A 71,645-nucleotide genomic window follows, 5' to 3' on the forward strand; every position below is an offset into this window, starting at 1 on the left:
AGTTGGAGACTTGACCAAAGAGAGATGAACAAAGATGTCAGAAGCTAATGAGGCTGGCCGGGAAGGGAGAAGCCATAAAGGATGCAAAACTTTTAGGCTAGATGGTGTATTTCGGCCTCACTCATTTTCCTAATAGATTAATCTTCTTCCCTTTGTTCGTGAAAGTCATTGTTTTAACACATTTTTCTTCTGTTTGTTCCTGCTGTTCATTGGCAAGCCCTGCTTCTTTCTGATTGCTCATTGCTCACAGGCCATAAAACAAGGGACATTTTCTCAACCCCTGTTCTTCAGGAATGCAGATGGCAGCCACTGCTGTGCCACAGGCTGGAGTGAAGAAATCACATGAAGAGATTGCAAGGAAGAAGAAAAGTGAAAATACCTTCCCTCGTACAGCAGGGTTCTCTTCCCTTCTGAGTTTAATACAAATCAAACAGGTGTGCATTGAGAGCATGGGAGTGTGTCTCCATCAGCTTTTCATTGTTGGCTTCCAGAAAATTCAGCTCTCTCAGAGAGAGGGGAAAAATAAACAGCTGAGCAGTGTGACTCATTTACACTTCAAATATACTTTGAATTGGTTATTCCTCAATTAATCAAATAGCTGGTGTGTCCCTAAAGTAGTATAAAGTGACACGCTGTGTGAAATCAATTTTTCTTTCCCCAATCATTAAATCCAGTAGCCTGTGACTACATCCCTGCTAATTCTGGTACCAGTCCTTTCATCCTCCATTAACTCTGGCACGCCTAACAGGCTGTCAAGAATAATTTCCCAGGACGTAAATAATTCAGAAATTAAAAATTAATAAATAATAACAGAGAACTACTGGGAAATAGGCTGGGTCAATTAGTGTGTTCTGCATTCTGTTTCTTCGCAGCGGGGGGGCGGGGCGGAGGGGGCGGCCAAATTCGTTACTTGAATCTTTCCTTCGATTCTGAGGTCTGATTTACAGCTCTTCATTACTGGATCCAGTCAGACACAATTACCGCCATCCCTATCTCAGTTCCTAACTTCAAAGAAACGAACGTTTTCTTGTCTGCTTTTTTTCTCCTTGCAGCAGGCTCAGCTTGACATCCCTGGAATTTCTTCCACGCAGACTAATTAATAAGTCTTCGACTTATCATATTCACTTCTCTTCTTTGATGTGCTACCTTAGTCAATCATCCCATTTAATTAGAATTTCAATGATAACTTTACTTATCTTGTGGCTAGATGGAAATTAAAATAACGGGATTTTAATTCTCTTTCTTATGGGGTTATGACATTTTGGAAGAAAAAGTTTCAACACAAACATGATATTATGTACTTTCTGTGTGGGGGTGGAAGAGCTTTCTGCCAAATCATTTTCCTCTTGCTACAAAATAGTATCACTGTGGAGCAAGCAATGTTGGAAATGCACTGGATTTTTCTATAGCATCATTTCACCGAGTCCTTCACAGGAAAAAAAAAATTTCATGATGATTTGCATAAATAATTGGATCAAGTCACAGGTCACGTTGCCAGCCAAGGCAGTGTCTGTTCCGAAGAGAAAAAGTAGCTTCAGAAAAATCAAGGCTTTGGGTGTACCAAACCTTTAAAGGCTTCTGCCCTTTTCTGTCAAGCCATGCCATTTTCCATTTTGGAAAATTCTGTGGCGGCTTCTTTAGACTTCTTTCACAAAATAGCACAAGGAAAATTAAAAGGCTCCCCCAGGAACACAGAAAACATTAGTAGGGCACACGATGTGATACTGATGTGTGATATGCAAAACTGGATAACGAAGGAGAGCAGAAAGCCGCATCTCATTTCTAGGCGACAATGCTAAGACCACTACTTCCTTATTCGTTCCACTGTGTGCCAGCCTCAGTCACACACTTTACTTCTGTTAATTCTCCTTATTATCCCCATATTAGAGGAAAAGAGAGAGTCTCCGCGAGGTTAACCTGCTTTCCTAAGGTCACAAAGCAGCATGTGAGGAGGACCACATAGAGAAAGCGTAAGAACAGAGTTTCAAGCCTTGGAGTGTAGCAATGAAAGCCTTCCATGATCTAGCTTTATACTGACTCTCTGCCTCATTCATGTTCTTTCCAAAATGCATCTTCAGAATCACCTGGCTGGCTGAGTTGGTTAAGCTTCCAACTCTTGGTTTCAGCTCAGGTCATGATCTCAGGTTTGTGAGATCGAGCCCTGCATTGGACTCCATGCTCAACGGGAGGTTTTCTTCAGATTCTCTCTTGCTCTCTCTCTCTGCCCCTTTCCTTCTCTCTCCCTCCTCCCCTCTAAAATGAATAAATAAATTTTTTTTAAATGCATCTTCAGCATTAACCCACTGCCAGATGTTAGTATAATATTCTTATTAATACATTGTTGATGGTTGCCTTTATGTTTATAAATATTGGCTGAAACTCAGTCATTGTGGTTATAAACAGTGATCTTGGTCATCACAAATACATTATTTTCAAAGAACAACTACAAACAGAAAATCATATGCCCTATACATAATCTTAGAATAAGAAAACAAGCTTTTCTTACATTTTCTTATACTATTTTTTTCTCCGGAATAAAATTATTGGCTTTTCTCTTTGTCACTTAAAAAAAAAATAAGTTCCTAGCAAGACGAACATCACTGGCAATTTCACACGATTATTGTATCCTTGCTCTCAAGTCCCCTCCTCTCCTCTCAGTAACAATGCCCAGTGAGACAACAAACAGAAGTTACAGTGACCAATGGAAACTTACTTCATTAGTAAGACATGAAACCACTCCATTAATGCCATTTTGAAGCTAACCTTTCAGGGATTTAATACAGTTGTTCCTTAACAATAGAACTTGGTTCATTTGCTACTTAAGACATGATTATTTAAATTAAAGTTAATTGGTTTCCTTACTCCCCTTTAGGGCATTAGGCTCAGAACATTTCTATTAGAAAAATCTAATTTGTCTCAAATTCCTATTTCTAAATTTTAGAGTGGCTAAAATGCTCTGATTTTTTAACTCTTTGTAGTAAAAATCATCTCTAAATGAGAGCTCAAATGGCAAAGCTATGAAAGTCGCAAGTGACGCAATTAGCCCAAGGGCAGGATAGGAGGTGAGGAGACCCAGAGCTCCAGTATAGGGGGAGCCCCAGGGCCCTGGCAGGGCCTGTCAGAGACCTGGAAAGCTGGGACCACTTCCGCTATTTCTCTGGAGATTCCCAGTATAGAACATCCTCGACTGACCATGGTCCTACTTGACCGTGGTGCAAAAGCGATACACATTCGCTAGAAACCACCATGGAATTTTGAATCTGGCCCTTTTCCCAGGCTGGTCGTCCCTCATAGGGTACTCTGTCATGATGCTGGTCAGCTCCCCGCCCGCCGCACCGTCCCAAGGGTGAACCCCTGACAAACGGACGACCATCCCACACCCAGGCAACCGCCCTGGTTTTCACTTCCAGAAGCATATTCGACTAATTACAGGAGATGTTCAACACTTTATGACAAACGAGGCTTTGTGTTGTATGGTAGGCTAATGTGAGTCCTCTGAGCACAATGAGGGTAGGCTAGGCTAAGCTGGGATGTTCACGCATTGTTAGGTGTATTAAAGGCATTTCCAAGTTACACTATCTTCAGGATATGAGGAGTTCATTGGGATGTAACCCCTCCGTAAGTCGAGGAAGATACGTATGAATTTTAAAATGAAGACCTGCCAAAGCAAGATTACCAAAACCACCACATATCTGGAATGTTTACACTGAACCAGTTAAAACAATTAATACACAAAATGCTGAGTAATAGAATTAAGCTAGTCACAAATAATCACAGGATTGATAAAATGCTTTATTCATGGAGCTCTACAATGTGTGATACCCAATAATGGGACAAAGTGTGTACAAGTTCTACCATGAAAGTCTTTCTATTTCTGTCCTGAATCTCAATGACTACCTCTATAACCTCACCTAGAAATACTGTTGAAATTCTAAAGTTCAAGCTCTTCTTGAATAAGAAGCTCAAATCCAAATGCTCCCTGTCATCATTCTTTGTCTCCAATCTCACTCATTCATTAAAAATACATATATTTTTGAGTGCTTACTATGCTCCACGTGCCTAGGTATTGAAAATATATCCACCAGGTGGTGGGTATTATAGAGGGCACGGATTGCATGGAGCACTCGGTGCGGTGAAAAAAATAATGAATACTGTTTTTCTGAAAATAAATAAATTGAAAAAGAAAAAGAAAATATATCCATCAAAAAATGTTTTAAAAGGACATAATTTCTGTACTCATGCAGCATACTTCGAATGGAGGCAGACAAAATATTAAACATACACACACACACACACATATGTGTATGTAACTATGTATAGTATGAGAAATTGATAAATGCAGAGTAAACAGAACAGAGCAGTGGTGGGGTAGGTGGGGAGACTGGGGGAGCCAATGAAGGACAGAAATGAGCAATTTAAATGGGAGACTTAGAATAGGCCTCATAGAAAAAGGGACCTTGAACAAAGAAACAGAAAAAGTGAGAGTAAGCCATGTAGATATCTGGGAGAAGAGCATGCAAGGCAGAGAAAGAGCCAATGAAGCAGGAACAACATAATGCCTTTGTGCAAATTAGAAAAGGACCCCCACTTTCCTCCACTGCCCAAATATTACTGACTACATTAACTGATCTAAGGAGAATATTTAAATTATCAACTTACTAGATACTTAATAGATCTTAATAGTGTCTTAACAGATACTGAGAAGGAAGTTAACACATTCAAAACCCATTCTTGACATGATTAAAAAAGCAAAAAACAATTAGGTAGTAATCAATGGCTATTTTCTTAACACAGAACTTAGTAGACGCTTTCCTGTTAATGTCAGGACCAAAAACCAGAAATGCCCATTATCTATACTACTATTTAATATAGCATTTGAAGGATCAGCTAATGGAACAGGACAAGAGGCATAAGAACTAGAAAGGAAGAGGGAATATACCTGGATAATATACCTGGAAATCACCCAAAAATTAATAAAAAATTAAATACCAATAATATGAGAATTTAGTAAGATAGCAGGATGTAAATTAATAAACAAAAATTCAAAGCCTTCAATGAAAAGAAAACAGTTAAATGAGTAATGGAACAGAGGAAGCCATATACATTAGCAACAAAACTATTAAACACCTGTATATACACTTAGTAAGAGATGGATAAAATCTCTATGAATAAAACTTTAAAAATAGAGATGAATAAACAGAATGATATCCCATGATACAATGACTCAACATCATAAAGAGGTCAATTCTTCACAAGTTAATATATAAATATAGAAAAATAACAATGCCAAAAGAAATTTTATTGGAGCTAAACAATTTGATTCTAAAATTTGCATGTGTGTTAATATGCAAAATTTTAAATTATTTTTAATGTTTTATATAAAATATCTTGAAATCTATAAAAAGCAATCAGCCACATGAGAAGACAAGATAACAAAAGCAAGAGAAATATCACAAAAGAAAGACATCCATGCGGAATTCAGATAATGGAGTTATCGATCATAAAACACTAAAATAATTATCCTGAACATACTCAAGCACTCAAGGTAATAGAAGTCAAAATTGAAAAATTCAGCATATAATGGGAAGCATAAAAAGAGAAACAAATGGAAAGAGTAGAGCTGAAAAATACAATAACTGAATTTTAAAAATCAACGTGTTTAACAGTGCATTAATACACTGGAGAGAATTAATGAAGGAGAAGACAGATCAAAGGAAAGCAGAATGAAGCACTGAAAACGAAGCAATGGTAAATACTAACGAGAGAGTGGGAAACTGTGTGGCTTTAACATATAATCCTAAAGGGTTGCCTGGGTGGCTCAGTAGGTTAAGTGTCTGCCTTCGGCTCAGGCTGTAATCCTGGGGTCCTAGGATTGACACTTGTGTCAGACTCCCTGCTCAAAGGGGAGCCTACTTCTCCTTCTCCCTGCTTCTGCCCCTGCTTGTGCTCTCTCTTTCCCTCTCCCAAATAAATAAATCTTTAAAAAATAAGTAAATAAAATACAATCTTAAAATTATTGCTAATCTATCCACCAAGAGGCGAGAATATAAGGGAGAATATAATATAGATTCAACCTTTGAATCTAGGTTGGTTTGTGATATGATGATTTAAAAAAGGAAATACAGGGGCACCTGGGTGGCTCAGTTGTTTCAACATCTGTCTTTTGATCTCAGCTGGGCTCATGATCTCAGGGTGGTGAGATCAAGCCCCACATTGGGCTCTGTGCTCAGCAGGGAATCTGCTTGAGGTTCTCTCTCTTTCCCTCGCCCTCTGCTCCCCCTACTTTCTCTCTCTCTCTCAAACAAATAAATCTTTAATAAAATAGGAAATAAATATTTGGTCTTGTTCTGACATATGGCTCCTAAAACCCCTAGAATTTCCTAAGTGATAAGAGGTAGAAAGTTTTCTGTTGTGTAACTGTGGTGACTTGGGGCCTCACCTAAAGCTAGGGGCTGGTTGCCTGAAAAACCAACCATGTGGTTCCAGAACTGGTTGGGGAACCAAAACACTTCCATGTGTCACTGTGCCAGGCCTAAACTCCATCGTAACAAAAGATCCTCTTTGGGGGCCCTCACCCTGTGTATGTCTCCATCTGGTATTAATACCTTCTGTAATAATTTGGTAATTTGGTGGGAAAATGGATTTCCTGAGGTCTATGAGCCAAGTTCATCAAACCCAAGGAGGAGTCATGAGAACTTCTGCTTTAGAGCCGGCTGGTCAGAAACACAGGTAACAAGATGGACTCATAAGGGACATCTGAAGTGAAAGGCAGTTTTGTGGGACTGAGTCCTTAACCTGTGGGATCTGACATTATCTCCAGGTAGACACTATTGGGAAGCACCTCCTTCCCCCCACCTCTCCCATGCTGGAATTAGGGCCCAGGCCTTGAGCATAGTGGAAACCAGGAGCATAATAAAATGGTTGTTATTTTATAACACTAAGTTTGAGATGATTGGTTTTACTGCAATTAATAACTAGAAGAGAGACCTAGAGATACAGCGATAAGAATACAGTGTAGAGCTGGAGTTCCCAGAAGGAAAGAAAATGGGGCAGAAGCAATATCTGAACAGATAATGGCTGAGAATTTCTTAAAATTTCATGAAAGCTCTCAAGATACAGATATAAAAGACCCTATAAACCTCACAGAATAAAGAAAAGCTTGACTAAACACATCATAGTAAAACTAATGGAAACCAAAACTAAAGAGAAAATGTTCCCAAAGATAGCTAGAAAAAAAAAATTCCTTTTAAAGAAGAAAAAATAAGAATGATTTGACTTCTCAAGAGACCATAGAAACCAAAACACAACAGACTGATATTTTCAAAGTACTGAAAGGGAAAAAAAATCACCAACCTTGAATTCTTATTTAGCATAGCAGAAGCTGTTGATACCTTGCATCATATTCTTTCAGGCCAATCCTAATTTTTGCTTCACTTGTGGTCAACTGAGTAGTAACCTTAATTACACCTTCAAAATCCCTTTTGCCACAAACTTAATTACGAGAATATCACCATAGGACAGAAGTCACTGGGGTCATCCTAGAATTCTTAGCCTTCTGCCTATCACACATACTCTATGACCCACCAATTCCACTTCTAGGTTTATACCCAACTGAAAAGTATACATTTTCTTCACAAAATACACGTACTGTAGTAGCAGCACTGTTCAGGGTAGCCTAAACTTGAAAACCACCTTATGGCCTTCAACAGAAGAATAGTAGTATGTTTGCTCAATGGAATTCTATTGAGCTATGGGAATTTTAAAAATACATAAATGAATATTATAAACAAGATTGAACAAAGAAGCAAGATACAAAGAATTTTGTTCATGTATATATAAATTTTGCCAAAAGTCGGCAAAACTTATCTATGAGGTAGAAGTCAGAGTAGAGGTTACCCTTGGAGAAGAGGAAAGAATGGGCGTAGGTAGAGAAGTCATTTGGAGTGCTGATGATACTGTGTCTTATCTAGGTGTGTTCAGTCTGTGAAAATTTATAAAATTATATATGTATTGTATGTGCAAAGATTAAAAATTCTGCTTCAAGCAAATCTTAGAAAATCCAAAAGAATCTTCATACAAATTACTAGTAATAGAATTTATCAAGATGGCTGAAAGTAAAATTAATATACAAGCAACTCCGTTCCTATATATCAACAACAAAAAAATAGAATACAGACTTAAAAACATACCTTTCACAACAGAATCAGAAAATGTCAACTTTAATTAACCTAGAAATTAATCTAACAAAAGGCATGCAAATCTCTCCAGAAAAATTATAAAACTTTATTAAGGGATATTAAAGAGGACTTAAATAGGGTGCCTGGGTGGCACAGTGAGTTAAGCATCCAGCCCATGGATTCAGCTCAGGTCGTGATAGTTTCAGCTCAGGCTGTAACCTCAGGGCCATCCTGTTCGGCTCTGTGCTCAGGGCAGAGTCTGCTTAGGACTTTCGCTTCCTTTCTCTCTGTCCCATCCCCCCACCCCCTCTCTCTCAAAAAAAAAAAAAAAAAAAAAATTTTAAAAAAAGAGGACTTATACGTTGAGAGATGCTACATTCATATTTATGAAAACTTCATATCACAAAAATGTTAATTCTCTTCTAATTGACCCAGGTTCAACGCAAATGCAAGCAAAACTCAGAGTAGCAGACTCTAAAATGTATCTGGGAGAGAAAAGGTCAGGATTTTTCGTTCCAAAAAAGAAGGAAAAGTAGTGCATATTTGTACTTCTAGTACTTAGGATCTACTAAAGAATTTAGAGAGTGTGGAACTAATTAAGGCAACATGACCAGTGGAATAGAGTGAAGAGCCAGAAACAGACCCACACAGATAGGGAACATTGCCGTACAACACAGCTAAGATATCAGACTGGTGGGGAAAGGGGGTATTCGGTAAGTGGAGTTGGAAAAAAAATAAGATTATACATACTAAAAAGAAAGAAAATTGTATCCCTACCTCACTCTATACACAAAAATTAACTCTAAATGAGTCAATAACAAGACTTTAAATCACTAGAAAATATAGGTGATTATCTTAGACTGTTGAGTAGAAAAGCATTTTTGAAACAAGATGCAAAACGCACAAACTCAGCAAAGATACATTTGACCACATTGAAATTAGTACCTTTTATGAAAAATCTCTCAAATACATGAATTTTAAACCTCAAAGTTTCCCAGACTGAGCCAGGAAAAAAAGTGTGATAGGTTCATCTTATTTCAATCTCACAAAGGTTTATAGAATAATTAGTTAGAGTACACAGAAGTCAATGAATGGGGAACTGAGAGCCAGAAAGATTAATAAAAACAGAGGAGTTTCTTGGAAACGTTTAATAAGATGCCCACATCTCTGATAAGACAGATCAAAAAAAATGCAAGACAAAGGGACTACCAGAAGGACAAAACATGAAGGATGGAAAGTAGAAAGTAACTCATGATTACATCAGGGGAGAAGCAGCTATTTGAGAGTCAGCAAAGGGGAGGCTATAACCAGAGCCTTCCATGGTGACAAAGATGTGAGGGATGACGTAAGTAACAGGACTCACCAACCAAGACAGATCTCTAATAGGAAGAGGGCGTCTGTCCCCAGTTGCTTGCCTGCTTTCTCACCTCAACAGTCAGGCTGGGAAGCGGGGAAGGGAACTTTAGGGGCTACTAGGAGGCTCTAGACTCAAATCCCCTCTTCAGGGACAATGCAGGAGGCTCACAGCAGCTTCCCTCACTAGAGGCTGCTCTCAGCTTCAAGAAACTGCCTCACCCACGGACCAAAGGCATCCAGGGTCAGGACTGACTGATGCGGAAGTATAAAGACCTGGCTCCCTACTGGCTCCCATAGTGGATTTGGGACCACTATGAAGAGCCATCCTCATTCCAGAGCTCTTGATAGGAACAGCTGAGGCCTCAGTGGTGGATCCCCTGCTCCTACTTCGTCACTTCCTTAGGCGTCGGATATTTTTTAAGGGCATTCCCCAATACACCAGCGTGCTGCTCTCTCTCAGTCTGTTATCAGGGAGCGTAAGATAAGGATTTAAAGGCCCTTTTTAGCATTTTTTCCTTAGGACCCGTCAAAGTGCTCTTTAGTTTTTTGGAGGTCATGAACCTCTTAGGCAATATAGTGAAAACTAAGGACTCTTGTCTTTTAAAAAAAATACACCTAGGCACTTAATGTAGACTTTCACATGGCACAGGCCCAGCTCAAACTTTATTACCTATGAGAAGCTCTGTACATAACCATAAAATTAGCCACCATTTATTGAGCACCTGCTTTGGACAAGACCTGTGCTAAGTGCTTCAGTTTTATTCCGCCTTTGATCACGGCATGACTCATTTAAAGACTTGCTCAAGGGGCGCCTGGGTGGCTCAGTGGGTTAAACCTCTGCCCTCAGCTTAGGTCACGATCTCAGGGTCCTGGGATCAGCCGAATCCGGCTCTCAGCTCTGGGCAGAGCGTGCTTCCTCCTCTCTCTGTCTGCCTCTCTGTCTACTTGTGACCTCTGTTTGTCAAATAAATAAATAAAATCTTAGAAGAAAAAAGACTTGCTCAAAATAACACAGCTAAGGGGCACCTGCTTTCGGCTCAGGTCATGATCCCAGGGTCATGGGATCGAGCCCCATATCCGGCTCTCTGCTCAGCGGGGAGCCTGCTTCCTCCTCTCTCTCTGCCTGCCTCGCTACCTACTTGTGATCTCTGCCTGTCAAATAAATAAATAAAATATTTTTAAAAAAATAACACAGCTAATAACTAGCAGATACTAGATTTAAATCCAATTTGTTAACCTTGTGCTTTGGATGAATGACAAGAAAAAAGAAGGGAAATTTAGAGTAACTTTACTCTCTTTACTCTCTTACAAAGGTCACCTAGTAACAAGTGTCAGAACTGGGATCTAAATCCTCGACTAACTACAAAGCCAGTGCTCTTTGGGTTCAACGCGTCGTGCGTCCCTCAGAATGAAAAAAGTTGACTTTGTCCCACCTCTGCCCTTTGCAGGTCCCTTTGTTATTTGCATTTGTTTCTCCAGCGATTCCCAGAAGAGCTTTGTGTGGCGCTGTTGCTGAGGGCTAACGTGCAGACCCCCAGGGCAAGGGCAGCTCGCCAGTTGCCGTACAACATGGCAGCTCTATGCATCTCCCGCTGACTGAGGGGCGCTGGGAGGCATCCGTACACCAAGGCGGCGCTGTTTCTGACGTAACTTCCTATCCCGCGCAGTCAGAGTTAACCTTTAAACTTGCATGCACTTCCGTTTTCCTCTTCCGGGGACGGCTTCCGTAGGTATGGTTGGCTTTTACGTCTCAGTACCCCTACTCCTTACAATCGGCTGCCATCGGGGTAGTTGGGGGAGCCAGGATCTCTCAGGCTTAGCTCTTTGAACTGGCGTGGGGTTAAAGGTTCAGGAGGAAGGCTGGTGGTGAGCGGGGCCCCGGCTTTTTAGCTTCAGACAGCCATCCATCCGGACCTCCCTTCCCGAGCCAGGAGTACCTGGAGAGCTCACAACTCGGGCCTTGGCCGGCTTAGAAGTCGCGTTTGGAGACCTACGAGTTGTCACCCGGCAGGTTGAGACTGCGGCATCGCAGAACATTTTATATCTTACGCACACATTTTATCATTGGGCCTGCATATATGTTTAGGCTTTGGGATGGCGGACGACCAGTATGTCCGGGTCGTTATTTCAGAATGTTTTCATTTCCAAGGCCAGTACCAAGGGAGATTAAAAAAAAAAAATGTTAAGGGGAGTATTCTGTCTTGGTTTTAGAGCTGTAAACGGAATGGTGGCTGTTTGGATTTCCCGCATTGGCCTTTGGTGTCAACCTTCTGTTTTGGTGTGATGTTAGGAGCTTATACCAACAAATGAAGGTTGTTTTCTTTTACATCGCATGTGATGTAGTCATTGCGAAGTTTGGGGTTAAAAAATGAGGATTCAAGTCTTGTTTACGTTTTCCTGTTACTTTGAGTGGTTAACTGAAAAACGGTTCCTGTGTGTACTTGCATATCCGATTTGCTAAGTGACCTCATTCAGTATTATTTTCTGTTGGTAAATGAGGGGAGAAAAAAAAGATGCTGTAATTCAAAGACACTTGGATACCAAAATAAGTATTAGTTGGCGCTTGGCTTGTCCCACATGCTACTTGGGGCTGAGTCACTGAGCCCTGAGCATCTTTTATAGGACAGGCACTCCAGTAGGTTGAGCAGGTTCGCTTCTGTCATTTAATCTTAGTGACAGCCATGTGAACTCGGTAAAAATCTTGTTTTAGAGAAAAGGAGCCTGGGTAGCCCCTTGTGCAGTATTCCAGTGGATGGCATAAGTGAGGGTATAACTTAAATGTTCCTTTAAAAACTGTTGTAAATTTTCCTGTTAGTAACACTTTTCTGGACACCATGCCAAACCGAATCAGATTTACTGAGAAATAAGTCTGGCAGATTTTAATCAAGTGCCATCATTGGTGACTGTCAGGAAAACAAACATGGGCCTCCTAGCATTCTTACCAATCACTTTTAAATATAAGTAGTTTTAAAGTACGGAGTTCTTTTCATAAGGTACTTTAAGGATTACTGTATATGAGAATATGTATATGGAATGTATGAATTTGGTGATGCCGTTTTGTTGTGAGGTTTGAATTATTTCCACAATTCAGTTTTATTCCATTCTTAATTCAGGCATTCAGAATGGTCCAGCGTTTGACCTACCGTCGTAGGCTGTCCTACAATACAGCCTCTAATAAAACTAGGCTGTAAGTATTTCTGAAATTCAAAATACATATTGTTGTTTACTCTGCAGAATGCTGAGCTTTTCCCTATCTTCTCGCTTCCTAGGTCCCGAACCCCAGGTAATAGAATCGTTTACCTTTATACCAAGAAGGTTGGGAAAGCACCGAAATCTGCATGTGGCGTGTGCCCAGGCCGACTTCGAGGAGTAAGTGATCCTTCTGTTATGAATAACAAGAGCTAGTGAGCATTAATACCTTGGTAAGAGAATGAGTGAAGGAGAGGTTGCCACTGGGAAGGTTGAGAAGTGCTAATTATCCATGATCTAAGTCTGTCAAGAGCATAGACTTTTAAAGCCTAAATGACAGATGCAGTGAAATGCCTTTCAGATAAATGAGTATACCATTTCCTGTTCTGACCTAGCCTGCCCACATGTCAAATCCAGGACAGTTTCTGTTAAACCATCAAAATAATCTCAGCGTTGACTTTGCAGGTTCGTGCTGTGAGGCCTAAAGTGCTTATGAGGTTGTCTAAAACGAAAAAACATGTCAGCAGGGCGTACGGTGGTTCCATGTGTGCCAAGTGTGTTCGTGACAGGTAAATATAACTCTTAAATCCAGTGGACTTTCTAAAACTTGTGTGCGCATGTGTCTGGTTCCATTGCATGCTAATCATAGAAGACTAGTGAACTTACACAAAAGTTGCGTATTTTGGAATCCTTCCTAGACTAGGGATAATTGGTGCTCTACGGACTAATAAATAATGCTGGTTCAAACTAATTCACTTGAGATTTCGGGACATTCTTAGGCTAGATGTAGAAATTAAATTGACCTTGGTTTTGTTGGGGACGCAGATAAGAAACTAGTAAGTTGTAGGTTACTCAGGTAGATGGAGAGTGGAAGGTCTTAAAATTGTAGGAACAAAATAAATAGATGTGGGGCACCTGGGTGGCTCAGTGGGTTAAAGCCTTTGGTTCCGGTCATGATCTCAGGGTCCTGAGGTCGAGCCCCACATCCAGCTCTCTGCTCAGCAGGGAACCTGCCTGCTTCTCTCTCTCTCTCTCTGCCTGCCTCTCTGCCTACTTCTGTTCTCTTGTCTGTCAAATCTTTTTAAATATTTAAAGTAAATCTTTTAAAAAAACAAAATAACTAGATGTTCTGGTGTGGCTGGAGCAGTGTTGTGGGAGGTAATAGATGAAAGGTACAAGTCACAGATCAGGAAGGCCCTTAGAAGACAGATTTTTAGCTTGATCCTTAAACATGGAGGGATTGATGGGTTTCAAGCATGGCCTTTGGTGGGCCAGAATCTAAACCTACAGCAGAATGAATAGTAACCATGTTCTTTCAACAAAAGGTGAGTGCTTGGAACAGTTCAGTTCCTCTTCTTCATGAAGGTTGAGGCACTGGCACCTGCATTAAGACCTAAAGGCTGGGTGGAGTGGGTTATAGGAGATGAGAGTGTTCCAGGTAGAGGACAGGACTTGGGTACGTGAAAGAATTGGTAGTGGCCTAGGTAGGAGTGGAAACGGTGGAGTCTGTGATGGTAACATTTACTGGGTGTTTTGATGATAAACATTGTCACAAGTCCATCTGGGACAGGTTTCTGTTTTACTTCTTGTGAAGAAACCAAGGCTTGTTTAAATTCACGTAGCCGCTAAGGGACGGCACTGGGATTCATTCTAGTTTTTATTGAGGCCCTTGCTTTTAAACTAACTGATTTTATAAACATGAATTGCCTCCAAAGACTAAGTGGAAGAATTTGTGAGGTAAGTTGGTCTTCACAAGTTAAGGAGCTGGTTCATTAAGGTGGGTTGCCTCCAATTTATTCAGTTCTATAAAATGGTTAAAGTGAGTTTCTAAACCAAACTTGGCAAGTTCACTCTGCCTTTCAGGAGTTAATTTGTAGGGGGATGGTAAGGCATGTTATAGTAATACAAATAGAAAATCAATGTAACTTGCATGAAATACAGGAAAGCTGAACTATGAAGTTTTGAAGAGGTAATTACCTTCAAGTTGGTGGGACTCTGGGAATGGCATTGGAATGATAGGTAAATGTTGCCCAAGAAGTTGAAAGGGCATTGTAGGCAAGGAATGTAAAGGAATGAGAAATGAGATTGGAAAGGTATATTGGAGATGAGAGGGTCATGAGTTAGTTTTAAGGTAAAAGGGTTTAGCTTTTTACCAGTGTTTGGTTCCCAGATTTTGCTAAACATAATCATGGGCACATTATTAAAAATAGGATTTACAGGCCCTAGCTCTTAAGAGATTTGGGAGTAGGTCTACTGGTAGTCTGTAGGTTAGTGTTAGCTAGGACTCTGAGAGGAGTGTGGTCTTTGAATAAGTTTTTAGGGAATGAGTCCAAAATCCCAGGACTATCAGGCAGGGTTATTAGATAAACAGGGGTACCAATAAAAAAGCGTAGGTGGGACAGGTTTTTTTGGGAATTTAATTTCTCTCTGGAGGTAACTTTGCTTTTAACAAATGGTAGTGAGAACCAGCTGTTTGTCAGGTCCTATGCACTGTAATAAAAGTCATTAATAAAAAGTACTTTCTCTCTAAATGGAGATTCAGAGTACAGAAATTGCATCTCTTTCCCAAGTTTCATCTCATAAAGTCTTGTGAAATGGGTATGAACTTACTGCTGTACCTTAAGACAGAGAAGGTAACTTGCCCAAGATCACATAGCTAGTAAGTCGCAGAGGTGGCCTCATTCAAGCTGTAGAATCTTCACACTTGAGATATTGCCTGTTGCTAATATCTTTTAACCCACCATTTTGATTCTGCACACATAATTCCTTCATGACTCAGAAGAAGAGGGCAGGTGCAATCAGCATAGAATTGAGGGATTATCCTGCTTTAAATGCCAGCGCAGGAATACCTTCAGCCAAACGGCCTGCCCATCTAATTGCAGCTCCTGCAATTTAGTTTAGTCTGTACTTGTAGGTTTTGTTTACTTATAAGTGTTAATTTAATATTTTTCTTTCTAGGATCAAGCGTGCTTTCCTTATCGAGGAGCAGAAAATCGTTGTGAAAGTATTGAAGGCACAAGCACAGAGTCAGAAAGCTAAATAAAAAAATGAAGCAGTTTTGAGTAATAAAAAAATCAAAAGGCTTGATCTGTTATTGCTGTTTTAATTTGTTAGTATACCCATTTCTATGGTGTTTGGGGATTTCATTATTTTTAGGTGATTGCTTTTTCTGAAACAGAGGAAGTGGAGGTTAGTGATAGGTAGAATTTTTTGATGGCAGCTCTGGAAGACTTGGACGGTTTGAGAAAAGTGGCCCTTAAAAAAATCTGGATGTTTCTTTTAATTCCTCTGAATAATTGCCATAGAGTTTCCTTCAGCACCAGTGTTGACAGGACAGAATAACAGTGTTCAATAAGTTCTTTGGAATGGAATCTTACACCATCTTATTTAAACCTTCCATTTCTTTAGGTCAGTTCAAAATGGTCTATATTGGAGAGTTTGGAACTTCATATTCAGCAAATAATGAGCTCTTAAATACAAAACTTGTCGTGGATCTAATGAAATTCAAACTGGTTGATGTTGAATTTATAATCATTTCAGAAATTAAAGTAACAGACCTTGGTTATATTTATTCTTGAAAGCTGTGTGATACTTCTAACAACTCTTAATAATATAAAAGTGTGTAAAGAGTGAGAGTAGCTCATTCTTACAGTGCTGAGACAGTACCAAGCATTTTCTAATGTTCTAATCTCAGGGGAGCATAGAGAGCAGAGGCAGGCTGTTTGCACAAGCAAAGAAATCTAGTCCCCAAAAGAGCTTTCTATATATTTTGACCTTTCCTCAGTCTAGGTGTTCTGTTACTAGTATGATGTAACTTAGATGTCTCAGGCAGAGGAGTGTTTCCTCTTAAAAATGACCGTCCTTTTGAAGAGGAAAGGTGTCCTGGAACTAGTAAGTGGCTAAGCTGACACAGGAACTCCAGCAGTAAAGAATTTCTAATCCTAGCTTTGCCATGTGTGACGCTTCAAAATACTTCACGTCTTCTTTGATAACCCCGTGACACCTATGTTATCCCCAGTTTGCAAATAAGGAAACGGAGGCACGCAGGTTATATAATAGTACCCAGAGCCATTTGTTTTTAAGATTTTTGCAAATGATATACTTAGTGGTTGAAATCAAATGACTGTCACTCCCCACAAAGACAAATGATAGCTGAGGCCCCTATTGTCAGCCTAGTCTTAATTGAGATCCACCAGGTAATAGTTACCTTCTGTAATGTTTAATTATGATATAAAATAAGATTTCTAATGGGGTTATAAGGAAAATGTGGAATTCTGAGGTAGATGACTTAGGCCAACCCATACTACAGGGACAAGTTTGGTGACTTGGTGTGTGTGTTATAAGAATGTGAAAGTGCGTATGTTTAAAATAACATTAAACAATGTCTCAACATTTTAATTCAGTTATTTGCTTACGTTGTAAACTAATCTAGCTTGTAATTGTTGAATACTGGCTATAGAGGGGACAGCCTCTGTTTGCCAGCCCAGCACCCATATGCTTCCCTCTACTGCTCAGGGTGCGGTGCGTAGGACAGCTTGGCTGAACACAGACTACCTGGTGAGTTAGACTAAGGTTCAGCAAGATGAGTAGGTTAAGAAGTTTTGAGAAAAGCATTAAAGTTACATACTTTCCAAAGAATGTATTTGTTAAGTGGTTTAACCTTTTTTAAATTTGCAACATTCTCAGTTCCGTAAAATGTCTTTGCAGACAATTTGAAAAGTATGGAAAAAAACAAATGAAAAAAATCCCCTTTTATTTCAGTATATAGGTTATTTAACCATTCGATGTTTCCCCATTTTGTTTTCTAGGCATAGATTTTAAATCAAAATTGGAGGGATCTATATAAATTTTCAACCCACTTTATGGAAAAATATTTCAGTGGCTGCATCTGCCATCAAATCTACATGCCACAGTTGACTCCCTTTCGAACATTTAGGTGATTTCCAGTTTTTCTTTTTTAATACTCGTGAGCATTCTTACATATTTGATCATTTCATTTATAGTGATTGTTTTTAAATTGATAAGCTGGCACTGAAGTATGGTACATATATGAAGCTTTAGTTCCTAGGGTTGCAATAGTGCTTCCTAAGTGTCTTGGTCTGCCTCAGGCTGCTGTAACTAATTACCACAGTCTGAGGGACTTAAAATACAAACATTTCTCCTAGTGCTAGACTGATAGGGCTAAACTCAGAGTGCTGGCTGATTCAGTTCTTAGTGAGGGCCCTCTTACTAGTTAGCAGAGAGCTATCTCCTTGTATCCACATGATGGAAAAAGAGAAGCAAGCCCTCTTGTGTCTCTTACAAGGGTGCTGATGCCATTATGAGGGCTTCACCCTCAAGATTAATTACCTCCCAAAGGCCCCCCCTGCTACTTACACCATCACACTAGGGAGTAGGGTTTCCACTTAGGAATTTTGAGGGGGACACAGACTTGCCAATTCCATAACATTAATAGTTATGAGATGTTCCTGATCGGTGACCCATTTCTTCACCTGTGTTAGTTGAGCCACTGAAGTTCTTGACCACAGGCCATCCTTCTTCAGCTGCCCTTTGCTTATGCCTCTCCTCACCTCTTCCCCCCGCACTGTGCAGTCCAGCTTCCTCCTCCCACCCCTGCACTCAAAGCAGTGCCAAATTCGACCTGTAGTGTGTAGATCAGGAAGGACGTAGATGGGTGTGAATATAGTACCAACTCTGCCCAAGTAACCAAAATGAATTCTGCACTGTTCTGCGTTTTGATTTTGTAAAAAGCGAAACAAAGCTTTTATTGAATCCAGTTCTGTGTGTGTGACTTAAGTATTGTTGACGTTTCCTAAAAAGACATGCGAATGTAGTCAGTGGTTTCTTTTTAAAGTCTAGTATAATTTCTCCTTCCATTGAATTGCTTATAAATTCTGTTAGAAGGATGGGGGAGGTAGTCTTCTACCCTTAAAAGCAGAAAATCTCCATATGTTTAAGTAAGTAAATTAAGTTTATTTTCAGCAATGTAATAACATACTTAAAATTTTTACCCTAATGATTTGGAGCTTGGGTTCCCAGAATTTTGATAGTCAGGACTACGTGCAGCTTTAAATATAAACTATTTCTCATCACACCAATAAAAATCACATACAATTCTTAGGGAGTAAGATTGTGAAGCAGGGTGGAATATTAAGGTTTTTCTCTGAGGTGGATTACTTAGCAAGTTTATAATTATTAGCTATTACCAACAGAGCCAGTGGTGTGTGGAGCCAGCTCATTCCGGCTGTGAGAACCAATTGCATGCATTCCCAGCTCTGTGTTTGTTGATGTCTGGTCGGTACCTTGAAATTATCATGGCAGGAGTATTTACATATGGGAAATCACCAAATGCTACAAAAAATACTTTCTCTCCTTGGGAGCTGCATGTTAAATATTACCGGGGAGCCTGGGTGGCCTCAGTCGGTTAAGCGACTACCTTTGGCTCAGGTCATGATCTCAGGGTCCTGGGTTTGAGCCCCATTTTGGGCTCTCTGCTCAGTGGGGAGCCTGCTTCTCCCTCTCCCTCTGCCTGCCGTTCTGCTTGCTTGTGTACGCACACTGTCTGTCTGTCTCTTTCTCTGTCAAATAAAATCGTAAAAAAATATATTACCAGCAAGCCACTGGCCGTTTCTCAAATACGATTTTGCTTGGGGCACCTGGGTGGCAGAGCTGGTTGAGCATTGGATTCCTGGTTTCAGCTCAGGTTGTGATCTTGGAGTCTTGAGATCAAACCTAGCCAGGCTCCGTGCCCTTAAATCACATCTTAAATATGTTATTACTGTTGGTTTCAGGAGCTCTACATATATCTCGTACATATATGATTTACACCTTAAAATTGTAATAAATATCTATTAATGCTTTGATTCTGTGAATATTCTGGGATCTGATTTTTTTATTTTATTTATTTATTTTTTTAAGATTTTATTTGACAGAGAGCAAAAGAAGAAACACAGGCAGGGGAAGAGGGAGAAGGAGGCTTCCCACTGAGCAGGGAGCCTGATGTGGGGCTTGAACCCAGGACCCTGGGATCATGACCTGAGCTGAAGGCAGACAGTTAACAACTGAGCCACCCAGGTGCCCCCTTGGTTTTATAAAATAGAAAAACAAAGCGTTTATTGAATCTGGGTGTGTGAATGTAGAGGAAAATAATTTTAAAACCTTGCAAATGTGCAAGGTTCATCTCTTTAAACAATGAGAACTATATGTGATAAACACTGTATTCTAAACCAGGAGTAGAAAAGTTAAGACGGTCTTCATGAATTTTCTTTCTAAAGGATAAGACCCACAATAATTCTGGATCAAAAGATGTTTTCAGGTTTCCAAAATACTAGCTGTTTAGTAATTTTGAGTAAATCTTAAATGTTTCTGGTTAATTCGAAGGATTATATAAATATTTTGCCACTACATTTATAGTCCTTACAGTTTGCTGTAGTTTTCATTTGTTCACTCAGCAAATATTTATTAGAAACGACTGTGTTCCAGAAATTGTGCTCTTGGGTAAATAGTAATACAGAAGTCAACAAAGCAGGCTCTTTCCTGCTGTCATGGCACAGAGGGGAGACCATGTTAAATGAGGAAATAAATACATTTTTTTAAGGATTTCATTTATTTATTTGACAGACATCACACGTAGGCAGAAAGGCAGGCAGAGAGAGATGGGGAAGCAGGCTCCCTGCTGAGCAGAGAGCCTGATGTAGGGCTCGATCCCAGGACCCTGAGATCATGACCTGAGCCGAAGACAGAGGCTTAACCCACTGAGCCACCCAGGTGCCCCAATAAATACATTTTTAATTGCATACTTTGGGATAAGAATCAAGAGTAACTACAGTGTTGTGGAACAGGGCAAGAAGGACCCCTCACAGGGTGGTAAAGTAGGCTTTTCTGAGGAAGTGAGGTTTCATATTGTGGCAAGGACAAGTGGATTTTAGTTGGGTGACAAGTAGGGAGAACATTCCAAGCATAAGAACCAACATGTGCAAATGCCTTAAGAAAGAGATTGTATTAAAAAAAAAGAAGAAGAAGAAAAATGGGGGTGCTTGGGTGGCTCAGTCAGTTGGGCATCTGCCTTCAGCTCAAGTCATGATCCCAGAGTCCCAGGATCAAGACCCGCACCAGGCTCCCTGCTCTGCAGAGAGTCTGCTTCTCTTATTCATGCCGGTCATGCGCACGCGCTCTCTCTCTCTCTCTCTCAAATAAATAAATAAAATCTTTTTAAAAAATAAAAGCAATTCATGCAACCGAATTCACTCAACATTTGTAGCTGAATGAATCTGATATGTATGAACAAACTTAATCACTAAGAGGGAACATCCCTGGTACTATATAGCTTTTAGTCCACCTCTGTGGGCCCAGAGCCAAAAGATGTGTGCCTCCTTTCCTTCCTAAGGGAGATCAATGGAAGAAAAAAGCTTTCCTAAACTGTTTGGTTAGGAGAAAAGACACTCTCTTCTGCATTAGAGGATATTTAAATTATGCAGTCCCCTAGATAATTTAGGCATCAACCTACTATTAAGGACAAAAAGGATCAAAATTATTGACTGAATTCCCCTAATACTCATTCAACCTCTGTATTCCTTGGCCTGTGCAAATAGCCCGAGGGCTTCACTTGCTAACTGGCCTGGTTCTCTCTCTCTTTCTCTCTCTTGGGTTGGGAGTAGGCTTACAGCTTGACGTTCCTAAAGATCCAGTGGCATTAAAGAAAATTCAAATGTTTACAGCATCTTAATATAAGTCATACAAAGACTTTGTTAGCTATATGGTCTGTGATGAAACTATTCAACTCTGCTGATAGTGCAGAAGCGGCCCCAGACAGTACCCGAGGGGATGCTCACGGCTGTGCTCCAGTAGAGCTTTATTCACAAAAACTGCTGTGGGGCAGATTGAGCCCACAGGTTGTAGTTTGTGGACCCTCCCCGCTCTAGATGACGCCTGCTTCTAGCACAGCTGCCATCTGCTTGCAACTGCGTGAGAAACCTCAAGCGAGACCAGCAGAAAACTGCCTTGTTGAGTCTAATTAACCCAAAGGATGATGCGAAAAAACAAAATGATTGTTTTACCCCATTAAATTTTGGGGTTAGTCTTTACATAGCTGTATACCACTAAAAGAGCGGTACAGTGCAATGGTCTTTAAATATGATTTTGCTTGGGGCACCTGGGTGGCAGAGCTGTTTTTGAGCATTGGACTCCTAGTTTCAGCTCAGGTTGTGATCTCGGAGTTCTGAGATCAAACCTAGGCAGGCTCTGTGCCCTGCATGGAGTCTACTTGGGATTCTCTCTCCCTCTCCTTCTCTCCTTCCTGCTTGTGTGCTTTCTCATGCTGTCTTTCTCTAATATAAATAATATTAAAAAAAAAAAAAGTAAGATTTTGTTTGCATATCCCGTAAAAATCTTGGAAAAACTTTGTAGACATTTTCCCATTTTTAGATGGCTTCCCCCTGCCAGAACTTTTCATTTTAAACTGAAATCATTGCAAAGGATATAATTTCCAGCACAGTAAAGATGTGAATAATTTGGAAAAAAAAATCACCTTTTAAATAGATCAAATTGAAGCTACATAGAAACCTTAAAAAAAAAAAAAAAGACAGGCATAGATTCTTCTAACAGTTGGATATTTATAAAATATTCTTTATTTTTCTTCTTGTTTCCTATCCATCCCATTTCCTCCATGGGATTTTAAACTTTTTATGTTGGAAGTCTGTTCCTGTTTGGTGATTTCCACAATTCTGTCCTATTCTAAGAAAGAAAAGCAAAAGAGAGAGGTATGGAGTCTTGCCACCCATTTGGCCTCTGGGTAAAATAAGGCAGGACCGCCCTTTCAAATGTGTTTTTGCTTCACTTTCATGGGATTCTCTCTCAGGAATTCCCTGTTCTTTGACAATTTAAGGGAGATGACTGAAGGGAGGATGGTAAATGAAAACTGTCATTCCTCAGCATTCTGCATTTCATCTGAGGTCAGGTTATCCCAGTGTGGGCCAGGATACCCCGACTCCAATGTCCAACATCTCCCTCATGAGTGAGATAGGGGAAGACACAAAGTCCTGCGCTGATTTTTTATTTTTTGAACATCAAGCAAGCAAGCATTCTTTGTAACTTGTTTACTATTTACAAGGCAGCGTTCTGGGCAAGGATAAACAAAATAGACAAAAATCCCTGCCTTCATGGAAATTACATTCTAACGAGGGGAGACAATGAATGAATGAACCGATGAGGGAGCGAGTGAATATGTGGAATATTGGTATGACTAATCTACAGAGAGAGGTAAAGCAGGGGAAAGGGACAGAATGCAAGGGGGAAGCAGGGCCTTGTGATGCAAACAGTGATGTGAGGGGAGGCTGCCCTGAGAAGGCTGAGAACAAGATATCTGAGAAAAAGAGCATTCCAAGTAGAGGACAGTCTGGGGGCCAGAGGGTGCCATGTGGCCGGAGTGTGGAGGGAGAAAGCAGGAGAGATGAGGGCAGGAAGTTCTCAGTGTGCCAGATTGTATCTGTTCTTGTAGCTTACTATTCCGACCACTACAGCTCTCAGAGCTGGGCAAGAGGGGCCTCTGCTCTGGCTTCCCCCTGCCAGTATCCCTCTTCTCCAATAAGCAAAGAATTTAGGGAACTAGTAGGGTACGCTGAGTTCTCCTCTCTGGTCTGTCTCTCAGGGAGAACAGTGCCCCTGAGGTGCTCCCCAGAAGCCCACGGGCATTTGCAGGGGCTGTGTCAGGAGCTTGGATGTGTATGAGCTGAGCCGTCCACACAGCTACACATGTGGCCCATCGAGGTAGGTAGGGCCAGAGGTCTAGAAAAAAGGCGGCTGGGCAGGGAACAGGCTACCTGTTCACACTTAGAGAGCCCATGAAAGTCCTAGGATCATAATGTTGGGCCTGGCCTTTAAGACCTTTGGAAGGTATGTTTGTCAAAGGAGAAACTAGAACTTACCTTGTCAAATCATTTGTTGGCTCAATTTATACTTTCCTAGTGTTTAGGCATGATATCTGATGGGATAGTACACATTTATTTGTAGTCCTGCAACAAATCCTGCAAAATGTGTGGTCCGCTCTGGCTCTTCGGCTCTTGAGTAGATGGGAAGCCTTAGGAGTTTGTTTGAAGAAGACTGTGCTGGTCCCAATATTTAAAATTGTCCATTTATTGCTCCCAAATTTTACAGGCCTCCAGTCAATGCACGATGGAACACCACCCTTTCTTTGGTAAAATGGGAGACAAATAATTGTACAAGAGGGGATGAGAGGGAGAATTGATGGTGACGCCTATCTGGGAGGGATCAGTTTTAAGAGTACGTGTGGAAAGCAATAGTCTAGAAATTGTTTTCCTTAAAACTGGTGAAACCCAGGGCACCTGGGTGTCTCAGTGGGTTAAAGCCTCTGCCTTCGGCTCAGGTCCTGGGATTGAGTCCCGCATCGGGCTCTCTGCTCAGCAGGGAGCCTGCTTCCTCCTCTCTCTGCCTGCCTCTCTGCCTATTTGTGATCTCTATCTGTCAAATAAATAAATAAAATCTTAAAAAACAAAACAAAACCAAAAAACTGGTGAAACCCCGTTCCCCTTGGGATGCTTTTGAGTAACTCTGGAGATTAAATGAGTGAAGTACCACAGTTGAAGATGGCTGAGATTATAGAAAGAGGACAATAGTAGAAGCAAAGAGGCCTCAACTGTGGCACTGGTTCTGTGACTAGCGACGTCTATTATGGTGCCAAGTCACTTCCTGTTCTGGAAGACTAGATTAGGAATCTCCAAAATCTCCCATTCATGGACGTATGAATTCATTCCATCGCCTTGGTAATGAATTGGACATCTGTGCTTCAGGCACTGGATGGACTTTTGAGGGTGAACATGGTATCACCAGTGCCCTCCAAGACCTTACAGTCCAGCTTAGTTCAGGTGCTCGTGGCTCTTGGTAGATTCGTTTAAGTCAATGGTTCAAGCTCAGATGGCAGCTATGAGACATGTTGGAAATGTACTGGGGCACTGATGCTATGCATTCTGTCATGTATGGACAGTCCTGCTCAACAAATTGTCCTGAGTCCTATGTGAACTTCCAAGACCCAATCAGATTTTTATGTAGATGGGAAACCTATTTATTACTATCTAAGTTTTGGTCAACTCCACTTAAATATAAACAAAAAAGTACTTTTGCATGGTTTTAGTAAATACTGAATTTTCCAGGAGTGTGCTGTGTAATACCAAGGGAGACTATGTTTTTCTTCTGAGCAATATCAGGAGAAATTCAACACTTTGAAATAGCAAATCATAAAATTTGGGTCTTCTGCAAGGTAATCCAAGATCCCCAGTTTTTAGGAGAAAAAAAAACTATAAATGTATGGATGAATGTGTTGATTTTCATTTTTTCTTAAATTGTTGGTGCTGGATATTGTCTGCACAAAATCTGATTAACAGAAAGTTAATTTGTGGTATAATGTGTATATCTGTCATACCCTAAAAAGAACACCATGATTTCTAAGTGCTTTGCTTTCTGAACAATTTAGAGAATTACTACTACAGGCAGTTGGGAGTTACCACAGGGTTTTTAAGTACATGAGTGTTTCGAATATTTTGATGGCATTCACATCAGTTCATTCAACAGTGCACATTCAATGTGCATTCAACATGCACATTCATTAACTGTGCACTGGGTGTATACTGGGCCCTATGCTGGTACTGCCCCTGGGGAGACTTTCTGGAGTATACGAAGTCTCCGATCTCTCTTCTTAGCCCCCTCTTTCCATACACACAGGCATGTGGCTTGGTATAGTGGACAAAGCATGGTCTCTACTACTTAGTTATATTACTTTAAGAAATTACTTAAATGCTCTGAGTATCTTTGTTATGAACCCGAAACCTGAATAAAGGAATACCTATCTTCCAAGCTTGTTAAAAAGATCGGGTATGCCTGGTACCTAGCAGCTACTTAATCAGTCTTAGTTCCGGGTCCCTTTCCATCTCTCCTCAAAACCCAACCTCAGAACACATCTGCCATCATCCATAGTGTGAACATGAGTCGGTGTGTTCCTTTAGGTTTATTTACATTTTAGCTTTAGAATTCCTGGTGCTGGGCTGAAAGACGACTTCTGTCAAAGGAATTTCGAGCAGGTGAAGCTGGTGATTCAATCTGCTGGGGTCAGTCTGTTAGATATAAATACAAAGCCTGCAAGTGATGCCAAGGACATGGTCCACTGTGAAGAGCACACCGGGAACACCAGCTCTTTACAACTAGATGTCAGGATGCAAATGAGGTTTGTCATATGAAATGTCCCTTTCGTTTTAAAAAGGTGATCATTAGGGGCACCTGGGTGGCTCCGTCATTAAGCATCTGCCTTCGGGTCCATTCATGATACCGGGGTCCTGGGACGGAGCCCTGTGTCGTGCTCCCTGCTCCGCAGGAAGCCTGCTTCTCCATCTCCCACTCCTCCTGCTTGTGCTCCCTCTCTCACTGTCTCTCTGTCAAAAAAAAAAAAAAATTAAAATAAACAAATAACAGCATTATGATATGGACAAAGGTTCTCACATCGAAGAATCTGATGGTCAGATTCCTAAGACTTTCTCAGTCAGAATCTCTGAACGTTCAGCCAACAACCTGCATTTTCACAAGATCTCCTCACCGATTCTCACAGAGATGGATCTTGAACTGCCTTGTCACAAGATAGGGCAGAAAGTATATACGATTTGGTGTTAGACAAATAAGGGTTTAAATTGTAGGTTCCCCTCTTGGTCACCAGTTAGATGACTTTGAGCAAGTGTCTTGGCCTCTCTAAATCTCGTCACCACACCTACAAATGATAATATAACTGGAGCTGTTTTGAGTGTTCAATTAAATATCCTGTGTTATCCACACCCTGGAACGCATGATCCTTTCCTGCTTCTAGCATGGAACAGCCTTCTTACGTATTTATAGAGAAACCAGCAAAACCAGCATTCAAGGTGGTCATGACGAAGTCTTCTCCTCTGAATGATTAAAAACAAGTGATAATGTTGGAAATATACCAAAAAGTCAACTGATAACTCATCCTTCTCTATTGTGTCTTATCCAAGTGATTTTTTTCTCTTTGTAAGGAATTACACACACACACACACACACACACACACACACACACATACAGCCTACAAATCCCAAGCTGCATTTGATTAGTTCTGGGCAGAAGCACGTTAGGGCATCTGAAAACCACAACTGAAGACATCTATTCTGATGGGCCTAATGCCCTGGGTATTTCCTTTCAACCGGACTTGGGGGGAAAGTACTTTGATATAATGTACATATGGAAATATTTTACAACATTCTTAAAAAGTTAGATATTGTATTCAGTGTATATATAAAACATACTTTTCTCTTCAATGTGTGCAACTATGGATGAATCAATGTCTCAAGGAGTCCCTTGTTATTTCTAAGATAGAAGTGTTATGTGTTGTTTTGTTTCGTTCAATCGACTTCAGTGAGTATGAAAGGGCTGGACTGACAGCCCTGGAGACTGAGGTCTTTTCTCTGGGCTCCTGGCAGACAGCAGGGGCGGCTGCGGTTCACGCGTACTGCACATACATACCTTACCTCTGGGAAGACCATTTCTGGAGGTGAGAAGACGCTTTGATTTCTCATTCATTCTGAAGGATGGCCATGGGGATGGCAGTGATGCGGTTGGCCGTTTACAAGGGCCTTTGCTTCTGAGGCCACTGCTGCATTTCCCAAGTGCAACAAAAATTCCAGTGTGAGTTTTGGTTCAAGAAAAGACTGAAAAAAAATTTTTTTTAAGATTTTATTTATTTATTTGAGAGAAAGAGTAGGAGGGAGAGGGAGAGAGAATCTGAAGAAGACTCTGAACTAAGCACAAAACCCTCACGTGGAGCTCAAACCCACCACCTCAAGATCATGATCTGAGCCAAAAACAAGAGTCCGACGCGTAACTGACTGAGCCACCTGGGGGCCCCGGAAGTCTGTTGTTTTCAATTCTATTCCTAATCTTGGGGTGAAACATTCCTTGCAAAGTAGTCTTCATCATAAGAATCTATTAACAGCAGTTACTTTTAGGAAGAAGAAATAGGGAAGTGGAAACCTGGAAAACCTGAAGATGGCATTCAATTTTCATATTTTTATCCTCTCTACCTTCTGAATTTTGTAACTCTGAACATATAATCTTTTTTTTTTTTTTAAAGCAGGGACCGGGGCACCTGGATGGCTCAGTGGGTTAAAGCCTCTGCCTTCGGCTCCAGTCATGGTCCCAGGGTCCTGGAATGGAGCCCCACGTTGGGCTCTCTGCTCAGCAGGGAGCCTGCTTCCCCGCCTGTCTCTCTGCCTCTCTGCCTACTTGTGATCTCTGTTAAATAAATAAATAAAATCTTTTATAAAAATAAAAAACAAACAACAAACAAAAAAACGAGGACCATCTGTCTGACGGTGTTTCAGTCCACTTTTGCTACTTATTTTTTTTATAAATTTTTGCATTGAAAAATGAAATCTACAAGGTTTACTTTAAAAAGCTTAACTGGATATAATCCCTTTTTTTTCCCTTAAGATTTAATAACTCAAACTTGCCAAATACACATTTCTTTTTTTGCTTCTATAAGTCTATATGATATGCAAGGCAACTAGATGTAAAAGAAAATATCCTGGGTTTGATATTTTATTCATCTGAAAGTGTTGCTTTCACAAGATTTTTCTTTCATCATTAAAAGAGTAAACCATTTGCATTTTAAAGATATGCTTGACTGCTGTGGGAAGCAGCCTTTTCCATTTTGTGTAATGTTTCCTTGAGTTTATTTGATCACAACATTGAAGCAAGTTTTTTTTTTTTTAATGAGTTTGCCTTTTTATTATGCTTGCAAATATGGTTTGTAAATCTCAAGTTATTGAAAATACATTTTAGCAAGTACTGTGATTCCTGTAAAAGAGAACTCCTGCCCTGCTGTGGCCACAGAAAGAAATTACATGTGAGCAGCTGTCAGAAAATCATAGTATTATTTTGCTAAATTGCCAGAGCTTTACAGGAAAGGTAAAAAGTGTCCAGATTTACAGTTATTCTTCTTTTAAAAATTTAATATAAAAAGATATGTCATATATATTACAGAAGATTACATATATATTACATGGAAAGATATAATTTAAAATATATGTGTATAATCTTAAATATATATATGTAAATAATTTTTTTAAAAATCTGAACCCCTAATGCTACATACTACTGCATTCTTCCAAGTGGCTGAATGTATTTGCTGCTTCTTTTTCTTTTAAAGGTTTTATTTGTTTATTTTAGGGGGGTAGAGCAGGGAGGAGCAGAGGGAGAGGGATGGAGTCTGACACGGGGCTGGATCCCGACACGGGGCTGGATCCCGACACGGGGCTGGATCCCGACACGGGGCTGGATCCCATGACCCTGAGATCATAAACTGAGCCAAAACCAAGAGTCCAGCGCTCCACTGACGGAGCCACCCAGGTGCCTCTGAAAGTATTTACTCCTGTCCCCAAGCCAACCCTCACTCCAAGTGACCTAAGAATAGAAACCATCCTTTGGCACAAAGCTTTAATATATGTAAAGGTGTGGGCTTTGCAGGCCAGAGATCTCCCGATTTCTGACTATGTTAACTTGAGCATTTTGCCCAATCTCTATGAGCTTCAGTTTCCTCATCTAAAAAATGGAGTCAACAACACCTATTGGATGATTTAAATAAGATACCCTAATACACCTTCTGTGTTTTGTACACAGTAAGTATTGGTGGCTTTGTGCTTCTAATCTTCTGTTCTTCCTCTCTAGAAGATGACTCAAATCTTTTCCAAAGTCAACGTTACCTCTGGTGGGCTCCATGCACACACTTGCACCATGGCCCTGACTCCGCTCCACTCCTTAACACCCTCCCCTCTTTCCACCACCTTCTGTCCCGCTCTCTTCACAATTTTCTTCCCTTATCTTATACAAACATGTCCAAGTCCCACCATCCTTAGAAAGCCTTCTCAGCTACCACCTTGGTTCTCCTCTCTCTTTCATACCCAGCTGTGTTTGGAGAGATAAATCCTATATTCCTTCACTACTCTTATATATTTTTTTTAATTCCCAGTAACTTTTATGAGTGAATTAACTCACCAAACAATTAACTCACCAAAAATTAACTCACCCTCATGTGAGTCCTCATGTCCTCATTGACCATGATGCTATGTCTTAGGACTGTGCCTTGTCATGGAGTCAGATCGGCTCTCAAATCCTAGTATCACGTGCTTATGATCCTGGCCAATGATCACCAATGACTAATTGTCAAACTCAGTGGCTTCTGTTCAATATCACTCCATCTGACTTGCTGGAAACTCCTCCTGAACCTTCTCTGCTACTGCTCTCCCACAGATCTTCTTTCCTTCGATCTAGCTGTATCTATTGTGTAGTATCCTCTTAATCATGAAGGTGATTCCCTAGGCATTGTCCTCAGCTTTCCTCCCTCTCTCTTTCAATTTAGTCTCTGAACCTCCTGTAATTGAGCTGCATTTGGTGGGTATGTGTGAGCATTTTTCTGGGAAGAAAGTGCATAACTCTTATCAGCTCTGCAAGGAGATCTTTTGCAGGATAATTCTTCTAAACAAAACCCCTGCCTACCCTGTCTCATGTTTAGGCATGTTCATCAACTAATAAGACCCCTACTATCACCCAGATTCTGCTGACTCCTGGATCTCTAAACGTGGCCTCTTTCTTCACCCACCAATGTCCCCTCCTGGAGAGTCCTTCTAGAACAATAATTCTTATCAGACAGATGGCAGGACCTTGGCCTCTAGCTCCATGGGAGGCACTGAGTGAGTTGAGGGTGATGTGGTCATGCACATAAAATCAGAGTCCCTGGGAGGAAGCAGCTCCACCCTGGCTCTTGCGATCCACGGAAGCTCTGCTCAACATTGGCCATTTCCCCAGTCTCCTCCTCCAGCTCCAGGAGAAGCCTTCTTCTTCAGTCCAGGTCTTGGACTCAACTGCAGAGATGCCTGGGAATATTATCACTCAGCTCAGTTTCATCAGAGTCCTTTCTTTCCAGAGTGCCTAAGTCTCATATCCATTGGTTGATCAAATTCACCTGACTCTAAAGACCTTTCTATTGTCTTTCCATCACCACCAACCTCCCTGCTCTGTGTATTTCCACAGTCTACCCCATGCCCTCATCATCTCTCATCTGGTCTTTTACAATGAGGTCTTGAAAGGTCTCTCCACCTCATGCCTTTCTGCTGTCACCTCCATCTTCTAAACACACAACCGATTATCCCAATTTCAAAAATCCTTCAGTGCTATCAATCTGTCAATTTAGATAAAAATCAAAGTGCCTCCTGGCATTGAAAGACCCTCCACTCCCAGGCTTCATCCTTTCTTTTAGAGTCATATCTCCAGCCATTCTTCCATTTATCTTCTGTCATACACAACCACTCAACTTCCTTTGGACTTTTCCACCTCTCTTCAGATTGGTCATCGTGGCTGGAAAGCCTGATCTTTAAGGAATGGAGCTCCTCTTCCAGTGCTCAGCTCTAATAGGAGCTCTTCTGTGAGCCTGCAGTTTCCTACCTGCAAGAATGAGTAACCTCTGCTTCAGGACTCACTAAGCTATTGGTCCAAAACTCCAATAAGCATGCACTTCCCAGAAAGCCCTGCCATTGATTGCGTGTTTGTGTGTGTTTCTCCCTTGATCAGAATGACAGTTTCTTGAGGAAGAAAGCTGGCATTGGCTATCTTGTCCCTCCTCTACCCTCACCCCAGCGCTTAGGACAGAGCTTGTTCTCTGCTACATTCTCTATAAATGCTTGAGGAATGAAGGGAGAAATTAATGGTGAATATGATCGTCACACTACCATTGTCTGCCTTTACTGGTCCCCATCTCTCTCAAGGAAAGGGAGGAACTGTATGAGATTAGGCAGATGCTTTCAGAGTGCACCCATAATTCCACAAAACAAGTATTAAAATACAGAAAGGAGCTTTGAGATAGGGAAAAAAAAAAAGAAGATAGTAATGAACAAAAACAAACTAAATTTTGTTTAGTTTGTTAGTTTAGCTACTTACTACTACCTAGTTAGCAGTAAGGATGGCATTTTGATTGGCATACTGAGATTGGCTCAGTCTCTTAGAGCACCTTCGTGGGCACCTGGGTTGCTCAGTTGGTTAAGTGTCTAAGTCTTGGTTTCAGCTGAGGTCATGATCTCAGTGTCATGACATCGAGACCCATGTCAGGCACAGAGTCTGAGGTTCTCTCTCCTCCTCCCCCTGCCCCTCATGCTTGTGATTCTCCCCCACCCCCCGCCAAATAAATAAATCTTTAAAAAAAAGGAAGGGGGCTGCAATGTGAAGGGAACTGGGGCAGGAGATGGTTGAATCTGGACTAACAAGTGGTGGCAGAGATGGAAAAGAGGGAACAAACTTAAAAAACACTAAAGAAGTACAGTTGTTAGGATGATACACTGAAGCATGAAAAGAGATGGAAGAGCCAAGAGTTCATTCATTCATTGATTCATTCAACTAATATTCAAGGAGTCCTACTGTGTGCCAAGCACTGTAGGGGGGCAGGGAATTCTGTGGTGAAAATACTGTCCCTGACCTCAAGACACTGAGTTTCTGATACTATAAATGGCTGTCCACTGGTGCATGGTAATGAGCACCCAAATACTCTTACTTAGAATGGAAACTAGTTTGGGAACCATTATTATTCCTCCTTGACAGAATAGAACAGTGAACAATACCTGGGTAGAGAGACCGACATGCTCATGAAAGATATCTGCTGTGTTCCAACATAGTACTATTTTTATTTATTTTAAAGCTTTAAAAAATCAATTAATTGACTGATTTGAGAGAGAGAGAGAGAGAGAATGGGGGGAGGTGAAGAGGGAGAGGGAGAGAAGCAGATTCCCCTGAGCACAGTCCAGGGAGCTGGATCTCATGACCTGAGCCAAAATCAAGAGTCTGACGCCCAACTGACAGAACCACCCAGGCCCCTGCCATAATACTATTTTTAAAACTTTATTTTAATTACAAAAGTAATAGACACTTATTGTAGAAAAATTAGAAAACACATGCAGTTCAAAGAAGGAAAAAAATCTGTAATCTCATCACATGGATATTAATCACCTTTATGTCCCTCAGACTTTTTCAATCTACACTGCCCAGAAAATGCATACAATAACAGAGGGGCCAATTTCTACGTACAATTTTGTGGACTGACTATTGTTACTTTAAACCGCTTGTGAATATCTTCCATTCCAGAAAATAAACTACTACAGTATCATTTTTCATGCTTGCATAAGTATTCTATTACTCACTTATTCATAATTCACTTAATTAATCTGCTAATTTCAATGCTTTGGGAGCAATTGATGATCAGGTGGAAATTTATTTCACTAGCTTAAAAAATAATGTCTCTTAAAAATAATAATATCTCTTGAGGCCCACACTAATTCAGAGCCTCACAGTGAAATACAGTTCCAGCTTAGTTAGACTCACACAATAGAAATCTACCCCAGTCTATCCCTTTTCAGCATGGTATCCACGTATACCTTTTTGAACTATATTTAACTTAATTTTCAAATAATGGCTGTAGCAACAATTTGTTTTCTCCTAACATAACACAACTATCCCTCATACAAATGTAACCTGCTCTCTCCAAAGAGAAAGCAAAGTCCTTTTGTTTATTTTTGGGTGAGAATCATCCCTCTTCTAGACAAGTCATCTTCCTTTTCCAATATCCAGTAAGTTAAATACTAAGAGGTCAGAAATTACCAACAAATATTATACTCCATGTGGTGGGAGAATGGGAAACAGAAAGAAAAAATATTGGTTAGCGTACATACAAATATATTCATATCAAAACAAGGAAGAAATACTCATAACTCCTACAGTGCTTATTTCTACAACCACTCACATGGTCGCAGCTGGTATTTAAGTTTTTCACTGCCTATTTTGTACTCCTTTTGCCCTCAGCAAAAACTACAGCTGGTTTTAGTTCTTTGTCTGCCAGTGGACTACAACTTAATTCCTGAAAGGTCTGAGCCATTACCGGTCCTGCCTCTACTGAGCTGTTGTTTCCCATGGATTTTAATCATAGAGTATGGGGATGGTAAGAGGCACCTATGGGGATCTCCTGCATCCTAAACACATTCCCTCTTGCTGACATTTTGTAGTGGCAATCCAATTTTTCCATGAATGTCAGGCTCATATCCCCTAGTCAATATCACACCCTTTCCTTGCTTTTTGGTTCACTGGCATGAGTGCACAGAGAGGTAAGGTGATGATTTCATCTGTGTTTAGTGGAACCACTGAGGTGTCCCTTGGTAGAAGTATTCCTTTCCTGGGACTAACACGTCTAGACTAGCAGAGCCCAAAGTTGTAGGGAATGGGAAACAAAAATCTCATCAGTGCATCACTAGAAGTAACAGTGAGAGGAGCTGCTCCCATTTTCTATCCTTGATTCCTGGACTTGCGAATCCTGGTTCTAAGGAAACAGGTGCATGTATTGATCACTGATTTACAGCACATGCTGCATCCTGGCCGACGCTGTTTAAGCTCCAAGAGGTGTTGACATTCAGCTGGCATCATAACTGAGTTTTCAGAAGACCCTTCCACCATTCCACACAGCTGCTTCAAGGTGATGGGGCACATGTGAAGACTGGCAAATTCCATGAACATGAGCCACTATTCATTTGCTGTCAAACACGTTCCCTGGCCAAAGCAATGCTGTGTGGTATCCTGTGATGATGTGTAAGGCATTCTTTAAGTCCACACAGTGGTGATTTTTGTAGCAGCATTGTGGGCAAGGGAGAAAAATTTGTATCCTCTGTAAGTGCCTATTTTAGTAAGAACCAAGTGCCTACAGAAGTGGGCCTATGTAATTAACCTACACCAAATGGGTGGCTTGTCTTCCTAGAGAATGGTGCCATTTTGCGGCCTCATGGTTGATATCTACTATTGGCAGTTTGGGTACTCAACAGTAGATCTAGCCCGATCAGTCTTGAGGGAAAGTCCATGAATGACCTCCATCCCTGCTGCCATGGCCACTTTCTTTGTGGGCTTACTGGGAAGACTGGAGTGACTGGAGAAAGAGGATGACTGACGTCCACAGGGTGGATCATCTTGTCGACCTGATTCTGAATCTCCTTCCCTTCGTACGTTGTTTTTTGGTGAGTATGCACATGGGGCACAAATATCTTCATACTTTGAAATTTAAACCTAGGTCCATCGCTGGACCTCCTCAACAATTTTCGAATTGTGTCCTTTCTAATTCCCTGGCCATCCAGCTGACCAAATAATTAGTCACTGTCCATGAATCGCCATAGACCTGCATCTGTGGCCATTGCTCCTTCCAGGCAAAATGAACAGCCAGGTAGACTCTAACATTCTGCCCATTGGAAGGATTTTCCCTCGTCAGTTCTTTCAAGTGAGGCTCCCTCTAAGTGAGGTTGTTGTACAAAGTCATTTACTTTCACGTGCTGCAAGCACGTTGTGCAGAATTACCTATAAAACAGCCCCTTCCACACTTCCTTCTTCAGGTACCTGGTCATTAGGCATTTTCCATAATGCCGCAGGTGTAGGTTCGGAGAGAAGAGTCAGTGTGGCAGGGCTGTGGGTCATGGGCACCTGGATTATTTCTCATGCAATTTAAATGTATTTTTAAGATCTCCATGAGCCTTCTCTCCTGTATAACACTTTCATTTCATGATGGAATGCTGCTGTGGACACCCATATTTATGTGTTGATAGGTTAGACAATGCCGAGTTGGTGATGGAGGGCTCCGGTTTCATGGTAACTTGTTGCCGATGGGCAATAGCATAGTCACTGGTAAGATCCAATGGCAAGCCAGAGGCTACTTCTCAGTGGAGATATTTATCTGCAGAGGATGGCAGAGGTTTGCTGCAAAACTCCAGGGCTTTGTGCTGATTCACATAAAGGGGCTTGTCAAAATCTCCGTAGAGCATCCTTATCTGCCCCAGACATGCCAAGTGATACTGGACCTGCTGAGTCATTCGGCCCAAGTGACAGAGCAGTTTGCTCAGCAAGCTGGACCTATTGCAGAGGATTTCCTTATTCTGGGTCCCTCTCAAAACTAGCAGTTTATTGCATTATTCATTAAATAGATTGGAATAGCATGACCAGAAGTCACTACATGATTAAATTTACTTTAATCCACTGTTGCTCACTGAGATCCATTTTTCTTGTAGAAGGGCTGACTTAGCTAACTCAACAGAATGTGGTAGGGATTGTCACTGTTTATCTTCCAAATCTTTGATGGCGGCATCAGTCTCTGCAGCCATCTGGTTTTTTTGTTTCGGTTTTTTGTTTTTTTGTTCCACTTAATCTTTCCTGCCATAAGAATCCTCACTCTATGGGTCAGGAAACCATGGCAGGGATTCTTCCACATCTGAACATGCTTATTCCAGCTGTACATCTTAGAATTAATCTCATCATTCTCACCACCTCTGAAAGGAGAAGTAAAATGAAAGCAGTGATGAAAGGAAACTCGTTCCATGCGTCTCTGTTGTTACAATGGGCAAGTACCTATGTTTTGCTTGTGAATTTTCATTTTCAAAATTTTAAATAATGACAATGATAACAAAAATATTCCCAATCTAATATTGCATTACACAGAGTCTGATAGAACATGAGACATAGTAGTGCTTCACCCGGTGCCTGACACAGAGTTGCCACTCAATATTTGTTCAGCTGGGGAAACATACTCATACTTAGAACCAAAATGGAAAGAGCATAGTTCATGAGACTGTCAATGCAGCTGCAAAAGGTCTTTGTAAATTAATCAGAGCTAAAATTGTAATTATTATCTGACCAAAAAAACCAAAAACAAAAACAAGGCTACCAATTTCCTCCCTAATACATATGCACAAAAACTAAAGTCAGTAGAATCAATAGTATTGGTAGCTCTAGTTTGTTTAAAAGTCAGTTGAAGGGGCACCTACTGAGTGGCTCAGTGGGTTGAAGCCTCTGCCTTCAGCTCAGGTCATGATCCCAGGGTCCTGGGATTGAGCCCCACATCTGGCTCTTCAGAGAGCCTGCTTTCTCCTCTCTCTTTCTACCTGCCTCTCTGTCTACTTGTGATCTCTGTCAAATAAATAAATAAAATCTTAAAAAAAAAAAAGTCAGTTGAAAACTTATTTGTGGTATTTTCCTTCTTTTGACCAGCAGAGCCATTCCCGACTTCAAGGCTTTTAATTAATATTTCCTGTATTAAACATAAAAATCTTTGCAGATACCAGTTTTATGCTCTTTTCTTTTTTGAGTATATATTTGGTTGTGCATGGTAAGAATTAATCATTTTTGCTTTTATGTAAAAGTAGCTTAAAATGATAGGCTCTATTGTATATAATGTTTTAAATCTGTGTTTCTTCCAACATTTGCCCTTCTTCATCTATATAAAACATCCACCCACTGAATAATTAGATTGTATGTTTACTTAAAGGCATGCTCTAATGTCCATGGTTATATTCATTATTTCCTTGGTTTTTGGTTACAGAGTTTATATTGTGTTTAACCAAAACATTTTCTGCAGAAATATTTTTGGTTAGGACACAGATGGTAACAGATGTATGTTTTTATTCATAAAAGGTTTTTTTTTTTTAATAATTGACTTATACAATATTACAAAGTCAAGTTGGAAAATATTTCGCATTTTAAGATGTTAAAAATAACAATGAATTGGTTTCTGGAACAAACTTACATTTTGGAACAGAGAAAAAATGAAAGTAATAACTCAATACATAGATGAATGTGAAGCTCTGACTAGGTGGTTTTATTTTTTACTACAAAATGTTTATTTTTAGCGTTGGTGGTATAGTGGTGAGCATAGCTGCCTTCCAAAATGTTTATTTTTAATTTAAAGCATCTAGGTTTTTTCCACAATGCATATAGAATTATTTGTCCTAAAATATATAGGAAGAAGAATAAACTTGTCCCATCTTAAACATCTCAAGACTATACTTTCAGGGATCATTTCTATAGTTTGTTATTAAAGAAGTTTCTCTAAACATGTAGAGTACCCATCTTAAACATCTCAAATATTGTTTGCATTTAGAACAATTGCCTTTAGGTTTCAACCAATCACAGACTACTACACTTCTTAAGTTTCACTTCTCAAGCTTCAGTTTTGTCATATGTAAAGTGCTGTTAGTATTTCCCTAACAGAGGTGTCTTGAAGACTAAATAAGAACCAGTGTAAATCATTTAACATATGTCTGTCAAGCAGTGGTTAATTGGTATTATCTTTCCCCTTGAAGCTATCAGAGAAGCTTAAAAACTTTCAATTTCTTACCACCTCAGACCTGTCAGAATGGCTAACAACACAGGAAATAACAGATGTTGGTGAGGATGTGGGGAAAGGGGAACCCTCCTACACCATTGGTGGGAATGCAAACTGGTGCAGCCACTCTGGAAAACAGTATGGAGGTTCCTCAAAAAGTTGAAAATAGAGCTACCCTAAGACCCAGTAATTGCTCTACTGGGTATTTACCCCCAAAATACAAAGTAGTGATCTGAAGGGGCACGTGCACCCGAATGTTTATAGCAGCAATGTCCACAATAGCCAAACTATGGAAGCAACCTAGGTGTCCATCAACAGATGAATGAATAAAGAGGATGTGATGTGTATAAACAATGAGATACTATTCAGCTATAAAAAAATGAAATCCTGCCATTTACAATGATGTGGATGGAACTAGAGGGTATTATGTGAAACAAAATAAGTCAGAGAAAGACAATTATCATATGATCTCACTCACACATGGAAATTAAGAAACAAAACAGAGGGTCATAGGGGAAGAGAGAGAGAGAGAGAAAAAAAAAAAAACAAGATGAATCAGAGACGGAGATAAACCATAAGAGACTCTTAATCATAGGAAACAAACTGAGGGTTACTGGAGGGAAGAGGGGGTGGGAGAATGGGATAACTGGGTGATGGGCATTAAGGAGGGCATGTGATGTAATGAGCATATATAAGTGGATGCTACGTAAGACTGATGAATCACTGACCTCTACCTCTGAAACTAATAATACACTATATGTTAATTTATTGAATTTAATAACAAGTACCTCTCAAATTAAAAAAAAAAAACTCTTAATTTCTATGTCTTTCCTTTTTAAAAAAGACAACATAATTTCAACTGTTCCAAAGTTCTGCTTATTTATAAAACTATGGGAACTTCAGAAACATTCTGCTTTATAATACCCAGAGAAACCGCCTATGTATAAATACTGGCTGCGCTGTATACCCACTTCATTATTGCTGATATTTTGGAGATTGGAGTTTTAATAAAGGCAGAAACCAGGATGAGTTAAAGCTTTTTGGCCAGAAAGATTTTAGCATTTATGAAGATAGGGATGGCTGTGGGAGAAGCAAAGTGAAACGGAGGACACGGGTTATTTAAAATAGTATTTTGGTCACGTCAAGGTATCAGCTTTAGGCATCCTGTGGAGACGTCATCTTGCTATTTTTGATACATCTGGACTGGATATTTTTTTAAAATTTACAAAAATTTAAAAATTGTCAAAAAATGTTTGACAATTTTGATAAATTATTAGTAACAGTAGTTATTACTGTCCCCGCAACTACATCGGGAAGTAAAAGTTCTGCAACTAGGGCTTTCTCAGACTCTTGAAAAAACCGCTAATAGAAAACGCAGAATTTTCCAAACGTTCCCATTCATCCTCCAGCTCTGGGAACCTAGAGCGCCCCCGTCCAATCAGCTTCTAAATCCCCCGCGCCGGCGAGTGGGCGGGGCTGCGAAGGATTCGGTCCCCACTGCTTCTCCGGCTGGGCCACGTCTGACGCCCTGCAGGTCCTTGAAGATACATAAATCACCTGCCTATTCATTGGCAATAATTGAGCTTCTCATTCAAATTTATGATTAACAAAGCTTAAAAATATATAGCTTAAAATCATGGTGTTTATCCTTTCTTCATGTTTCTTCTTTTCCTTCTGGATAGACAAACGACCTTCCAGGGTGGCGGACCTGCAAGTCTCTTCCCGGCGCACGCGCGGGCGAGCGGGAGGGGCGGACCTATTTCCGGGTGGCGCGTGGGGCTGGAGGTCGAGAGAAACCCCGTGCCGCCACCATGGAGACTTTGTACCGTGTCCCGTTCTTAGTGCTCGAATGCCCCAACCTGAAGCTGAAGAAGCCGCCCTGGGTGCACATGCCGTCGGCGATGACGGTGTACGCTCTGGTGGTGGTGTCTTACTTCCTCATCACCGGAGGTAACTAGGGCTGGCTCGGCCCGGAGAGGCCCTGAGACGCGGAGAGCCGGCCCGCCCCGGAGGCGCGTCTATGCGGCTGGCTCTCAGCCCCGAGGGCAGCATTTCTGTGCTCTCGATCTCTTCAGAGGGTGGAGGGAATTTCTGGGGTCTCAAGGATTAACGCCCCAAAGGTTTTTCTGTCCTCACGCCCTGTTCTGTATTCTGAGAGGTCACTCTCATTGTTCTCACTGTTCTCACGCCCATTCCCTTTTCGCACCTCTAGCCTCTTAGCCTAGGGATCCGAATCAGACTTTATTTCTTAAACCTGTCTTGTTGCTCTTTATTGCCTGCCGTAAGTTTTTTGACAAAGATCCTGGAGGACTCTAGTCTTGTCCGTTGTACTTTCATTTCCATGGTTGGTCAAGAGGGCTTGGGACTTCTCCCTTATCTTTGTCTACAGTCCCTGGACCCTTGGAAGAGACGTGACAGTCTTTAGGTTTGTTAGCTCACACCCAAGCGTCCGTTGTTGCTTTTTGCCCCAATCAAGAATAAATGCCAATGGAATTTTCCGAATCCACGGTTTTGATAAATATTTGGGATTGGAGTTAGATTTCGCAGAAGGTATTGTATTTCAAGAAGCAGAAGTTGAGAATTTAAAGAATTAGGAAAATAGCAGTACTATTAAACACTCCAGAATGTCTTATCCTGTTTTGGGGGGGGGGGGTGTTTGTTTTCAAATAAAACGTTGCAAAAGGGGCGTTGTTTTGTATAGTGATGAGTTGGCAATCCGGCTACAATTTTCGAGCCACCACCCTTTCAAGCCACAGATTCACGATTTACTCGAGACTGTTCTACCGAACTGGCAAACTGAGAAGTGGAATACTTAATTTGGAAGTTATAAAATTGAAGCTTACAGATTAGGGACAGCAGAAGTGGCTCCGTTTTTAAGGGAATAGCCATAAACATCTTTATTTTCATAGATGTGAAAAGCATTGATGAATGATCCCTGAAAAGGGATGAATCTGAAACTATGACTATGAGAGCTTGGTACTAGAATGTGCCTCCCACTCCCAGTCCAGAATCATGATAGTTAACTTGTACTTTTTTAAGTAAAATACATTTGAATATTTTTTATATTGGTAAGATAACTATCCTAGCATTGCATTAGCATTAACATTTGGTCAGCACATTAATAGGTACTGTACTGAATAAATGAAATTTAAAATGCATGTGATTAAACAAAAATAATAGTCTTCATCTGCTTTGAGCTGCTAGTCTCTTTTTCCTAACCCTTACTCCCTTGGAGTCCAAACCTTTCTTAGAAGCCGCACAGTTTCCCTTCTGTCCACTTATTCCCTATTGATTGTGTCTGGGGAGATTCTCTGCTCCAACCCCAGGGGCAGATTGTAAAGAACACCTTTTAGTGGCCAAGGCCAGAGGTATCTCATACAAGGATTCGGTTTTGCCACTGGAAAAGAGTCTCTTCTAAAAACTGTGAGTGTACTTGTAGAAGTAAATGATACTTATTGCTGAGAAATACTCAGCAAACAATGCATTGAGCCCTTATTAAGTTCCAGGCACTAGGTACTGGGAACAGCAGTCAAGGAAACATAAGAATGCTGCTCTCCTGAAGCTTGTAATTGCATGTTTGAGACAGGTTAAACATCACAGAAATCTTATTCCACTGCATTATCTTTTCTGTTACAAATTACCCAAGATTCACTGAAGGGATAGAACAAGAAGTTATGAGAAAATAATGGGAGTTGGAACATCATTTATATTGGAGTGTGGTTAAGGAAATGACACGTTAACCAAAACCTGAAGAATTGGGGAAAAGAAAATACTGGGCAGAGGGAAAAGAATGGACAAATATGGAATCAAGAGATTGGTTAGGTAGGTTTGTAGTTGATTGAGTCTAACTAGGTTGGTGGCAGTAGAGATGGAGGAAAGTATAAGGAAATTTTGAGAGTTTGGAAGTAGATTCATTAGGTGTTGATGGATTGATTGGATGTATGGATTAATTGGAGAGAAGGAAGTAAGGAATCTTTGAGCATCTGACTAGATGGGATGGTCATTTTCTGCTTAACCAACTGAGCCACCCAGGCGTCCCCTGGATGGTCATTTTCTGAGATTGAAGAGTTGGAAGGTTTTTTGGTGGGGAATGGTGAACCAGAGGACACTTCAGGATATGTAATAGGACAACTACAGTTAGTTGGCTATGTCAAGTTTGCAGCTATGAGTTTAGAATTGAGAAAAGAGTTCTCTGTTGAAATTGATTAATAATAGATTTTTTAAAATCCTCTCATAAGCCAGATACTGAAGAACAGAGAAAGTCTCTGTTCTTAAGGAGCTTACATCTAATTCTACGGGTGCTAACATTTGATAGGTATTGGCACATTGACCATCATTAATCATTAGTACATGGAATTAAAACCCTGGGAAGGGATGAGTTCCATTCAGGAGAGAATGTAGAAAAAGAGGACAGTGCATCAAGTCCTAAGGAACTCCCAACATTTAGTGGGTCTATACAACAGGATCTGTTAGAGATGTAGCAAGAAAGTATGGACAGGAGTATCACAAAAGCCAATTTTCCCCTAAAGAAGATGGATTTAGTAAACTGGATTGAGTGCCCCTGGGAAGCCTCCTAAGACAACTGAAAAATATCCATGGAATTTGGAGATCATTGGCAACTTTAGCAAGAGTAAGATCAGTGGAGGCAGGTGCCAGTTGAAGTGAGTTGAAGAATGAAGGGTAAATGATGAAAGGGAGAAAAGTTTACCATTCCCCCCTCCCCCCCAGAAGGCAGTCTGCATTGTTTCAAAAAGGAAGCATAGAAATAGGATGTTAACTAGGAGGGTCTGGAGTCCAGGGAAATTTGACATAGGGAAGGAGAGGTTGAAAGTTTAGGATGGAAGAAAGATGGCCAAAGGATCCAAGTCTGTGAGAAGGTGGAAAGGGATGGAGTACTGATAATTGCAGAAGGAATCTGACGTTGTTAGAAGGTGGGACTCTTTCTTTCTTGTAGCTGGAAGGAAGGAAGGAAGGAAGGATGAATGCAGATACCAGTCTATAGACTTGGTAGTAGTGGAGAGTTTAGGGAATTCCTGTGTGATTGCTTGTTAGTCAAGGATGAGGGAGACACAGTCTTACTATGCTTAAGAAAAGCTGGAAGTGAGGTTGTTGGAGGATAGTAGAAAAGGTGAAGAGTAGATGCTGGCAATGGGAGATTGGGAAAACAATTGATTTTGATGGACATTAGTATTAATGAACAGAGTGACATCATGACCTAAGTGACAGACGTTAACATTAATGATCACGAGTCTCTAGTATTGTCTGCCTGCTGGTATGATTTTAAAATGTCTCCTTATTTTATATTTAAGCAAGAAAATTTCTCCAGTTAGCTCTCAATTGATAGAAACATATCCAAGCATATGTGGAACATTTTCTTGAACTAAAATACAGCCTTTAATATTAAATCTCCTTTATTGTGGAGTATTAGAAACAGTTACTGAATGAATTTATCAAACACCTGTTTTAGAGATAATCTGAAATATTGAGTTGAATTTTTGAATGGTATATCTAAAGTTTAGGATATTAGCTGGGCTTCACTTGATTATCATAATATATCTCAGTAGTCTTGTTGAAATATAAATGATCCTTTAGAGACGTGAAAACTCTAATCCTTTTTAAAAATTAGGAATCCATTCTAATCTATACTACTGTCTTTCATACAGGAATAATTTATGATGTTATTGTTGAACCTCCAAGTGTTGGTTCTATGACCGATGAACATGGACATCAGAGACCAGTAGCTTTCTTGGCCTACAGGTAACACTTAACTTTTTGAATGATTTGGTGGGAAGGAAGGTTGCTGGAGTATGGATATTTTTTAAAAATATATTGAAAACTGTGGGTCCATCTGCATTTAGATAGTAGCTAAAATGGCAGGAAGTAGGCAAGAATAGAAGTATGTTACTTATTTATAGGACATAAAGTGTTTCAGTGATTGACATGATCATTTATTTAAAGAAAGGTATTGGTTTAAAATATACTTAGACTCTTCTGGGGAGCAGCAAACTGTACATACCTGTTTATTTGTAAGTCATGTTCTATTGGAACTAGGCATGCCCATTTGTTTATATACTGTCTGTAGCTGCTTTCAAGCTACAGTGGAAAACGTGACACAAACCATGTGGCCAGCAAGCCTAAGACATGTACTGTCTGGCCATTTAAGGAAGAAATCTGGGGACCCCTGGATTATACTATCAAATAAAAAAATAATAATTTTGGACACTTGGGCACTCCATTTCAGTAAGGAAGCACCATTCTAGTGTGGTTTGGTTCATCTGAGCACTGCTTATTGTATTGCTTTCTAAAATCCACTTGATAACTGTCTACCAAATATAGCTATATATTTGCATTTATACTTACTTTTATGGTATTCCTGCATAGAATATTCTGAAAAGATTACTGTGATTCTCCAGGAGTGGGAGAAATCTAGATGATAGGTGATCTTGATGATTGGGGAACCCTTCGTAGTGTTGTCATTGGCACTGTTTGAATTTTGAGCCTAGTGCCTGTATTGTGTTTTCAATTAAAGCAATTAGCTAACAAAAAATACATACTTCTGTAACAGATACCTATGTATAAATCATCCCTCTAACAGAAGAATTTGCTTTTTGGGAATCCATGAACTCAGAATTTTGAAAGCTCTGTTCCCAGAAAAATCAGATATACACATATATAAAAATTCACATATAATTCTAAGGGTTTATAGATTGTTGCAAATTTTTGTGGGGTTCATGGAGCCCTGGATAAGAACACTTGATTTTAAAATTTTCCCTTTGAGACAAGACATTTATTGATTGATTTTTTTTAAAAAGATTTATTTGTTTATTTTAGAGAGTAGGTGCATGCACACATGCGAGTTGGGGGAGGGACAGGGAGAAAGGATCTTCAAGTAGATTCCCTGCTGATTGTGGAGCTCCATGCAGGGCTTGATTCCATGATCCATGAGATCATGACCTGAGCCAAAACCAAGATGCTTAACCAAATAGATGCTTAGCCACCTGAGCCACCCAGGTGCCCTAAGAGGTTTATAAATTCTCATAAAACTTCTAGAAACATTCCTAACCAATTCAGAATTTGAAATTTATAATAGAAATTTAAATGCCATAATTTTTAAAAGCTAAACAAAAGTTCTGGGTGAAGAGTTTATGTACATACACTGACTGGCTTTTTATGCTAGTAAAATCTCAGCATTGATTTTAAGTAGACAGTTGTGTTAGTTGAAGTTTTAAAACTTTATGAAGACACAGATTTATGTACCAAAACCAGTGTTTGATACATAATGGGCTAAATAAAAATAAATTTTGTTGACAAGAATACACAGAAGTGTGATAAAATAGTTTTAACAGTAAGAATAAAAAATTAACACAAAAATATTTTAGCAGAAATAGGAATTTCAGTCCAAAGACAAGTATTTTATTTTTCTGGGAATTTTCACTCACTGTTTTGCTGTGGTCTTTTTCAGAGTAAATGGACAATATATTATGGAAGGACTCGCATCCAGCTTCCTGTTTACAATGGGAGGTTTAGGTTTCATAATCTTGGACCGATCGAATGCACCAAACATTCCAAAACTCAATAGATTTCTTCTTCTATTCATTGGATTCGTCTGTGTCCTATTGAGTTTTTTCATGGCTAGAGTATTCATGAGAATGAAACTGCCGTAAGTTATTAAGTACTTTTTTTTTTTTTAAGATTTTATTTATTTATTTATTTGACAGAGAGAGATCATAAGTAGGCAGAGAGGCAGGCAGAGAGAGAGAGAGGAGGAAGCAGACTCCCCGCCGAGCAGAGAGCCCGATGCGGGACTTGATCCCAGGACCCTGAAATCATGACCTGAGCCGAAGGCAGCGGCTCAACCCACTGAGCCACCCAGGCTCCCTATTAAGTACTTTGTATAGTCGGCAATTTAACTTCTGTTGCAAGTTGGTAAAATAATGACTTGGATCATGTAAAATCATGGGTGATTTAATTTAACCTTCATTTAAACCAATGACATTTCTGAGAACCAAAGAAATTTGTGACTTGCTCGAGGTTATAGCTATGGTTAGTAGTAAAATTGAAATTAGTAGCAGGTATTTCTGAGTATTATCTCCCTACTGTTATTTTGCTGTTACATCACTGACCACTGACTGGAGATACTGTTTCTTTAAATTGCTTTTTGGTTAATGTATAAAATATGGGATTCCGGTAGTAATAGTGATAGTAGGGAATATTTTCAAGACATTAATTATTGCTGCTCTCTGAATAATGATGTGAGGAAAACCCATTAAGCCTTGGACAAGAAGAGGGTTATTACCTCACCAAAAAGTTGGGAAAAGGATTTTATACGTGTGTATATTTGTGTGTGTGTGTGTATGTGCGCGTGAGAGAGAGAGAGAGAGATGGAGCTAAATACAGGATTTAAATTTTTAAGAGGAAGGAATTTATGTTTACAGGCCTGATAAGAACATTTTGTTTCAGAAAACATACAATACCTTTAGAACAAAAACAAATTGGTTTTATGACAGCTTTTATATTTACATTTGAGATCATTAATTTGAAATGTGGACAAGTCTGATCACATTTACCTATATTCTGATTTCACCTATAGATGAATTAGTAATTGCAGGAACCTTGACTAGACATACCATACAGAGATTAGCTCTTAGTAAACTCAATTTTTAGGGACTAGGTTAAACATCAAGTGTCAGTGATTTCTTAGAACTGATACTCCCTTATTATAAGAGACATTAAAAGGAAATACAGGGTGCTCGCTTCAGCAGCACATATACTAAAATTGGAACGATACAGAGAAAGATTAGCGTGGTCCCTGCGCAAGGATAACACGCAAATTCGTGAAGCATTCCATATTTTAAAAAAACAAAACAAAACAAAAACCCCGGAAATACTGCAAGGTGTGTGGGTTTCATTTGTTCTGTGGCTTCACCTCTCCATTGTCTGTCACACATCTGGAGTAGAATGGGCATGCTTCCCCTAGGAAGTCAGTGGTACTTAATCCTTCAGTCATGTTCACATCTTAGCAGGGTGGGAGAAGAGAGCAGTCTTCTTTGTCAACTGAATGAATATCAGTGTATCCATGTAGTTCCCTCAGGCTCTTCTGCCAGTGGGTCTTATATTTGTCTGGGGGCAATAGTCTTGGGGTGCCCGGGTGGCTCAGTTGATTAAGTTTCTGCCTTTGGCTCAGCTCCTTGGATCGAGCCCCATATTGGGCTCCCTGCTCAGCAGGGTCTTCTCCCTCTCCATCTACCCCTCCCCCTTGCTTATGCTCTCTCTCTCTCTCTCTGGTAAATAAATGATATTGTTAAAAAATTAGTTTTGGCCATTGGCTAAATTGTATGAAGAAGTACGTACTTCAGCATCCTCTTTTTGTTCCTTTTTTCCCCTCCTCCGTTGAGAAAGGTACATTGGTATGGAAGAGGCTGAAATTTTCCATAGCAAAACAGGAAAAGAGGAGGCTCCCAGAGAGATCAAGAGGCCACTACAAATTAACCAAAACAGATGGAACTTTTGGAGGCATATAGCGGATCAGAAGTGGGCTGGTTTTGCCCATAGAACAAGATTTATTTTTATTCTGCCTTAAGCTGCTCATTCTTCTTTACTGTTTTAGGTCCTCTCCTTAGGATGTAAGTGCTGTTCTTTTTAACTCAGTCATTTGACTTGTAGGATAATAGAGCTATCTACTGCTTAAAAACGAAAGCTTTGGAAAGTGCTTAATACTCTGACTGCCTCCGTTTTACTGTTTCAGTTATTTATGTAAATATTTGTCTTCTTGTCCCCATTTGTAGGCTGGCATCCAAGATTGCTGACTAAGTGAACAATAGGAAATAGGGTATACTCCCTTTATATATAATCTCCCAGGTGTAAATTTTATTCAGATCTAATCCAAACAGAACAGTGATCTAAATTGTAAATTGTCATGCAGCTAAATCTAGGATTGAGATTTTTAAGGGGAAGGAATTTACAGTTCCTTCTTTGATATGATTTCTCATCTGGACCTCCTAAAGCCTGGTTCCTTGGGTGCAGAGCTGGAAGAAACAATGGACAATTTTAGAAGAGAAAGGGAAGCAACAGTATTGCATTTTCTGGAATGTTTGAAGACCCCAAACAAGATGATGAGCCATGTCTGTAGGCCTACATGTTGCACACAGTAGGGCCGTGGTTAGTACCGCCAGTAAGGAGGGAATATAGCTTTTTTGCACACAAATGATCTTTGAAGTTCCAACATACATAAACAGTTTGATACCTAAGTGAAACAGCAATAGCAAAAAGACATTAAAACACGGCACTAACGGGATGCCTGGGTGGCTCAGTTGGTTAAGCATCTGCCTTCGGCTCAGGTCATGCTCCCAGCATCCTAGGATCGAGTCCCACATCGGGCTCCTTGCTCTGCGGGGAGCCTGCTTCTCCCTCTGACTCTGCCTGCCACTCTGTCTGCCTGTGCTTGCTCTCGCGCGCTCTCCCTCTCTCTCTGACAAATAAATAAATAAGTCTTTAAAAAAAAAACCAAAAACCCACTAACCAAGGGTGCTTTCGGATCAAATAAGTTGCTAGCATCCGAGGTAATTGATGGCTATGCCGCATAAGATTCATCACGATGACCTCCAGGGCTGAAGTCTTTGTTACAAAGAGTTTGATATCTTTAGTAAGAGAAACCTTTAAAAAGGGAAAAAAAACAATAGCAGTGAATTGGTACTGTTTTATATTGTTTAATTTATGCTTTTTTAGAGACCTGATGTCTCCCTTACAGATAAATTTTTACAAATCAAAGTATGGCTTTATTTGATGCCATATTTTTTTTTTAAGATCTTATTTATTTATTTGACAGAGATCACAAGTAGGTAGAGAGGCAGGCAGAGAAAGAGGGGGAAGTAGGCTTTCTGCTGAACAGAGAGCCTGATGTGGGGCTCAATCCCAGGACCTGGGATCATGACCTGAGCCGAAGGCAGAGGCTTAAGCCATTGAGCCAACTAGGTGCCCCTGATGCCATATTTTTTATAGAAACATGGGCACTAATAAAATGAATGACTATTTCTTGACCATTTGCATATATGACAATACATTTAAAGTGAAAAATCAAATTTTGGTGCCTAATAGTTTTATGGTACTAGTACAGAGTTACAGAAAAACAGTTTTCATTTTGAAAATAAAATTCTTCTCATATAATTAAAAAGATAATGTATGTGGGATTGTGTGTGTGCATTAGGTACCTTTTAAATGTGCTGCACAGGTTTAAAGAAATGAAATGATGTTTAGATACTGGGTGGGAGATGGTACAAATTTGTGCTTGGTTCTTCTGAAAAGTAATGGTCATTAGGTTCTCTAAAGTCTTCATTATTAGGGTTGTTTTTTGACCTAAAAGAATTGTAAAAATTAAAAAAATAAAAGATGGTGTGCTGTATCATGCTGTGATGTCCTAAAATTAGGTAAAGTGTTTGGTTGGGAGTGGAGGAATAGGTTTCCACTTGTAGGCAAGTCTGTTATAAAGCTGTATAAAATAGTCTATTGAATGGATACTATGTAATTTGGGACCAAAAAAGCTTGTTTTATTTTCTCTTTATTTATTTTTAAAGATTTATTCATTTGAAAGAGAGATAGTAGGGGGAAGGGCAGAAGGAGAGGAAAGAGATTCTCAAGCAGACTCCGCGGTGACTGTGAGCCTCCTGGCGCTGGCAATTCCATGACCCTGAGATCATGACCTGAGCTGAAATCGATAGCTGGATGCTTAGCTGATTCAATCACCCAGCCACCCCTAAAACGGCCTGTTTTGGTCAGAGTGGAAAAAATCGCCTTTTTAGCAGTTTGAGCTGGTGTTTATTAAACCTGATGAGAAAAGCTAGGGAGCTCCCCTGTAAGTCCTAAGATCACAGGATCAGTTCAGTGAAGAAATTCTAAAGGAAGGGGGAATGAAAAATAAAAGTAAGAAAATAATAATACTTTACTCAATTAATGTCATTTAGGGACTAGGAGAATGCATATACATGATTTTTCCATGTAACTGAAATTTAGTTCTACATGTACTAAAACACTTTGACTCCTTTATGACAGGCTACTTTCTAAAGTGTTTGTTTTATTGCCTCTGTAACATTCACATTTGTATTTAGCAAATATTTATTATTTGATAACTGTTACTTGCTGGACAGTGAACATGAAGCATAATTTTGCCTTCTTGACTCAGGGTCCTTTTAGGTTTAGACTTAATTAGACACAGCAGCACTTACCAGTTTTTAGTTGATTTCCTTAGTGTAACCTGCCATTTCTTCTTTTTATCATCTTTTACCTATTGTCATTTTCCTTTTCTTCCTCTTCTTGATTTTGTTGTTAATTCTATGATTTGAGGAGATCGATAACCTAGCTGCCATGCTTGCATTTTAAATCAGTCCTGGTTGAAGGAGAGCTTCATGGCCTGGCTTTTTACCTGCCCCGCAGGTGTGTAAGTGGCTTTTCATTTGCTTGCAGGTTTGGAGCTTATTGGTTTATAACTTTACCCTTTGAGGGGAAAGGGTAATGGAAGTGAAGCTCAGTAATGTAGTCATTTATTGGGGAGGCAAGATACAAAGTAAAAACCATAAGGAGGAGTCACACAATTATATTTTTAGATGGTCATTTGATTCATCATAAAATTTGGGCGCTTTGGAATTTGCTTCCTTTTCACTTTTTGTGTTTATAAATTTTATTCCTACAGAGGCTATCTGATGGGTTAAAAAAATGCCTTTTGAGAAGAAATCAGTGGATATTGGATTTGCTCCTGTTAATGAAGTTTTGAAGGCTGTACCAATCCTCTGATGTGAAATATGGGAAAAGAGCGAAGCAGCAGAAAAGAAGCATCTAGTGAAACTAGGAAGCATATTAAAGCTTGAACTAGAATGTCTGCTTGGTATCGAAGAGACAAGCTCATCACAGTATTTATTCCTGCTGGCCTATACTGACATATCAACAATGATAGGTGGCATTTTCTTAGTTTTTCATTTCTTAAAGAAAATATATTCTGTTTCTACAACTATAATATTGAATAAAGTGATTATTTTTTACAGCCCCCTTAACATTTTTTGGAGATGACATTTTCTGACTTTCAAAAATTAATGTAAAAGCAGGAAGCAAGATTCCATGAGCTGAGAACTCTGGACAGATCAGCTTTATGTATGGTGCTTTGCCTTTAAACAGAGTGTGTGACAGCACATTACTCAGATATGTATGCAGGACTGTTTCGTGCACAATAAGATCTATGAAAGGAGCAGAAATAAATAAGTTTTCTAATTAATACCTTTTGTATTTGTATTTTTATGAGACTGAACTGCCACCCACTGCACCAAGAAGGCCACTTATGTATGTGATTTAATTAACTGATAATACTAACTTTTTGGTCCATAATTATTCTTGTGACTCTCTTAAGCTACTGTTAGTAAGTTTAAGATCTCAAAATGTGATTGATAGGTTGTCTTGTGAGGTTGCAATTCTGTATCCCTATAAATATTCAAGCATGGGCTGCCATGTGTATGTCAGAGTTGTAAATGTGGTTGTGTGAGATGAAAATTTCCTTCAGGCATTCGTTTTCAGTAATTTAACACAATTTTGGGCACATCTAAAAGGATCCCTACACCAGTCTGGTCTAGCCTTAATTTCTTGTAGCCAAGCCTTTTGGTTCTCCCTGTCTGGCTGTGAATGTCACTTCTTTGGTGGCTCTGTTCATTCTTATCCCAAAATGTTTAAGTTTACAGGAAAATTCTGTCAGGTGATTTTTTTCTAATTCCAAGATTGATTTATATGTAGTCATTCATAAGTTAAAAGATTAATTTATTCAAGAAGTTCTACGTACTTACTATATGTCAAGTGGCCCTGAGGACTATAAGGGTGAATAAGACAGATGAAGGCTCTGTTTCATATTCTGGTAGAGAAGCCAGATAAACAAAAGATAGAAAATGCTTATAAAAAAAGATGCTTATGAAATGTCAGATACCAATAAACACCACAAACAAAAAGTAAGTTACTAGTCTACTGATGAGAGATGTGGGGAGAGAAGATGGTTTTACCTCAAGGCTCAGAAAAAGGAAAATAAGACCTGTATGTACTCACCAACTTTAAAAGGCTTGATTTGACTTTATTTCGTATTATTTGGCCATATTTTAAAACCTTGGTTAAACTAGATGGACAGAAGACGACAGGTGTTAGGACTGCAAAAGGCCTTTTCCTAAACAATGAAGTAGTGGACAGTTCCCATCAAACACCACAAGATGGCGCTACTGAGGTTTGGTGTGTTTTTGTCTCTGCTTTTAAGATTCAATCATAAAATAAATGTATCTTTACTGAATACAGTAAAATATATTTAAATATCTGCTAGTAAAAATTGCAAAGTTTTATGTGAAGAAAAAATCATTGTCTTGTACTGGTCTTAAAATGCTTTTGAGGATGCTAAAACTAAAATGGCATAGGCTGAAGGGAAAGCCTTTCAAGTAATACCATTATTAACACCAGCAGAGGTTAAGTAAATGAGAAAGAGACCAAACTAATAGGTTAGACTGGAAACAAACTAGTCTGATTTTATCCCAGTATTCTCCAGGAGTCAAAGCTAACTAACATGGAATAAGTAGTGCAAAATGGTCCAGTGAGGTGTTCTAGGTAAACCATGGAACACTGCCATTCAGTGACGCAGAGCTGACAAAGTAGCTGTCAGTCCCATGGGAAGCTCCGTAGAAGAGACTGCCTTCAGAGCAGTTGGGTGGAAATGGCTAGCCCCCAGTGTCACCACTGGGTCTTCAGCCCTAGGCCACCTGGAGATTAACAGGATCTTGGACACAGATCGTGTGAACCCTGACAAAGCCAACAACTGGAGGCTGTCACCTCTCCCTTTATCTTGCAGTTAGGCAGTGAGTTGGTCAAAGGGATCTGAGTAGCACACCTGTGGCCGATTCATAAAGGAAACCTTACAGGATTAAAATGAAAAGAAATCCTATGTATCTGGATAGTAAAAGAAATTGTACTCTGATTGTCATTACTTGAATTGGGAAGTGTGAGGTGACTTAGATTCTGAGTAAATGGTACATACCTGAAGTATGAAGTTGGAATAAAGATTTTTTTCCCATTTTGCTAGTAAGTAAATTGAGATTCATTAGCAACACTGCTTGCCTCCACATAGAGACCACTTGTTTCCATTATGAGCTGCTATTTTCTGGTATAGAAGGTCAGAGTTTGAACATGGTAATAAGTCTACATTTGTTTATAAAAGAATTAATGCCAGATGCTGGGTTAGATCAATGTGAAGTTATATAAAAAATGAGTTACATAAAAAATACAAGCCCTTGCTAATGTGGAATTTATAATCTAGTGAGTGTGTACAAATTGGCCAATTCTCTGCTTATAGGAACACATGGGAAGAACACCTAAACCCAGATCTGGATTAAGGAAAGGCTTAATTTGTTGTTGGAACATTGGGCCTAAAAGTTTCAAATGCAAATACACTTTCCCCAAAACTTCTTTGTTTTTCCTTGTTTTACTTAACGTACAGTATTCTACTATGTACTAAGACTCTTAACAGCAAGTGAGAGAAAACCAGGCTGGAACAAAGGGTAATTGATCGGGGTACTAAAGTATCATGATACTCGAGACAGGGATGCTGCCAGGCATTAGGTGTGCCAGAATTGAGGATCTACTACTATAAGGACTTGTGTTGATTTCTGACATATTCTATGATCTATCTGCTCCAGGCTTTTCTCTATATAAAACTGGTCACTTATATTCCTCTAGTTCAGAGTGATGGGAATCACATTTGTCCGCCTACCTCGATCATTACACTTGAAAGCTTCAGCCACTCTAGAAGACATTTACTTGATTCAGTGAGTTCTTTTAAGGGTGCCTCTTTCGATGGAAACCCTACCTTTCCCCTCATCTTTGACCAGCCCTTCCTGCCCCAGGACTGCTGCTCCCAGTTGACTAGCTGCCTCTTTGCAAGATTATCCAAGTCCAGTTGTTATTAAGTTAGTTCATATTATTTGTTATAAATTATGTGAGAATTCAAGTCCTAATTTCATTGTCCATGATGAGATGTCCTCTAGCTTATGTTGAACCTGCCAATGATGGAAATCTTTTTTACCTGTCAAGGCAGGCCACTCCATTTTCAGATCTCTCTCTCTCTTTCCTTTTCTTTTTTTAATTGAAGGGTGGGGAGAGAAAGAAGAGGTGGCGATGAGGGGCAGAAGGAGAGAGGCACTCTTAAGCAGGCTCCATGCCCAGCACATATGCCTGGAATGGTACTCATTCCCCAACCTTGAGGTAATGACCTGAGCTGAATCAAGAGTTGGACTCTTAACTGAGCCACTCTCAGATCTCCTTGTCTTTTATTTTATTTTTTTTTTTTTAAAGACTTTTTATTTATTTGACAGAGAGACCACAAGTAGGCAGAGCAGCAGGCAGAGAGAGAAGGGGAAGCAGGCTCCCCACTGAGCAGAGAGCCCGATGGGGGCCTAAATCCCAGGACCCTGAGATCATGACCTGAGCTGAAGGCAGAGGCTTAACCTACTGAGCCACCCAGGTGCCCCAGATCTCTTTGTCTTTTAGAAAGCTATCTTCTGGTTTACTTTAGTTCATTGGTTTCAGGCCCACCACTGCTCATGTCTGCATCTAGGGATATGTAACTGTACTGTAATGACAGCCAACAGTTCAAATGTTGAAACTCTTAGAAGCCTTCTTTTTTTTTTTTTTTTTTCCAGGCCTACCGTTACTAGCTTTTCAGGTTCGGAAATGTGCGGTCTGGTTCCTTTAGGGTCACTCCTCTCACCACACTCTAGGTTGTTCATATTCCTTCAAAAATACGTTCCCTGAAAGACGATGTACTGCTTTGGGGGTTCTTAGATGGCCATAGCCATTTTGGTGGCTACATCTCATAAGCTGTATTAATTATCAGGGCTTCCACAGTGGTTAGTATGGAACTCGATGGACGATACCATGAGTTCTCGGAAGCTCAGCTGGGGGGTCAAGTCAGAGGTGGATTCATATTTCAGCTCTGCCAGTTACCAGCTATGTCACCATAGCCAAGTTACCTACATTCTCCGAGCCTCCTCTTCTTCTTAAGATAAGGATAGCAATACCCACCTTATAGGAATGTTCTGAGAATTAAATGAGATAATGCACAGCATCTGGAACCTCTCAGGAGCTCTGGAAATGTTAAGTCTGTACTTACCTTTAGTCATTTTCCCTTCACACCGCGAGGTTTTATTGAACGCGTGATTGTACGTTCTCCTCCCTGGGGAATGGGAATGGTGGACACGCGCACACACAGGCACGTGTGCTCCATCGAACTGAACCAATGTCCGCTTTTTACGTCCATCTAAATAAGGCCTTCTTACCACTTACCTCACATCCGTCGCGGGGCGGAAACAGTTGCCCGCTGGCGGGCAGCGTGACGCCGCCATCTTCTAAAGGCCAAGGAGCTGTCTTTGGTTAGCGGAGGGTGTCGCCTCTTCCTAAAGTCCGTTTCTTCAGACGGGGCCTGACGAGGACGCGCCGTCACACACGCCACTCAGTGCTTATGTTGGCAATCGCTCCACCTCAGAAAAACGGTTGTTCTCTTGGCCGCAGAGTGTGGGCGCCAGCCTAAACACGGAGCACTCCAGGTCTGACCCGTTTCAGACGTTGGAACAGCTGGAACTCAGAGTCCCCCCTGGACTGTTGTACTGTTTTAACGGAGATGACAGGAAATTAGCTAACAATTTTAAGCCCGGAGAGCTCACGCCGGACTGCATCTTTTCACATAACACTTTATATTTGGATAACATGTAAACGGTACCCTCGCGTCTGTTACCACATTTGAGTGAGAAGGAGGACCCCCAACTGTCGTCTGGGTCTCTTAGTGTCATGAAAAGAAATGGGCTGTCAGCAAGGGCCGGGACCGAGCTGAGTATTTGAGCCATAGTATTTCCAATCCTTAACCGCAGTTCAGTCTAGTGAAGAGTGCGTCTCCATTTCCCCGGATCAGCTGGGCTGGAACTGAAGCGTGCCTTGCTCTAAATCTCGCATACTTTCTGCTAGGACATCATATACGTTTCATCCTATAATCTAATGTATCGTTTTCAAAGTCGGTGTCTGCTCCGATGGTGGAGGTCAGGATGGTGGTTTGCCTTGAGAAGTGGGGCGGGGACAGGAGGGGGTGGGGGTCTCTGCCTGGGTTGCTGCTAATGTTCTTTCCGGATCTGGGCCCCACGTGGTAAGGAATGTGCACTTTGGGAAAATGAATTGAGCTGTAGACCTAGGATCTATGTACCTTATGAACATTATATTTTTAAAAAGTCTTTTTTTTACATCCTGGTTTTCTTCTGAAAGCGAGCTCTTTACTTATCCCTGGACTCTAACATTGTGCTTGTTTGTTACAGTGAACAAATATAGCTTGTGGGCATTTTGGTCATTTACTGTGGATAAGTGAGTGCTAAATAAACAGAATTAAGGGAAATTATTGCTTCCTTTTTTTTTTTTTTTAAAGGATTTTATTTATTTATTTGAGAGAGAGAGTGAAAGAGCATGAGAAGGGAGAAAGTCAGAAGGAGAAGCAGACTCCCCATGGATCTGGGAGCCCAATGCAGGACTTGATCCTGGCACTCCAGGATCATGAGCTGAGCCAAAGGCAGTCACTTAACCAACTGAGCCATCCAGGCATCTGGGAAATTATTGCTTCTAAGAGTGCTGCTCAATGTTTTTGGGTCATAGACCAGTTGAGAATCTCATTAAAATTAGAATAAAAAGTAAAAATCAAAGCATATACATTCTATGTCAGGCACTTTATATGGTTTTCTCTTACCTGCACCCCACACTGTGAGGTGGGCATTATTCTTTTTTTATAGATACAGGAATCAAATCTCAGAGTCATAAAGCAACTTGACCAAGATTACACACTAAGGAATATTTAATACAAGATTCAAACCCAAGTTTACCTGCCTCTCAAATCCATTTCCTTACCTACTGCACTGCTTACCTCTAGATACTCTTGCCAAAAGAATGGACTCTTCCCTCTCTTCCACCCCCTCCAATACACACACACAGACACACACACACACACTGTCATCTGTTATTTCAGGAAGCTCAAAAACCTGAAGTACATCATCTTTAGACAGAGTAAGAATCAATTTAAGAAAACTTTCAGGCTGGAAAATAGGACAGAAAAAACTTATAAACAAAGAACTATGGTCTAGGACCATGGAAAAACACTCAGATCATTAATTTGATGAGGTTGTGGTTTTGATATCTTATATTTTTTATTTCCCCCATAAAGCTCGATTCATGTAATTTTTCATGTTAACCTTTTATTATATAATATGTAATATATTCAAAGGAATATATGAAACAGACATGTAAATTGAGAAGCGTAATAAAATGAACAAAGTCCCAAGAACCCATAACCCAACACAAGCATGAAAATATTTCCAATACCACAGGTCTTGTCTTTATATTTTCTCTTATCCAGTCCCGTGCCTTCCCTCTAGAGGTATCCATTGCTATGAATTTGGTGCTTATCACTTCTTTGCTTTTTAAAATATACCACATATGTGTAACTATTTAAGTAATAAAGCATACAGTTTTGCTTGCTATTGGGTTACTGCTTACCACATAGATAATATTCACTATGTTCGTAATTTTAAAAATATTTTCAGTTTTATGAAATTTGATTGTCAGACCTTTCCGGTAAAATAAAGTTTTCATCATTATGCAGTGACTCTTTTTGTATTTGATAATGATTTTTTTTGGTCTCAAAATCTGTATAGTCTGTAGCTATAGAGGGAGTTGAGTAGCTAACTCAACTCTCTGCAGGTTAGAATTTGCCATATATCTTTTTTTTTTTTTTTTTAAAGATTTTTTATTTTATTTATTTGTCATAGAGAGAGAAGCGAGAGCAAGCACAGGCAGACAGAGTGGCAGGCAGAGGCAGAGGGAGAAGCAGGCTCCCTGCCAAGCAAGGAGCCCGATGTGGGACTCGATCCCAGGACGCTGGGATCATGACCTGAGCCGAAGGCAGCCGCCCAACCAACTGAGCCACCCAGGCGTCCCTGCCATATATCTTTTTAAATCATTTTCACTCTTTATATTTATATAGATATTTATATTTTGTATATAAATATATATCATTATATATTTATATATAAATATATTTATATTTTCTTTCACTCTTTATACTCTCTGTTCTTACATATGTTTTAGGTGTGTCTCCTGTGTGTATCATGAAACATCATGTATTTATGTTTTACTCTGACAACCTTTTTCTTTTAATGAGTGACTTTATTATTTTCAGGAATGGTGATGATTACATATTTAGACTTTACTGTATCTCTTCACTTGTCCTATTTGTCTCATTTTTTTTCAATGCTCCCTTTTCCTCCTCTCTTACCTTTCTTGAGTTGATGGAATTTTTTTTTTTTAAATCCTTAAATGGCAGACTGTAGTTTCCAATGATAGCTGTGACAATACTCTGGTCTCACTTGTTTTGTGCAGAGTAACCTTGCCACTCCCCATGAAATGGTAGAGATGATGTCTTCAGCTTGCAAATTTGCCAGCTCCATGACCCCATGGTGACCCCGTGACCCCGTGCCAACCCTGTGACTCTGTGCGAACCCCTGACCCCATGTTGGCTTTGGCCAACAGAACGTGCCAGAAGAGACCATGCCGGTGCCAGATATGCTTTATAAGTGGCTTGGCAGCTTCTGTTTCCCCCCTCTTAGCATGCTCACTCTTGGGGTATTTCCTCTTGGAACCCAGCTGCAAGATCATGAGAAGCCCAAACCCTCAGTAAAACCCCGTGTGGCTGCTCTGTCTTACTCCAACTGAGCTCCAAGCCGGTGGCCACCACCAACTGCTAGTCCCATGAGTGAGCTCTGGTGGCCATGCAGCCCCAGCTGCCATCTAGCAGGGCACTTGTGAGGGACACAGACAGGAAGAACTGCCCCCTGAGCCCATTTGGCCTAGGAAACCTTGGGATATGTTAATAAACTGTTGCTTTTAGGCACGAGGTTTTAGGGTGGCATTTTATGCAGCAGTAGATAACTGGGATGCAAACGTGGCCTTGGCTATGGGATTGATTGATGGGTGGAAACTGATAGAGTCCTGAGGACTAGCAAGCTAGGAGGGTTTAGAGAATACCATCAATGACTGTTGACAGGTCCTCAGGGAAGTGCTGGTGGGGGCTGAAGACAGTGAGGAAGGGGACCTTGGTGGCTGAAGAAAAGTGACGAGTGCTACGTAAAGTTTACTAACGTGTAAAATAGAAAAGGCACCTAAGACAATCATGAATCCCATGGAGAGATTTCCAGGCAGAAAATTGCCAAGTGTCAGTTGGGTTCTTCTAGCTGCAATATAATGACACGTGAGAAGAGAGAAAGAAACCAGAGAAGGAGTTGTCTTTTTGAGTTAGAGTGATAGCAAGTCCAGGTAGCAAATAAAAGCTTGTGTTTTTATATATTTATTTTTTAGAGAAGGGGAGAGAGAGAGGGAGAGGGAGAATTCCAAGAAGGCTCCATGCCCAGCACAGAGCCCGACACAGGGCTCCATCCCACAACCCTGAAATCACGACCCGAGCTGATATCAAGAGTCAGATGCTTAACCAGCTGAATTACTCAGGTGCTCCAAAAGCTTGTGTTTTAAAAACACAGTTTATCCAAGAAACATTCCTCATTTAACCTCTTTAAAAGACTTTGTGCTAAACTGATGGTTAAAGTGTAGTTTCTAGTACTCCTTCACAACTCTTAGTTGTATTATACATTTTCTTTTTTTTGAAATATTTTATTTATTTATTTGATACGGGGAGAGAGAGAGAGAGAGAGACAGTGAAAGCAGGAACACAAGGGGGTAGGGGGATGGGAGAGGGAGAAGTAGGCTTCCTGCCTAGCAGGCAGTCCCATGTGGGGCTCCATCCCAGGATCCTGGGATCATGACCTGAGCCAAAGGCAGACACTTAATGACTGAGCCACCCAAGCGCCCCTGTGTTACACATTTTCAAGGTACAAAGCTGTTGGGCATGTAGGAAACTATCCTTACTTTACAGTGTTGATATAAGCAAAACCTGCAGCCATCCTTTCTTCTCCTACAATTCTGGGGCTCCTGCTATGTGCCTACTGATCTGCTTTAGACAGGTGGTCTCTCCTCCGCCTAGTGGAGTATTATGACTCAGGATTTAAGGATGAAGGATATGAAGCCAGAGAGCTAAATATCTCCACCAAGAAACAGCTAGTAGAGATGGAAACTCGATTCAAACATTATTTTGACTCCAAGTCAAAAGTCCTCCTTTACTTTTTTCTCTGAGAAGAGCAGGGAGCAGTCCAAACACCAAAAAGCATCTGCCATGTGGATTATTTTCACCTTATTGAATCCCACACTTGCTGTCTCTCGCAGTCAGTGTATTTTAGACTACCTATATGTCAACCATGATTTCAACAAATTATCTGACTTTCTCCATTTCTTCCAGTTAGGAATATACCAGTAGTATAATAGTTGTCTTCATTGTAAAAGGTTTGGGTCAAATGACCTGCAAAGCCTCTTTCACTATGGATCCTCTCTTCATCTTTTCTAATTTTCCAAGGCATGGGTTTTCTCAGCAGTGTCTGCGGAGCTACAGAAGAATTCCATCTGACCAGCAGAGGGAGCTCTTGATAATTGAATAGAAGACGCATTTATTGTGTGTCTACTGTAGGCGGCCTGCTCTAGGCCGAAGCCCAATCCTGAGACTGCCTCCAATTTATACTATCTGTTCTATCTCTAGCAGGCCTATCTCAAAGTATTGATTTTACATATGGTGAAGGTTTAAAAACACACACACTATTTAACCAAGAAAAAGCTGCCTGTGAAAAACAGTAGTGAGACCTCTCCTAATGCTTCAGTGCCTGACTTGAGGCCCAGTTAGTTAAGTGACCCTGGGAGTCCTTGACTCCTTAGTGATGGATCTGACAAGTCAGATGCCTCTTAGGATCTCAGGAGCTGGAAACAGCATCTTCTTAAGGCTGCTGTGATCATAAGTGGCACACAGAAGCCAAAGAGAGTTCAAGAATATTTTCAATTTATATATACATTTTCAACGCTAAATACCTTTTATCTATACATTGATACAAATACTAACATCATCATTTTAAGGTATCAACTAAATGATGTTTCAAAACAGGAAGTGTAAAATCCAAATGTTGGGCGCCTGGTTGCCTTAGTTGCCTCTGCCCTCAGCTCAGGTCAAGGTCCCAGAGTGCCATCCTGATTGGGGTCCCTGCTCAGAAGGGAGTCTACTCCTTTCTCTCCCTCTGCGCCCCCCCACTCATGCTCTTTCTCATTCACTCCCTCTCTCAAATGAATAAATAAAATCTTAAAAAAAAATCCAAACGTTTCTGAAACTTGGCTTTCTCTTTATTTCTCTCAGAGCTCTCTTAACAATTTTCCAGTATCAGTGATTACTATTTTATAAACAGCCACATTCACTGAGGGCGGGGTCGTTATACCGTACTGTACTTCAACGTGTCTAAGTGAGAGATTTCTCAAGACAGGAGCTGTACCGAAGGGGGCAAGACCACTTAAAACTGTGTCAACAATCAAATAGAAGATTTATCAAATATTTAAATAAACTCTTGAAGGTAGGCCAGGACAAAGGTACTCCTAGTTCTTCCACTTACTAAGCTTGGTCATGTGTCTCCTCATGAAAAGTCATGATCCTTCTTCCTGTAAGGGTGACTTCCTTGAGGGAACCAGAGGCTGAATAATCTGGGCAGGTCTTCACAACAAGCTGGTCATCCATCTGGGCCAAGTGACTGGGTGTCCCCTGGCCCCGGGCCACGCCTGGTCAGCACTTTGAGAAGAGCTGACAGATGTGCCTGAAAAGGCTGGATACCAACCTGAGCCTCAGGGTCTCTCAGTCCAGTACATGCAGATCTGCTTTCTCTCTCTCCCCTTCTCCCTCCAACTCCCCAGATGTCACTGGTAGTTACTAAAGTAAATCTTGACAAGGAAATTGCCCGTTTCAAGGTTTGCTGTTTTCCTTGTCATTCAAATTCATCTTGGATCTCTTGCCCTGAGCACGTTAATCAGTGTTTCTGAACAAACAGGGTCTAAACAAGGGAGAGCAAAGTGCTGATTCACTAGTCCTAGATTCTCTAGGACTGTTAGCACTTTAACTGCCTAATTCTTGTCCTCGAGGGGATTTTCTTTGTCGAAAGCTTTGTTGTTCAAGGAAGGATGGGTATGAAAAATAGCGAGTGTGCTGGGCTCCAGGAGACATTCCAAGGACTCTCAGTATGTGAACTCTGCATCTGCACCGAGGATGAGGTAAACTGATTATGTCCCTTTTGTAGATGAGGAAACTGAGGGTGAGACAGGTCAAGCGGCTTGGGTAGTTTGCACAGATCCTCAGCAGGGGACCTACAGCCTGCCTCCGGAGCCTCTGCTCTGAACCATGAGGGAATGTTCCCCAGGAATGTGTCCTTATTTGGCCTCAAAGGATTAGGAAACTTTTAATGTGATTGAGTCAACCAGTTTAGAAATTGCTTGAGTTCAGGATCTGATTCTGTTTCTTGTTTACTTCTTTACGCAAATGTCTGCACCGCAGATGGAGCTCTGTGTTCCTCTCCACCCTCTGTAGCATTTACTACATTTTGTCAGTTTAGTCTCACTCGTTTGCATCTGAGAAATGTGCTCAGAACTTAGCCTGGAAAAGAGCTTGATTTTTATTAGGGGACTTAAGAAGAAATAACTTTTGAAGAATGCTTTAAATTTCACAAAGTACATGTACACTGCTCCACTGGTAACTACTTACAGATATTTGACGTGGTCTCCGTTTTGCTGGAACTTAGAAAAGTATAGTTTTGGGGCGCCTGGGTGGCTCAGCCGTTAAGAGTCTGCCTTTGGCTCAGGTCATGATCCCAGGGTTCTGGGATCAAGCCCTGCATCAGGCTCCCTGTTCGGTGGGAGGCCTGCTTCTCCTCCCACTCCCCCTGCTTGTGTTCTCTCTCTTGCTGTCTCTGTCAAATGAATAAAATCTTTTTGTTTTTTTAAAGGAAGAAAAGTATAGTTTTTATACAGTTTTCCTTTTGAAAGAGTTAGTTAAATCCTATGTACCAAATTATATGTACTTCCCTGACTTCCTTTTTGTAATGTAGCTTCTGCATTTCCTATTATTAACTTCAGGCATGGGAACAGAATACATCGAGGAATTCGCTCATGTAGGTGGTTCATGGTGTCAGCAATGAGGTGAGCTGTTAAGACCTTAGGAAAATGGAAAATGAGAGCACTTAAAGTAAGCTGGAAGAAGATTCCCTAGATGGAGGTAGTCTGTCATCTTGGATCATAACAGGAAATGAACTGTAGAGCTGAAGGCTGGAGATACCAAGCGCAATCAAGGTGGTCAAGATGTAGTCGTTAGAGACTTGGCCACCTGTACTGTGGTTGGTTGGCAGGTGGATAAGGGATAAAATAGAGGAGGATCATCCTGGACCGTGAAAAAGAAAATCCTCCACACCAGTCGGTAAAATTTCTGCTACATTGTCCAGGATAGAGGAAACTTCAGTGTGCTAGGCTTGAATAGCTACCTGTTTGGCAAGATGATTTCAGTAAGGGAAAAAAGTGCCTCAAACTCTTCTTTGAGAGACGTTGCTAGGATCACCTAATCCCTGGAAAACCTCCATCCGACACCATTGTGACTGTACATATTACATCCATCTGTAAAATCCCAGCTTCTTTCCTAGTCAGATATTTGCATTTCCTTTAAAATAGTATGCTGGGACACAGCAATGTCCTGTCCAGGAAGGAAAATCGTTTCTCTACTTTTACGCCATATCCCATGACGCATGAGATGAGAGATGTGGACTCTAGGTGAATAGCCCTGTGGGCACGGTAAGTTAGCTTGGAATAGTTTTTCAGACTTAATGACAGGCTGTTTCAATGAGCACAGTACTAGCCAGGCAGCTGGAACTTGAACCCTCTTGGATATTCCCTCCCCTACCTCAAGGTACCAAACCTGCTCGGGATTTGGGTTCACAGGGTGCAGGCTCTCTTCCCTTTGCTAGGACTTTGAGCTCCTTGAGACAGAGCCTGGTCTCCCACACCCTAGGGCACATGGCATAGCACTGTGCACATCGGAGGGGTCAACGTGTCTTATGTAAATGTTGTTTTCATTATTTCTTTATCTTTTCACTTTTATCAAGGAAACTTTAAACAGAGGCAAGAGAAGAGTGACGAGTAAACTGAACTGCGCCCCCCGCTGCCCGCCCCCCATCCCTTAGCTTCACCTGTTACAAACTCGAGGCCGATCTTGCTCACCTGGGCCTCGCCCCAGTCCCCAGTTCCCATCCCAGGTTGATTTGCAGTGAGTTCCAGAGAATGAGACATACATTTATCTGTAAAGAAATTTTTAAAAATGTAGAAATACTATAGAAACTAGCTGTTAGACCAGAACCACATCCTTCCCTTCAGAGTCTGTAAATATCAGTCACATTTCACAAACAGCTGTGAAAGGGAAGTCGAATACTGTTAATTTGAATCCTACTTGAATTCTGTCACTCTTCTCTTGATGTATTTCCTTGTGACACCAGCATTCTTGACCAACCGTCATTCCTGAGCCTCCAGTCCCTTTGGTTCCTTACAGGTTTCATGCTGACCCAGCCATGCCTGGGCTTTGGTCCTGGCATGTGACAGTTCCCATCGGCTGCAGATGAGGTCAGCCTGACACTCCTCACTCTGGCGTTCATGTGGGGCGTGCTTTTCCTTAGTGTTTCTGAAGAGCTGAGGGTTCATCTTTTGGCACAACAGCAAACAGCTGTCAAAAGGTCCTCTTTATACCATAGTTGGGATTATAGTCTGCTGAGCAACCACCGTGTGGGGTCACCTGCCTTCGCTTTCCGAGATGCTGGTGTGGTATTGGTTCTGCCAACCTTCCAGGGCTATGCTGATAGCTTGTTTCTCTGCCCCTGCCAGTGGCCCCTGAGCGGATATGTTTCTGGCGGTAGTGATTGTCATACTAGTCCCCATTCTAGAAGTTGTGCTGCTGCTCATGGTAAACATCAGCAGTTCCAAAGGGAACAATTGTTTTATTTTATTTTGTTCTGTTCTGTTTTATTCTGTTCTATCTTGTTTTATTTTATTGTTATTTTATTCTATTCTGTTTTATTTTATCTTATTTTATTTTATCTTGCCTTATCTTATTTTACCTTATTTTATCATCTTATTCTACTTTGTTTTATTTTATTTTAACCCAGTCCGGGTATGCTTCCTACAGGCAGGGGCTCAAAAGAAGGCCTTCCCAGAGTGGTCAGGCAGGGTACTGAGAGGCAACAGGGCACAGGGCAGAGCCTGGAAAGGCTAGGGGCATTCTGGCTTTTAACCTGGCCTCCACCATCTACTTACTGTGTGACCTTGGACAACTTACTTGACCCCTCGGTGCCTGTTTTCTTACCTGAAAGAAGAGCTAATCATATTACCTAGATCATAGCATGTGAGGGGATTATATTTATTTATTCCACACATATATAAAGAATGCTACTAACAGTCAAGTATTCTTCCAGATGCTGGTGTTATGATAGTAAACAGAATATCCTGAACTTGTGGAGATTATATTCTAGAGAGGGAGACATATTGAAAGAAAGAAATATATAGTATCAGGTAGACAAGTGTTAGGAAGGAAAACGAACTGGAGTATGGGTATGGAGATGAAAGGCGTTAATGCAGGGAAAGGTTTCAACAAACATTAGGCATTATTATTGTTTCTGTTAATCTAGGTTCAAAGGATGGGCCATAGCCATGGTTTAGCTAAGGAGGGACTGACTTTAAAGACTTGACATGAGTGTGTGTATGCTTCAGAGGAAGAGGAAAATTCATGACAAATTGGAATTATGGACTTGGCTTCGTGTTCAACACTTTTAACTCCTTCAAACAGTTGTGTAAATTGGGTATCTAAAAGCTGGGTCTTAAGAAGACAAAACCGAAAGTTACGAGGAATTTCCTTGCCGACTTCATGCCTATCCAGAGCTCCTGTAGTTTCTTCTATGTGATATTTATCAAGGATGTTCTTTTTTGTGCCATGGTCCAAAGAGGCCAAAGAGTTGGAAACTATGTGTATTGGACAGGCCATTTGGCCCGCCATTTACACCACCACCACCACCACCCTGAGGTAATCAATTACAGGTAGTTCTTGCTGTCCAGGCCTCCATGTTCTGAATCCCATAGTTCGGTTGCCCTGATCTCAGCTGATCCACAGATGCTTTCCAGGCCCAAGGCAGCTGTAGAGAGACTGACTAGTGGCCTACATGGAGAGTACCGCAGACGAAATCAGATTATGAAGAGTGATGCAATCAAATATTTTTTAATGGCGGTTGGTGGCAGCAGGAGAGGCAGCTCGAGCCTTAACAAAAGCGACAGAAGCAGGCAGAGGGGAGGGGAGTAGTTGAGGGAACAGAAGAGAGGTGTCACGGTGACCTCCCGTGACCGCCCGTCAGCCCCACTATCCTGAGTGGCTGCACAAGGCCAATTATTTTACTGCTAAGAGAGCTTCTGGTTCTCCCTTCTCTCTGATAACTTTAAAATAAAGGGGGTAGTTCAGAGACAGTTTGCTTATTTTAGGTGCAGAGTGCAGTAAGGCCAGTTTGGAAGATGCAGGAAGTAAGCTGAGGGAATTGATTCATTTTCCTGATACATGCTCAGATTAGGTCCCTGATGAGAGAAAGGGTGACTCGGGGCTTTGCTTCCATCTCAGGGCTTTGCTTCCCCTGCAGTGGAGAGGCTCAAGCTTGGGCAGAGCTATTCTCTAAAGTCACAGCTCAAATAATCTGTGAGCCCAGAGTGGAAAGCCCGCCGAATAAAAACTTGGGATTTATCTGATGACACTTGACTCAGCTTAATAATCGCCATAGCAGATTCCTAGAGGTAAATCAAATGACATCAATTTGAAACACACAAAATTTTGTAATAAATCAAGTCCCTTTTTTTTCAAAGCATTATTTATTTATTTATTTGACACACAGCGAGAGGGAGACAGTGAGACTGGGAACACAAGCAGGGGAAGTGTGAGAAGGAGAAGCAGGCTTCCCTCTGAGCAGGGAGCCTGATGTGGGGTGACACACAGCTGGATCCCAGGACCCTAGGATCATGATCTGAGCCAAAGGCAGACGCTTAACCGACTGAGCCACCCAGGCGCCCCAAATCAAGTCATTTTTAACTAGAATATTGTTGTGCCTCAAGACAAGAGGAAGGTGACCTGTTTTGTGTCCCAGTGTGAGAAACAGAGATCTTTGTGGGGGTGGGGAAAAACTCTTGTAGTTATTCTAACATAATGCACGTTCTTTTTTCGGCAAACACCTTCTTATCCTTCAAAGTTCCGTTGTCACCGCAGACGTCCTTGATCTATGTTCACATTATCCTTCATCCATTACTGGTCTTATTACATTGTGTTGAATTAGTCTAAAAGTCTCTCTCCCCCCTTTAGACTTTGATCTCCTCAAAGGCAAGGACCAGGCCTTATTTATTTTTGCATCCATTATACTGTGCTTGGAAACTTGAAAGTCTCTAGATGTTCGTCGAATGAGGAATGATGTCTTACTTGAATGTTTATGCTCAGGCTGACACTGAGAGACAGACTATAAGTGCAGAAAATCGTAATACAGTCAGTTTCCTGAGTTTAATTAAGTCAGAATAGAATCTTCACCAGTTGCATTCAGGAACAAAATTGAGAGGCCAAAGCCAGGAAGATTGAGGCCTGAGAATCTCACAGCATATTGAAAAAGGACAAATTCCTATTTGCTTCAGCTGATGAATTAACAACCCTGAGCTTGTCAAACCGCTTCTGGCAAAGAGCCAGTCCTCTCTGAGCCCAAAATAAGCTTCCTGCTGAAGCCTGTCATCTGCCCCTCCTGCTGTGGGGTTGAGGTGAGGGTTACAGCCAGGATTACTTGGGCACGCAGATAGCCTAATCCACAGCAAAGAGGTGCTTGGAAGCCAATAGTTGATTTTTATTTTCCTCACAATATACCAATTATAATGAGCTGACTTATCAATTTGTTTCACGCATAGCTTATTCAACAAATATTTATATTGAAGACTTATTATTTCCTAGACATTGCTGTAGGCACGGGATAAAACAGTAAACAAAACAGACAAAGAAAGCCCAATCCATGTGGCACTTACATGCTAGTGTGGAAAACAGGATAACAAATGCGTATGGTAGGGGTAGATGGGAGAAATGCTAAGGAAGAAGAAAGACGGAAAGGGGGGCTATGAGGTGGAGGGGAGGGTCCTTGCAATGTTTAACAAGATGGCCAAGGAAGGCCCTCCTGAGAAGGTAACTCTTGGGTGAGGAAATGAAGAAAGTGAGGGAGCCCTGAGGCCATATGGGAGCTCTTCGGTCACTGCGGGCCTTATGAGTTCAGGAGCTCAGTAAGAAGCCCCCGTGGCTGGAGTTGAGTGAACTTGGGGGGAAAGCAGTGGGAGAGGGGCTTTTAGAAAAATGACATAGGATTATATCACATTGGACCTGGTAGGACATAGCAAGGACTTCGCCTTTACTTTGAATGGGATGGGAAGCCATTGGAGTAATGTGAGCTGAGGAATGATTCGCCTTGACCTACTTGAACAGGAGGAATTTGGCTGCTGTGGCGAGACTATCTTGCAAGAGCTACTGCCGGGAGATAACTTAAGAGGCAAGTTGCAATAATGCAGGTGAGAAGTGATGGTAGTTATATGAAGGGCAGCCAGCGGGGGCTGGAAGCCATGTATGTCAAAAGCAGAACCAACAGGGAGACTGAGAATGAGCAGGCAGAAGAGGGAGAGGAATACCAGACATCCCGAAAGCCAAGTGCAGAAAGTATTTCAAGGAGGGAGCCCCCGGGTCAGAGGCCCCTGCTGGGTGCAGTGAGGTGAGTGCTGAGAGATGACCAGAGTGCTTACCGGTGTGGAGTGTGGACGCGGCTGGTGACTTTGAGAAGACCAGTTTCAGAGACATGGCGGGATGTTTGTAATGGAATGGGAGAAGAGAGATTGGACCAGTAAACCTACCACTTGCAAGAACTTTTGTCAAAAACAGATGGGGAAACATGAGTACTAGCTGAATGGTCAAGTGGGATTTAAAAGGTCCTGTTGAGGGGCGCCTGGGTGGCTCAGTGGGTTAAGCCTCTGCCTTCAGCTCGGGTCATGATCTCAGGGTGCTGGGATCAAGCCCGGCATCGGGCTCTCTGCTCGGCGGGGAGCCTGCTCCCCCCCCACCCCTGTCTGCCTCTCCGCCTGCTTGTGATCTCTGTCTGTCAAATAAATAATAAAATCTTTAAAAAATAAAATGTTTTAAAAGGTCCTGTTGAGTTGGGCAAGTTAGCAATCTACTTGCCTACTGAAGGGAATAATTTGGTAGAGAAAAGTGGGTGATACCAATGACAGAGAGGAGAATGGTGGCACAATGTGCTAAAGGAGGTGGGAGAGGGGATTGGCTTAGCTAGGAGCGTGGACAGTTTATCCCCCCACCGAAGTCAGAGAGAAGGCACAAGGTCTGGCGAGGGGGGAGTGTGCACGTTCTCTTTCGAGGGCGCTGGCAAAGTGGGACACCAGCTTGTCCTTTGGATGAGAAAGGGGGAAGAGTTGGAGTTCTCAGGGGAGAAAGGACAACAGGAAATAGCCCTTTCCTGGCAAAAGGGGGAATGCTCCACATGTTAGGAAGTTTATAAAACCCAACAAATTGTCAATGGAGAGATTTAAGCAGAGATAGAACATGTGTCAGTGACGACGTGGAGGGAATTCAAGTGTCATACTGAGGATGTAGTAAGGGTTAAATGCTCCCTTTTTGAGTCTTTAATACTTAGCTCTTTCAGAAACTTATGTCTGGAAGGATTTTTTTTTAATATAACATATAAAATCATTGATGTGGTATAGAAATATGAGTATTTATGCATATGTATAAATACATATAAGAATCCAGAAATCAATCTCACCAAAATACCAGCGAAATGCCTAGCAAAACTCAAAAGATGAAAAAAATCTGAAAAATTAAAATTAAGAATTCTTATCTAATAGTCTGAGGGGAATGTGTGCTCTTTTATAACACTGGAAGTCCTCAGTAATCTTGCAATAATAATGGTCATACACTCTAAGCACTCAAAGCACTGCTGGGAAATTGCCTCATTAACCTTTATAATACCCTTGTGGGGTCGGCAGGAATTTGATGAGATTTCCATTCTCTAGAGTGGGCAAATGGAGACAGGGAGTTTTGAAGAAAATTGTAGACACAGCTCACATATAAGTAAATCTTGTGTTGCGTCCTGTGAGAGTCATCAGTTTAGGGGCATAAGAATGAATTAAAGTCTATTAATCACCGTAAGATGAGCCAGTCATGTTGAACTTAGACCATAGATCTCAAGAACAGAAGGTCTTGTTAGAAAACATGGTGGGGAGCGAAGGTAGAAAAAAGAGAATTGTAACCAGGACTCTCTGTTTGGATCTTTTCAACTGTCTCCAGTCATACGTGTTCGAGAAGCGAGCGCTCATTAATGACTGCAACAAGTATGAGAATAAAATGAAGACCGACCAAAAACAGAAGTTCTAGAGTTGCCAAAATGAGAGAAAGGAATGCGAATGAGGTGAAACAGAAGAATCTTACGTGAGATGTGTAAGGGAAGGAAGGGGAAAATGCTCTGAACTGTTGAGGTCTGGGAAAGCTGAGTGGGACTTTAAATCCTACAATCTTAAACTGACTGGCATGGGTGCGTGCGTGCCCGCACGCCCACACGCGCGCGCACAGGGACGGGTGCAGCGGGCTCCAGGGGAAGTAGTGGGCTGATGGAAAAAATGAATAATCTCCTAAAAATAACAATTCCTAATTTGACACCCAAATGGCCTTCTGCTAATACTTAGCAGCAGCTAATATTTATTGAGACTTTACCACTTTCCAGGTATTCTTCTTAGCACCTTACGTGTATTAATTCAATCCTTCCCGCATATCTATGAGGCAAGTACTACTATTATGCTCTTTCTCCGATTAAGAAATTAAGGCATGGAGGTAAAGTGAGTGGCTACATGGAGTAGCCTGCTAATCCTGTTCAGGAATTTATTATATAGCTGCTATGATGAGTAGCTACATATCAAGTCCAAAATAAACACCATTTGAATGAATGAATGAATGAATGAACGAAGAAACCTGTAAATAAATGATCTGGCAGGTTTCAATGTCAGAGTAATACCCAGTTAATGATCAAAATACCCAAAGTCCTAATTGAGGTATTCTCGCCTTTTCTTCCTGTGGGATTCTCTTTACCCCAGTTCCCATTGCTTTCATCCTGACCCCGTCAACTTAGATGCTTCCCTCACCTACTAAAAGCATCTTTCTCTCAAAGTTTAAACTCAACGATCCACTGATACCCACAACCTTCTTTCTATTCTCACATTAGCTAAAAATCAATACTGTTTATACTTGAATCCTTAACACCTGCAGTCAAAATGTGCCTACTGGAAGTGAGTCTCACTTGGCAGAGATGAGAGACAAAAGCAGAGTCCTTAGAAATATGTCTTCAGCTAGGTCTTTCCTGGCGGTCCTCATTTGATGGTATAGAAGCCCTGTTCACAGCTCCTGAATGAGGAATGCTTTAATAAATATCTTCTATGGGGGCACCTGGGTGGCGCAATGGGTTAAAGCTTCTGCCTTCAGCTCAGGTCATGATCCCCTGGGTCCTGGGATTGAGCCCAGCATCAGGCTCTCTGCTCAACAGGGAACCTGCTTTGCTTCCTC

The 71,645-nt window shown here is 40.9% G+C and overlaps 2 protein-coding genes, 1 non-coding gene and 1 pseudogene across 6 annotated transcripts; all 4 read left to right on the forward strand.

Annotated features, from left to right (window-relative positions):
- The first annotated feature begins 11,184 nt into the window (after positions 1 to 11,184).
- RPL34 (ribosomal protein L34) lies at positions 11,185 to 28,049 on the forward strand. Of its 3 annotated transcripts, none has more exons than XM_059377077.1 (5): positions 11,185 to 11,263; positions 12,647 to 12,720; positions 12,803 to 12,902; positions 13,188 to 13,291; positions 27,863 to 28,049. In XM_059377077.1, exons 2-5 carry the CDS (start codon positions 12,656 to 12,658, stop codon positions 28,032 to 28,034), a joined length of 441 nt encoding a protein of 146 aa, XP_059233060.1. In that variant the 5' UTR covers positions 11,185 to 11,263; positions 12,647 to 12,655; the 3' UTR covers positions 28,035 to 28,049. The 3 variants fall into 3 exon arrangements, with proteins under 3 accessions (XP_059233060.1, XP_059233064.1, XP_059233069.1); XM_059377081.1 differs by lacking the exon at positions 11,185 to 11,263 and adding an exon at positions 11,299 to 11,544; XM_059377086.1 differs by lacking the exons at positions 11,185 to 11,263; positions 27,863 to 28,049 and adding an exon at positions 15,681 to 15,816.
- A 9,576-nt stretch (positions 28,050 to 37,625) lies between these two features.
- LOC132008680 (small nucleolar RNA U3) lies at positions 37,626 to 37,719 on the forward strand (annotated as a pseudogene).
- A 1,968-nt stretch (positions 37,720 to 39,687) lies between these two features.
- On the forward strand, positions 39,688 to 51,214 carry OSTC (oligosaccharyltransferase complex non-catalytic subunit). Of its 2 annotated transcripts, XM_059377089.1 has the most exons (4): positions 39,688 to 39,904; positions 43,618 to 43,711; positions 45,417 to 45,614; positions 50,637 to 51,214. In XM_059377089.1, the coding sequence occupies exons 1-4, from the start codon at positions 39,766 to 39,768 to the stop codon at positions 50,653 to 50,655; spliced, it is 450 nt and encodes a 149-aa protein (XP_059233072.1). In that variant the 5' UTR covers positions 39,688 to 39,765; the 3' UTR covers positions 50,656 to 51,214. The 2 variants fall into 2 exon arrangements, with proteins under 2 accessions (XP_059233072.1, XP_059233077.1); XM_059377094.1 differs by lacking the exon at positions 45,417 to 45,614.
- Positions 46,701 to 46,808, forward strand: LOC132009314 (U6 spliceosomal RNA). The gene has a single exon (XR_009401863.1). It is a non-coding gene; the product is annotated as a U6 spliceosomal RNA (small nuclear RNA).
- Positions 51,215 to 71,645: the final 20,431 nt, after the last annotated feature.

This window comes from Mustela nigripes, chromosome 1 (genome assembly GCF_022355385.1).
Source record: "Mustela nigripes isolate SB6536 chromosome 1, MUSNIG.SB6536, whole genome shotgun sequence".
Lineage (NCBI taxonomy): Eukaryota > Metazoa > Chordata > Mammalia > Carnivora > Mustelidae > Mustela > Mustela nigripes.

Coding starts and splice junctions, on each gene's coding strand:
- OSTC (XM_059377089.1), top strand. CDS start 39,766: ATGGAGACTTTGTACCGTGTCCCGTTCTTAGTGCTCGAATGCCCCAAC. Junction 39,905..43,617: donor TTACTTCCTCATCACCGGAG/GTAACTAGGGCT, acceptor TCTTTCATACAG/GAATAATTTATGATGTTATT. Junction 43,712..45,416: donor GTAGCTTTCTTGGCCTACAG/GTAACACTTAAC, acceptor GGTCTTTTTCAG/AGTAAATGGACAATATATTA.
- RPL34 (XM_059377077.1), top strand. CDS start 12,656: ATGGTCCAGCGTTTGACCTACCGTCGTAGGCTGTCCTACAATACAGCC. Junction 12,721..12,802: donor GCCTCTAATAAAACTAGGCT/GTAAGTATTTCT, acceptor CTCGCTTCCTAG/GTCCCGAACCCCAGGTAATA. Junction 12,903..13,187: donor GCCCAGGCCGACTTCGAGGA/GTAAGTGATCCT, acceptor TTGACTTTGCAG/GTTCGTGCTGTGAGGCCTAA.